This window comes from Bidens hawaiensis, unplaced genomic scaffold (genome assembly GCF_021521415.1).
Source record: "Bidens hawaiensis isolate Kalapana, Puna unplaced genomic scaffold, B.hawaiensis_p1.1 tig00048939_1, whole genome shotgun sequence".
Taxonomy (NCBI): domain Eukaryota; kingdom Viridiplantae; phylum Streptophyta; class Magnoliopsida; order Asterales; family Asteraceae; genus Bidens; species Bidens hawaiensis.
Window position 1 is genome coordinate 1,378 of NW_027498743.1, and position 72,089 is coordinate 73,466.

Sequence of the window (72,089 nt, forward strand, 5' to 3'; positions counted from 1 at the left end):
TGCACGCAGACTGTTTAACTTGAAAAAAAACTATTTAATTTTTTTTATTATTATTTTTTGCATATTAATACTTTAAAGTTCTTTATTATATTAGTTAGGTTTTTCTGAAGCAACTATGTTTAAACTGTGCCAATTTAACTTTAAAACTTTTTTAACTTTGGCATAAAAATGCTCAAATAGTTAAAGTTATTACTTAAAACACATTTAAAACAAGCAAACAAAAGTGTTAAACGGGTCAACCCCGCAAATCAGAAAGTTAGAAGTCATCCAAATCGTATTTTAATGCATACAACATCATAAATCATGTTCTTAAAAAACCTAACTTATGCAAGAGGTTAAAAATGCTTACCCAATCAAGTAGCATGACATCATCATCATTAGCAAGTCGAGCAAGGTCCAAAAGCCGTTGACCCGTATATTAATTCCAACAACATAATTCCATACCCAAAAACATCTGTTTTTTCAGATGATTTTCCAGTTGAAAGATACTCAGGAGCAATATGGCCAATTGTACCTCGTACAGCGGTCGTGACATGTGTATCTTTATAATCCATTAATTTAGCCAACCCAAAATCACCCAACAACTGCCTCAAATTCTTCAATCCAATAATATATTAGCAGCTTTAACATCACGATGAATGATTTTCTGGATCACAATGATCATGCAAATACGAAAGCCCACGGGCCGATCCTAACGCGATTCGCTTTCGAGTTGGCCCAGTCTAAAGGCGGCTCATTTGGCGGACGTTCTGCAAACATAAATAATATGTCAAAAATAATTAATATTTTTAGTAGAAAAAGAAAATATAGTTAAGATGCATCTACTATATACTAAAAGCAACATTCATAAGTTTGTAGGTTTTGCTTATGTTCTAATGAAAGGAATATCCATAAATATATGTATATGTATATGTGTGTGTGTATAACTTCCTAAATCCCTTGCAAATTGCAACACCTTCGTTTTTATAAATGTACAAAAAGTTGTTTATTAATGACAAATTTTCATGTTAAAACAACTTGAAAGTTCACCGATTATCATTTCTATAAGGAAAACAAAGTAAAATAACGTGGCATGTAGGCTTACGAACCCAGCGTTCAGTTGGCCGCTTGGAGGGAAGTTCATTTACAAAAATTTTTGTTTAGTTAGTTAAAACAAACGAACATGAACACGTGTCTCGTTAAATCATGTCTGTTAACGTTCGTTTGTTTACAGTTGTTTAACTTTGTCTGTTTACATATTCATTAAAACTTTCTAAACCCATTACAACTTAATCTAGTTTTATGAATTTAAATATCATCCATTACGATTTAGTCTAGTTTTAATAACTTGTTAGGCCATATTGATGTTCCAGTACTTTTAATTGGTGTTGCTCAATTATGTTCATCTCTATGTTCAGTTATCGTTTGCGTTCGCTTATATAATGAAAAACGAACACAAACACGCCTCATTTTCTTAACAAACAAAGATGAACATAAAAACCATGTTCGTTTCGATTTCGATCGTTTGCTTCGTTACACGTTCGTGTTCATTCAAATCAATAATACCTCTCAAACATGAAGCTACACTGCCATTAGCCATGTATGGATAAACAAGCAACCGTTCAGTTGGTGTCATACAAAATCCTCGTAACCGAAGTAAGTTACGGTGCACCGCCATACTAATCATCTCAACTTCTGTTTGAAACTGGAGCTCGCCACCCTGGCGTTCGTTCTTCTTTCAATCTTTTCACTGCAACAAGTGATCCATCCGCCAAACGCCCCTTGTATACTTTCCCAAATCCACCTCTACCCAATATGTTTTTGTTGCTAAAACTATCTGTTGCAACTTGTAATTCCCGTAAAGAAAACTTTTTAAGCTGCCCTAAATGAACTTCAGGATCTTCTTCAGCTGCATACGTGTGTTTAAACGTTAAAACTTAAAATCAGTATGCAAACCATACATAACTTGCTTCATTTTGATTATATCTGATGTGGCGGTTTTGATGTGTTTACTTATAAGTTATAAATGAGTCAATTTGGATAAACTATTAACAAATCTATTGATAATTTTAAAATACAACATGAACCCAACAGATTCGAGTCCTAGACAGGTGGACACATCTATCCGATTTTTATAATTCAAACATGTTCAGGTTGGGTTAGATGGTTTTAAAGATTAAAAAAAATTAAGATTCTGTAGAAGTACAAAATAACAGAAAGTTGGGTTTAAACGAGTTGACCGTCAATATTACCCCAGTTACACACCCCCCCCCCCCCCAACATGGTTGACCCATTTAGATAATCGGGCTGCACAGGTCATGTTTGGGTTACACATATTCAGGTTACATGGGTTACAATGTTAAATCAGGTCATGTTTGGGTTGGATTATATGAACCCCACGAACTGCACCCGTTATAGATCAATTGGGTATAAACTTAGCTAGTCAAACAAGTTGAAAGTGACTAAGTCTCTTTTAAATGCATCCACCTAATAGCTTTATTAAAAGATTCAGATTAAAAATATTGTTTCAGGGATTAAAAAAAGTTGGTAATGTTTTTAAAAAACTATACTGGACGAAAAGGTGTCTGCATCATTGCATGTCAACCCGGTCTTTAAAATAACCATCAATTTTGGACCCAGTTTTTGCCCCCGTTAACCAATCAGTATGATTTGTGAGCCAGAACACTAACCAGGTACATCAAAGAAAAATTTCTTGTGGTTTCCCTACGCCGCCCCACCCACGCAAACGCGATGGCAGGGGCAGCAAACAGTAGAGCAGCTCCGGCAGCCACCCCTCCGGCTATGGCTCCAGTCATACTGTTTCCACCTGAAAAAATCAAACATTTTAAAGAGTGTTTAGATGTGCTTTTTATTACTAATTAAGTAATATATAATCTAAATAAGATTTATGAAAAACAGAAAATAATGTATCGATGTTCTTTTGCTGCTTAAAGTTGTAATAATCACTTTTTAGGAATAATATAAGAGTATTATGCTTTCTATGAATAATATGAGGGTATATAGATAGGTGCTGAGATGTGCCTTTTTATTACTGATTATGTAGTGAATAATCAAATACTATAATCAACAATAAAAAAAATCCAGTATAGGAAATGATGTACAGATGTTCCTTACTTCTTTTGCTGCTTAATGTTGAAAAAATAATCATTTTTTATTGATAATATAAGGGTGTATAGGTAACTGTTCTCTACCGCTTGATCTCAAAATAATTAAATCATCATAATTCATAATCAAAAGCAGGATATTTGAAAACTTATCAAATAAATAACTTTCAAAAGGCATATCCAAACACCTCCTTAAACAAATTGTCAGGCAATACTGAGGTAATCACCTGGTACAGATATTGGGGGTGGCGGTACAAATGGCGGAGGTGGGGAGAATGGAGGAGATCCGGGACACGGGCGGCCGGTCACCGGGCCACATAGATCCAGGTTGTTAGCAAAACTGTAGAAAAATAAATAACAAAATTGGATGATCGAATGAACTGATGTATTCTTAAAACCCTAAATCACAAGAACAAACTGAATTCATATTTTATTAGCAAAACCTGATGGGTGTAAATAGTGAGAAGGAGCCATTATCTGGAACTGGTCCTGACAGTTGGTTGTTTGATAGATCACTGTATAGCAAATTATTATAATGTTATACAGTTAAACAATGAACACAGATGGCAATTTAAGCCTACTTACTTATAATTGGATTAATTCAGCCTATTTTTTTAACTCTTAAGTATCAAAAGCTGAAAATACCCCCCCCCCCCCAAAAAAAATAAATAAATAAAATAAAATAATAATAACGATAAAAAAATCAAACAAAATGAGTCGAAATTTAGCAAAAGGGGTGTTTAATGCATTAAAACATACTAATCTTTTTTCCTTGAAAAAATAAATGCCGTTAAGAAAATACTTAAATGAGAGACGGGAGAGAAAAACACTCACAGCACTTGTAATGATGAGATGTTTGTCAACTGCATAGGGATTGGACCGGTCAAGCTATTATTGTTAAGCCGCCTACAAACATAAAAACCAAGTAATTCATACAACGCTTCCTTTTTAACACGTATATAGTTTTAATATCATAAACGACAACAATAAAACTCTTTATAGCAATCACCGACAATAATTCAGAGTATAAGTAAGCGAACATACAAAAATCTCAACTTCGATAGCCTCCCTAACGTGACCGGAATGGGCCCAGAAAAACTGTTGAGGTAAAGATCTAAGCTCACTAAATTTGTCAAATTTCCAATATCATTAGGGATCGGGCCACTTATGTTATTGCTGTACAATTCCCTGAAAAATCACATCAAAATCAGATAATAAAACAATTCCAAACCTAACCTACCATTGATAAATACAACTTACAAGTACTGCAAATTCTTCAACAGACCAATCTGCGGAACCAATATACCCGACAGAGCTGCATTTCCCAAATCACTGAAACATATGTAGCAGAAAAGAAAAGTTACATAAATTTATAACCTTCTTACCCTTAATCAAAACGTATCGTTTAATTAGCAAAACTTACACGCGTATAACACTATTATCATTGTTGCAGGTGACATGAAACCAAGTGCAAGGGTTCACAAGTGTAGGATCCCAACTTTGAAGCACACTGTTTGGATCATATAAATTAGTCCTTAAACTATGCAAAGCATCACCTGTAAATAATAAAGTTGTTAAAATTAAAAACACTTGTCACAATCATAATCACAGTTTTGTAACAAAAATACAAAATCACCAAACCTATTTATTATAATACCAAATCTAGCAACCTAATTAATTACCCCAAAATTAAAACAGTAAAATCACTAGTTTACAAAATTCACCTTCCAAATTGGCATAAATCGGCTTCACCGGATGAAGAACAACGAGCGAAAACACGATAAACAAAACCGAATAATCTCTGGCCATCACATTCAGTTTGAACCGATTGATTTGCACATATTATTCAACTATCACCTATCAGATCCAAACAACACAACATTACCGCAAAACCCTAGAAACCCTAATTACTTCAAATCTCCACCAATGCGAGCTGCAAAAGCACCGGTAGGATCAGAATGAATGTGATAAGACGAACAGGTGTTGGTTGGTTGGTTGGTTTGGTAATTAATAACTTTTCATCATCTGATTGATTGTTTGTTTGTTTGGGGTTAGAAGTAATAATAATAATAATAATAATAATAATAATAATAATAATAATAATAATAATAATATTATAACAATAATAATTCTCTCTCTACTGAGAAGTGTGTTGGGAAGAATAGAAGCAACTTTTGGAGCGTGGCAGTGGCTTTTGATAGCTAACTGCCCGGATGACCCTGACCAAACTGCCCGGATGAGAGGGTATCCAAGCGCCCCCTTAGTACACGTGTATATATATATATATATATTAATGTAATTAATTACGCCGTTTTTTAAAGAAATTTAAATAAATCATTGATTGTCTTTATTATTTATTCGCATGTTCTATTAATCACAAAATCACAAAAAATCTAATAATTTATTTGAAAATTTGTTTATTAAGTTTGTATGTTGTTAAGAGTTGGAACTAATTATTGGTAAAAAGATGGTTGGTTTATTGTAAAATTGGATTACATCATCAATAATGATGTATTTGTACATGGATATTTTAGAATTATATATACAGTATATAACTGTAAAACTTTGATGAATAATGAATGCTTTTGATTGGCGTATGGAGGGTCGAACGTGAGTTTTAGAGGAGAGTGGTTGTCCAATAAGCGGATGTCATGTGGCTTTTACTAACTTACTTTTTTGTTTTGTTTTGTTCTGTAAAACATTTGTTAAATGTGTATATGGGGGTGAGAACAGGTTGTAAATCCAACAAGAGAATTTGGAGTGGTGGAAAGTCTGTTAGTATGCAAATGGTGAGACTTGTGTTCAATCTCAGAATGAGCTGTTCTGAGGGTTGTTTTTCCACGAGATAAGAAATGTTTCAATAATATCCCTGCACTTTAACGTAATTTCCAATGTTTTCCATAAATTTAATAAACTTTATCTGCCTTATCAACTAGTCGTGTAGCGACGAGATTTATTTTTGCTTACGTGAGACACATTTTTTTGTGACAACACGTGGAGTAAAAAAAAACTAGATATGATAAAATCATAACTTTGTATATTTATGATTTATCTAACATGTATAAGATGTTCATCGATTTGTTTTCCGATTTATTCGATTTGGTTTATTTCGTTCAGTTTTTTTAGGGTCGTTATATTCAAACACCACCCCCCTAGGCGTGTTAACAACTCTATATGATTCGTATATGGGTTATACGAGTCGTATAGCCCTCACATGACTAACTAATGTACGGATGTCAACTTTTCCAGTCTATACGGGTCGTATAGCCCCTATACGAGTCATATGGGCTTCAAACACCTGACACTCTCCAACACAGAAGGACAAAACTTTGCACATATACGGCTCGTATTGTCACACCCCGACTTAGGGCCTAGGCGTGTGACCACGAGTTGGTACATGTTTTGTAAATATATCAGAGTTTATGGGTTAATTTTAGCGGAAGACTTTAGGTTGAATATAATATTAATTTACATTGAAAATTTACTCGGGAATTAAATACCCGAGTATTGGTTTACAAAAGATATGTTTTCATATTACAAGGATTTTATATCAAAAACGGAGCCATCTTGTACGCGCTTCTATCTTGATTAAGACTCCAATCCTTGTTAATGCTACTTATGCTTAATTACCTGCAATGGGTTGGAAAAAAAATACGTCAGCTATATGCTGGTGAACACGTATGACTCAATAAAACATTTGAATGACAATATAATACAAATATAGTTTTCTCTACAAGCTCAGCAGAAGCATTTCTACTTCTGGTCTATGTACCACTGCCCTACACACACAATTGTTCCCGAGCCACGTAGCCCTTTCCGGGAGACTAGTTATGACCATTAGCCCGCGACCACATAGTCTTAGAATGATTAGGCTGAACGGTTATGTTTGGATCCAAACACATGTGTATTCGGTATGAGTTGACTTTATTTTCTATCTTGTATTATAAAGTTTTAGAGATTACTCGATCTCATGTAGACATTGATTGACTCGTTAAGACAAACACCCGTTTGTCTCATTGAGTATAAATATATTTTGACTGATCAAAAAGGTTTGAACGTATTCACCTGTACCGTCGGTGTTGTAAACCTTGACTGATTGATTGATTGACTGTGAATGATATTAACCTATACATAAATAGGTTCGTATGAATGTTTTGAATGATGTTAAGCTATGATTGTAAGCTTAACCTTGAAATCGTTTATCTTTGATTGTGAATGAAAACACTTAGTTTTATGTGACGTTTGATATAGCATGCTTTGGCCTAATAGGTTCTATCACGTTGGTAAGTTTCTCCAGGTAAGTAAACGGGTCCCTCGGTTGATTGGGATTTATACGAATTACTTTTATTTAGGCAAGAACTTACTACTAATGATATCCCCCTTCCAGTTACTACATGCCCGTCAAAATATATCTTTCGTTTAACATTACTTCATCATGAAGTAACGTTTATGAAAACATGATTGTGAATGAATGTTTGTAAAATACGATCAAGGTTAAAGGCCATAGCCTCGATTGATAGTCTAAGCTATAATTCAAATAACTTAAACATAACTCCTACCTTAATTCGGATGCTTAGATTGATAACACAATAAGGCAGGACTTGATCTACTCGCTTATGTGATTGCTAGCTTAATTCCAACTTCGTTTCTTGCACGTATTACGAGAAAATAGCACGTCGGCTCGCTACAGTAACGGGGCACGCCTTTTGATGTTAACTATGTGAAAGTGGAGGTGAAATGGGATGAGGAGAGCTCAATACCCGTCACCCCCCTTTTATAGGCGTTTTTGGACCCTATCGCGATACGCGATAGGTCCCTTGTGGCCCGTCGCGTATCGCGACGCCGCCATTTTACACCGCCTTATGCGGTGATGACACGTGGCCTGTCATATTGTGCCACGTGTCGATGCGGTTTCAACACGTGTCCGGTGACTCACCAAGCTCATCGCGCTACGCGATGGGTTGATTGTTACCCCATCGCGTATCGCGATAAGAACAGATTTTCAGAATTTGCATTTTAGTCCCCATAATTCTTAGTATTTTTAAGATTAAATTAAGAGGGTTAGGGACGTGGTGTTACACGTATAGCCCCTATACGAGCCGTATAGAAACATATTGTCACACCCCAACCGATGACAGAAACATCGGGTTGCAATGTGATAGATTGATTCCAAAGAAATTCATTGACATAACTAGATTTCAATAGATTAAATAATATTGTTTTACATTATTAATAAAAATACAACATGTCCATAATGAAACATATAACAACAAAATAATAGAGCATAGTCTTGATTTTAGAATTTTGCGTGTATCTAAATCCACCCTAAATAGTTTTTTTTGCAACAATTCTTCAAGCATTTCCTGCAACATTGTAAAAATATCCGTAAACACAAAAATGTTGGTGGGCATACAAGTTTGAATTTACGTAGCATAATATAGAATGAATCTCAAATCCACATGACTAAATTATGTTTAGTTTTAGAATTCATACTAGCATGCATGCCTACATTTCAAACCATAGATTAAGCACTAGCATAGCCTTATTATCAACATAACAAGGTCGTAATAGAATACTTGACAATGACCTCAAACAAAAAGGTGGTGTGCGAATCCTATAATGTTATACATGTCAAGGGAGGCTTGCGAAGTTAATGAAAGTAGCATGTCAACTTATTCTAGCATGTAGATTGAATAAACAAACATATAGATTTAGCATTTATTAGGGTTGAGTTTGCTTGAGTGGAAATATAGTGTGTTTGAGTTTATGTGATTTTTTAATAACAATGTTACATCCCAAACGTGTGAAAAGTTTAAAAGGGATCGAGTATAACTCACAGTTTGGCGATTTAAGTTACAAAAGGAAGGATTGAAGTCTTGGAAGTTTGAACACCGACATCACCCTAAAAGGTAAACGGAAGTGTGTAAGCACAAATGGTAAAATATGTATATTTTTATATGTATATTTATTTATATAAACATGAGTCATAATAATTTAGTCAAGAATTTGTCATATGTTTACTACTTCAATAACTCAACAAAAGATAACTTGGAGGGTCATGACATTAAGAATCAAGAGAGTTTGGGTATAAACCACAAATTTGTTAGTTATATAGAATCAAGAGAGTTTGGATATAAATCACAAACTTTGTTAGTTATGTTAGAATCAAGAGAGTTTGGGTATTAGCCGCAAGCTATGTTAGTTTATTAAGTATTGTCATGGAATACCACTTCTACAAACCAAAATATGATTTGGAGGGTCATGACAAGAGTTAAGTATTTTTAGAATTTATTAATGGAAGATTTTAGAAACTATATTAATCCATTTTCTTGTGTAAGGCTTGGTGGGTTTATGGTTGTAAAACTATTATTCGCAACTTCACCATATAATCTTTCACTCACGACCAAGATGGAATTCTTTGATAAACAAAATATAAGGTTGAAAAACATTTATAACTTTTGAACATTTTGATAACTTAAGCTAAATAACATGAATCTAGTTAATAGCTTAGTCTATTGTTACCAAAACACAAGATGGTTTGAAAGAAAATTAAGAACACAAATGAGTTTTGCTAAAATCACACCTTGAAATCTCTATATGGATTCTTCCACTAAAGTTCACATTTGTGAAACTTGGGGTAAGATCCTAGAGGATTAACAAGGTGATTTTTAAGAAATAAGATGAAACTTCAAGAGTTTTGGTTTAGAACATGAGTTCTTACCAAGAAGATGAAGGTTGAATATTGGAGAATTTGATGGTGAAGTTTGATGATTTGAGAAGTGAAATGGAGTTATGGGGAAGATATAATAAGTTAAATAGAAGGGTAATGGATATAAAAGGAATGAGGTTGGATTTTGGGGAGTGTAGGAGGTATTAAAAAGGTAATAAGAGGAGGAAAGGAGGTGGAATCCGGTTTGGAGCCAAAGCAACAACAATTTTCGTATTGAAAAATCAACAATAAACATCAAACTTGTTTTCGCGATTCCCGCTTCGTTATAACTCCGTTTCGCACACGGTTTTCGCACGTTCACTATTTCCAGAGTACTATGATATGCAAAAGAGTAATTCAACATTCATGGTGTCGAGATTTGGGTTTAAACCTTGAATTTTGATGCATGTCGAGGGTTACGTTCTCAAACTTTTGTTTATGATTCCCACCGCGCCTTAGCTCAGTTCCGTGCACTATTTGATCGGCTTGAATGCGTTAAAAATCGAGTATTTTAATGTGATAGATTAAACATAATTCTCATTTCTTTATAGTTTTGAATGATAGTATGCATTTAATTGACTAAACGTGAATCATGTATTAACAAGCAATGTTTGATTCAAAATATAATTCCATTAGTCGCGAAATTAAGATTGCAAGGATTCGAAATAAAAGATTTGACAATTACAAGAGATTAAATTAGTAATACAACGAAATGAAAAGTACAGATATTACACATATGGTGTCCAAATAACTTATATGATGTGAGAATAACTTATGCCTTTTTGGAGATGTCCTATCATGTATTACCCCATCATTCTCTCAAGGAAAATAATAATAATAATAATAATAATAATAATTGCTTGTAAGGGGAATGTTTTGAAGCTAATACGACTAAAATTTATATAGTATTGACAAACTTATTTCTTAATAATAACAATTAATACATACGAGACATGTTTTATGTAAATTATACATTTTAAATTTATATTGAAGGTAAATAGAATTATACATATTTAATTTACGAAGTATATTAGTTTGAACATATTATTTTTTGAATTTTTCAATGGACTACACACAAAATGAGAATTTAATATAATATTTAATGTTTAGAGCAATCACCATTTTGGTTGAGTGATAAGCAGGTTTTTCAATTGTTTTCTCCGGGATGATTAGGAGGTTTTTCATTGGTTTTTTCAGTCTTAAATTCGAATCTCAGCTCATGTGTGTGTTTCAAACTATGGACAATGTCACTATAAGAGAGATTCGAATTTGAGTAATAGGATATGACAAGTGTTACCCTTTGGGATATGACAAACACATTTCAAATTTTCAATAATAATAATAATAATAATGTTTTAGAAAATATTTTAAAGAAACAATAACAATATAGAAAAAACAAGATACATGAGAGTTGAGACAAGCTCACAAGCATAGGATCAAGAGTTCCATCATAGGTTGTATGCATTGTTTAAATGAAAGTGACATATGCTTAATTGCTTATATGCATGTCCATATAAAACATATTGTGTCTGCATACAGTTTATATTGAGCATTGCATTTATTTGATTTTGTCTCGTAACAGCTTTCATATTTATATAATTACAAATTTGGGAGGAGTTGGCATTAAATGTGTGTACACATTGAGCTTCTAAGTTTATACTTTATTTTATCTAATTTTCTTTTTTCTTTTTTTTTTGTTTTATACTTTTGACACAAACGCTTTTCATAGTTTACAAATATGTCACAAAATATTTTTTAGTTTTAACCCCCAACATTTTTCACTTTCAACTTTGGTCTCATATACTTTTCATCTTTTACTATCTTTTTGTTTAACATTTCGGTTTAAATTTAACGAGTTAACACGCTGCTACGTGTGTGTGTGGGGTTCATCGGTTTTATGTCCATGTTTCCCGTTTAACAGTCCCGTCACAACGCGTAGATGTTAAGTTGACTTGGTTATTTTTTCTATATATTACGCGTTAGTCTAATTTTTGGGTGTTAGCACGACGCAACGAGCGTTTGTGCTTCAACATTTTTTACGTCTAATTTTTATTCGGTTTTCTAATGGTTAATGAAAGTTACTTGCGCTGGTGAGGGGAAGGTGACCGAAGGTGGTAACTTTCATGCTTTCGAGTTGAGTGGATATATAAATACACTGTTTTACACCCGCCATAACGCGAGGATGTTAATACTAGTTCAATAATAATAAAAGCATTACCATCTTTCAAGTAACCGTTTATGTTTATTTGATTTTGTGTTGTTTTATTTGCAGCATCCAATCAGAGGCTCATGCGTGATTTTCTTTCTTCTTTTTTTTATATTAATCATCATACCATCATCATCATTCACTACGAGCCTACAACCATATCGACTACAATACCTCTAACCACAATCACCGTCATGCCACATAATTAATTGACGAATACCTCCCAACAACACCTCTCACCATAGCATACGCATCACCATCATTGATGGTGGTGGTAGGTTTTTAAGACGGGTTTGATGTTGGTTTGACGACCAAATTATGCGCTAAATAACCGATGGTCGAAGACTTTTTTTCTTATGTATTGTGGTGGAGACAAGTGACGAAGTCTTAACGGATAACAATAACTATGTTGTAGTAAAATTAGTAATACGCTATTAATGATATGTTAACTTTGTTTTATTATCAACCTTCATCGTTTTAGTATTTTCTTTTTGCGTGAGACGTTTTATAGTTTTAATATATATAGCTTTAATTCATGACACTAACACAATTAAATCTTTCGGTTACTTGTTGGAAGTGTATAAGTTCTCTCGCCTTCCTACTCGTAAGGCTAAGGCGTTTCATGTGGTGTGCCTTACTGCCTTACTGCAATTTGGTGTCTTTGGAATGTGAGAAATTCTTTGGTGTTGATGGTAAAGATTCCGATATAAATAATATCAAAAGTGAAATAAAAGCATTGAGCTTTTTATGGGTGAAGAATATGTCAAAGAATACGGACTTATGGTGGGAGAGTTGGTGTTCTTCTAATTTTGTAGTGTAATTGTTTTTTATGTTGTTTTGTTTGATTGTTTTCCATGTTGCTAGCTTCTTGCTAGACGGTGGTCTTATAATAAAGTTTTGTTGACCGTTCAAAAAAACAAAAACTTTCGGTTACCTTTCTATTCCTTTCTTTTTTTGGTATTGTAGTCCACGATATACAGAAAAGGAATAACCTTTTATTCCTTCTTTTAACACGTCATCGTTTGCCGGGTTCCTAGATCAAATATTGCTAAATTTATAAAAGCAAATTATGATAAATAGTTTTAATAAATGTTTTTTTTAGTGTTTTAATAGTTGGTTAATACTTGATAGCACTATGAGTTTATATATACAATGTATTGCAATTTTATATAAAATACCTTTTTTTTTTTTTTGCATATTTTTAACCTATGTCCTAATATCAATTGTATAAGAAATTACGTAAGATGTCGATTTTATAGATAACACTTTGTTTTAATAGTTGGTTAATACTTGATAGCACTATGAGTTTATATATACAATGTATTGCCATTTTATATAAAATACTTTTTTTTTTGCATATTTTTAACCTATGTCATAATATCAATTGTATAAGAAATTACGTAAGATGTCGATTTTATAGATAACACTTTGCTTTTAATTGTCATTTATAACAAACTGGTCGGGTGCGTGATCGAACATTGCCAAAAGTAGTGGATGAAATGGCAAATTTGAGTGTTGACATTATCAAGTTTATTTAAAATGAGGCTGGCAAATTTCATGTGGAAGCTTGTTTAAGATTGGATACTATTAGCTATAAATTTGAGGTACAAGGTTGTTCTGATAAAATCATTAATCAGCAATCCATGCTTAAAGGAAGAAGAATCGGTTGAACACATGTTTTTGCTCGTATTTGATTGCAATTGTCGTCTGGGAAGGTGTGGAAAGTTGGGGCAGTATGTCGGGGATCAGTGACAACTCGATACTAAAACATATACAGGAAAGATTGGAGTTAGGGTTTGCGGGCAAAGTATTAAAAATGCATGGTTGGTGGTTGTTTATACTGCGTGTTGGGTATTATAGAAAAACACGAATGACGTTCCAGAGGTTTAAAACACCGGGTGAAAAAATGCTTAGATTTTATTTGGTGAAAAATCATTTAAAATGAAAGTCAACTATATATATCAATAAGCTGCTTTTAGATGTTTTACTATTATGTTGTTTGAGTTGGACTTTGTCCAGTTATGGTTGTAACGTTCAACGGCTGTAGTGTTTTAAATAAATGGTATTATTTATTGGCATTAACATATAGTTCATACTTGGAATTATGTAATAGGTGGTCCAAAGTTGTTTCTTTTTGCTTTATTCTTTTCGAAATCTCAAATGTGAGTCAAAAAAATATTCCTTGTAAGAATGATTAGGGGGGTGGAGTGACCAAGTGTTGATTACAAATCTATCACTATACAAATTGACAATATTCCAAACACATGGGTCAAAGTCAAAACATTGGGGCATCGGACATTATTGTCTACTTCTTTTTGTTTTGTTCTCACTCTATATTTTTTTGAATTTTTGATAAGGTAACTTGGATTAAATATATATGATGGTAACTTGGATTAAAATAGTAACATGCATGCATGCATTTTAGGCTAATAAAATGTTTTTTAGTTTATCAACAAGGGAACTAAGAAGTTCATTTCGACAACCTTAAAGAGGAGTTAGAAAACATATTGATCGATGCATTCTTCCAAGTGGAAACTCGCCTACTCGATGGAACAACTGAGTCTATAGTAAAGTTAATATAATGGCATGGATGTTGTTATCAGGGCCATCCCTACAATGTAATCGAGTAAAGCTAGGGCTATAGGCCCCTAAATTGTTGAGGTCTTGTTTAAAAAGAAAAAAGAAAACAAAATTATATAGATAAAGTATATTATTTGAAGTTTAATTCATCTAATATATCTCGTTGTTTCGTAGTGGTAAGAATGCTCAGTTGTGATCATGAATCCCTAAGCTCGAAACTCGGGAGCATCTCTTTTTTATTTTTTTTTCTCTTTTTGCATTTAATTGGCAGTGCAGAGGCCCCCTTTAAACTAAAAAAAAATTGTTTAATTTAATTACTTTTCAATTTTCAACTCTTTAAACTTAAAAAAATATCTAATTTAATTACTTTTCAATTTTCAATTTTCAAGTTTCAATACTCATTTGAGATTAATTGTTTTGTTTCGTGTGGCCGTTATCTTTTTTTTCCCATGTCACATGCATTATTTTTTCTTTTGTTGTTTGTGTTATGTGTAATTTTTTTTATAGTATTTAGGGGCGTGCACGATTTAGTTCGGTTCAGTTAATAACCAATATCAAACTTAAGCTAAATTTTTGCTTAAAAATACATGAAATGAATACTTAAATACATTAAATGAAGGTATAACTATATGAAATGAAGGTATAAATATATGAAATGGAGATATAAATACAAGAAAATGATATTATTAAACAATTAAGACATATAATACATGAAATAGAGGGAAAAAGACTTGAAAATATGAAAACAATGAAAACAATGAAGAGTTCGGTACGGTTCGGTTAATTTCGGTTTTCGGTTCGGTTATTGATCACCCCTAATAGTATTTGCATTTGCATTGTAATGGGATATTTTTTTGTTACTTACATAATTGTGTATTAATTAAGATATTTTATATAAAAGTTATGGAACAAAACAAGCTGGAACTTTTACGAACAAATTACTTATATTTTGTAGGTTGACGTGAAAAAATAAAATTTTGATCGTGTTGTGTAGCTAAGGATCAAATTTTGTTAATGGATCTGAATAATTTTAAAGCTACTAATCAAATAAAGACAATGCAAAAGGCATCTGATTTTCACTTCGCTTTAGGGCACCTAAATGGTTGGGCCGCCACTGATTGTTATCGAATCGTAACCGACTAAAGTAAATATTTGCAACAAAGGTAGCGGTTTACATAGCATTTTGTGTGTTTTGTTCTAACCATGTGAAATCAGCTAACCACCTTTTTGGGAATGCTTCATCGTGTCTTTGATTTGGAATAGTTTCTCAAGAGGGCTTAATATTAAATTGCTCGACCATACGGTTTCGAGTAATTTGTTGTATTGGTTGGATGATTAGAATCTGTCGAACACAACAAATGATTTTTCTGGAAATAGTGATGTTGACCACTTGGTGGGGATATTTGGAAGTGTAAAAATGATGTTATATATCAACTAGATGACCTAAAGAAGAAATTGTTTTTTTCGTTTTGTCAATTCCCGTACCATTGGATTGTTACTAGAAATAGTAAGTTGAAACTCGGGTAAGATGAGTGGATTAGAAATCCTTTACTTTTCATGCAATTGTTACTTGTGATATTGGCTAGTTCTATTAATCAATACTCCGTATATGTTACTTATAAATCTTCTAAATGTTCAATAATAATAATATAGAGTTAAGTATCATTTCAGTACATGTGGTTTGATCAACTACGCAACTTTAATACTTTTTTTGAATTTTTCGTAACTCGCTACCTAACTTTTCTAAAACTTGCAATTTTAGTACATTTTTTTAACTTCGTTTATTTTATTCGTTAACTTAGGGGTACTTTTGTAATTTCATTATATTCTCTCTTTTTTTTCTCCCCGTCTTCATCTGCCTCATCCATCTCTCTCACACATCTTTCTCTCTATCTACAAGTTCCTCAGCACCACCACCCTCTCTCTCTATCTCTATCTCCTCTCTTCTGCTCCAACCACCAAATCCGACGAGATACCATCACATCTCCTTTTAAATCCACAACCACCCTCTTAGAATATCTACTACTGGAACACCCACCACAAAAATTCTGGTCAAATCCACAACCGCCCACCACCGGAACCCACATCCCTTTCTCTTTTATTTCGGCCACCACCACCGTCTTCCACCGTCCAACCTTTGACGACCTACACAATCACCACAAAACAACCACCATAACGTAACGACCACCGAAACGCAACTACCATAGCCACCCTTGGACAGCCGCTACTGACCCTAACATCGCCCACCAGACTTTCCGCCACCAGTAACATCTTATGGGAATGCAAAAAGACTTAAGTTGTACTCTCAATCTGTAGCCTCTAGTGTCGTGTATCGGATATTTGAGGTTTGGATTTGGTGATCAGGGTTTGCTTGGATTTTGGGAAATGAGTTTTAAAAGAGAAAAAGGGGGAGATAGGTAGAAGATAGGGAATGAAATAACTAAACTTACCATTATGCCCTTGACTTAACGGACAAATTAAACGGAGTTACGAAAAAGTACTAAAATGGCCAGTTTTTGAAACATGGAGTAGCCAGTTGCGAAAAATTCAAAAAAAGTACTAAAATTGCGTAGTTGATCAAACCACAGGTACTAAAATGACACTTAACTCTAACAATATAACAACAATAATAAGTACTTATCGTTTTCAAAAGTAATTCGACACGCGGCTGCATCCGGGCGAGTAGAATTCGGAGCTCGGTGGACAACCGGCCTTCCTGGTAACTAACCATGGCCTCCCCCAATGCACCACTTGGAGCGGCATGGCGCGCCCAGTCGACGCAGTCTGCAGCCGTCCTGAGAGTTGTCCCTCGGCGGATATTCCACCTTGGGGCATAGACCTCATTGGAATCCGAAATTGCGAAAACAGAAAACAGTTAGGAAAAAATGACAAGGATGGATAACAGGCCAAAGTAACCCCACGCACCTGTAGGGTCGATAACAGGCCGATAGCCGCTAAACCCATCACCTGAACCTAAAGGATATCCATCCAAGAGGTCAAGGAGATGGGAAGGAGGCAAAGATTGGACTCCCTCATCAACAGAGGTAAGTCTATAGGTCCCAACTCTAAACATACCTGAAGAACCGGCCAAGGACGAGGTAGTCGCTGACGCCGAATGTGACACTGTAGAAGCCACTGAGGTAGAGACTATCGGAGATGAACTCATTTGAGATGAACTCATAACCGTGGTAGACGCTGCAGATGAGATCACAGAAAAAGTCACCGCCGGTCCGGTGAATGATGTAGTAAAGATGGCACTGACGGCCGGCGGAGAAGTTGAACTGCTCAACGCAGCAACGAAAGTGGACGCCATCGTCGGCACAGCAGCCATGACATATGACGTCATAACCGGAACAGTCGCTTCAACAGTATAAGCAACTGAACCAGTACCAGAAACAGGCGCAGCCGCCTGGGTCATCGCCTCGGATAGGTTGACCAAACCTATCGTCGTGGGTCCTGAACCACTCCCTCCCGCACCGCTCTCAAAAGCAGATAAGTCCACTCCTGCATAAAGAAAAACCAAAGATATAAAAAATAAATGCGGAAGGAAATGCAGAAAAGGTACACAAAAAGTATACTTACTGGTTTTCTTGATCTTGAAAGCCCTGACAGGCGGAGATGGACCCGATGAAACTGGCATCTTCACGCCAGTTATCTTCGCAATGGTCTCGTCACCACCACCAAGGTTCCCCGCCGCCTCCTCACTTTCAGTCTCGGAATCAGACTGATTCCCCAGGTCAACGAAGGTAGCAGCCTTCGTTTTGCCCTTCACGCCAGCCGCCTTCTTTTTCCTCACAATAAAAGGCCCATCTGCGGATCCCTCATCAGAAGATGACAAGATCAGAGGAATTCCAGCAGAAGTTTGAGCATGAAGAGGACGAGGATTAAAGAACTCCTTACCTGGCCGAGCGGCGCTTAAAATCTCGTGGCCTGGCGGGTAGACCTCTACGAATCTATCCGCAGTCTGCTCCAAAATGGGCAACTCGTTCTCATCAAGCTCATGAGTACCCAACCGCGCGGGACCACCAGTCTCCCGCGGGTGCAAGAGCGACTGTAAGTTGTTCCATTCTGAAATAAAAACGATAAAAATGTTAGAAGGAAATCCTAAACCAACACAAAAGACGGAGCATACCATAAGGAATATAGTTCAAACCGTATTCAAGAACGATGGGTATCTGCGGCGTCCCAGACCCGACATCCTTCCACACGCAGCTCATCCCAAGCATGACCATCCCAGACTCCGCGAAGCGATAAACAGGAGTCCGAATCTGGGAAATCTTGGTGAACCATTCCGTCTCCTGGTAATTGGAGGCCGGAAGGTTGGGAAGTGCCCTCCCATTCTTGAACGTCATCGCGATGGGAACGACACGAGCGGAAATGTAGAAAAACTCCCGCTTCCAAGAACGAAGACTACGCTCAGTAGCGCAGATCTTCAAACCCTTGATCCGAGTGACAAGGGTATACCAACCCTGGATGCATCTCCAAGTATAGAAGGTCATCAGGCGGTCGACTCGAGGCTCGATACCCAAAATACGGCACACCCATTCGAAATGGCGAACTTTGGCAATTGCCATTGGGTGCACCTCTGTCAGATGAACACAGTGTTTCTCCAAAACACGGTATACGAACTTCGTTAATGGGAATCTTAGATTCCCATATAGGAAGAACGAAACGTAAACCCCTATCTTGCCCTTAGGGGCATCGTACACCTTCTGGTGGGCCTCCGGGAACTCTGGCTCATAGGGCTCCAGCATGAACTTCTTGACGATGTAATGGTATACATCGACAGAAAGAGTACACTGACACTCGCCAGCAGTACTCTTATCGTCCTTATCGGACGTGGACGTCGGGTTCTCGAGGTAAACGTCGGACTCCTCGACGTTAACCTCCGGGTCATGAGTAGAAGAAGACATTTTTTAAATGTTAAAGATGAAAGAAGGCGGTTTCATGAGAATGCTCGTCGAAAAAGATGAGTATTTGCTGGAATTCGCTTAAAAGGAGAAGGAGAGTGAAGTGAAGATAATGGACAACATGCACCCTCTCCCCCTTATATACTCATCGCAATGAATGCGATGAATTTAATGCGGATGAGAGAGAAAGCGCAGGCGCAATGACACGGCGACACGTGTGGATAAAGCAAGCTGGCAACAGGTGTCGGAATGGCGCGTGCCATGAAACTCGCGCCCACGCGCCTGAAAAAGCGTCCTGATTGACCACATGTTGTCACGTCGTCATAACTTCCTGCACATCCTGAAACCGTTAGAAGACGCCAACGTCCCTTCAACCGTTTGGATTGTCCTTATCCTTTCACCAATCCTCCGAATTTCAAAAAAGATTCAAAAAGATTCAAAAATAAGAGGGAATATACCCCCTTACCTTGGAAACAAGAAACCATAAGACAAGTGCGGGTACAGTGTCAAGGCGAAACCCTTCACATACTTAGCACTTGCAGGGAATTGCAACCAAGAAGATCGATCTTATGAGTCATGCTTGCGGAAAGGGAAATAACACCCCCGCATGGCGGGAACGTTGGGAACTAGATTGTTTGAAGCTTCAAGATGGAATTGGTTGTTTAACATAACTGATCACTATGTCTAAAACTACCAAAACCTCGTGGAGAATCTACACAAGTGAAACTCAACGCTCCCGACTTGTGAGGAGGTTACACACCTACCCGCATCATACCCAAAGATCAGGCAGAAAAAGTCGGGAATTTTCTGCAAGTGACATTAGGAAAACTGCGGGAAGAATCCCCACGGAGAACCTTAAAACCGAAAACCCCTTTTTAAAACCCCTTGTTTAAAGTCCAAAAGTTCCCCTCACTTATTAACAATTCATGAGAGGAACAATGGACTGGGGGGACTTGAAGAGGTAGGTCCCCGCAAAGCCCAGTCGGACCCGCAAGACTCACCTTGAAGAGGTACGTCTGCGCAAAGACCAACTGGATCCGCAGGACCCACCATGCTCAGAGAGATGAAGACCTTACACGCAGTAAGCCAGCTAATCCCGCAGGAAAACCTCCCTTGGTACAGTACCCTGCCTGTCCCCGCAGCTGTGGGTACAAGCCAAGAAGGAAGGCTACCCGCACTAACAGTAAGGCTACACGCATAAGGCACTAACTCTTAATACTTCAGTAATGTCACCTGAAGAAGGAATGAGCAGGGCGGGAATATTCCCGCCCAAAAGAGCCAGTCCGTACGCTTCTAGAAGATCTTTTGTACTATACCTACCAAGGTATGGACAAATAGACAAGATCTGACAAAAGCAACCCATGAACCAATCACAGGGTGACAGCTCACCGACAATAGTACGAGGAGGAGCACGCTCCAGTACAAAATGTCACTATCAGCCGCTGCCTACCCACCAACTCCCATCGTGGCACGAACGTAGCCCATAGTTGGTGGAAAAAGAATATTATATACAGCTGGCCGTACCTGCTTAGAAACCTACCTTCGGCTATAAATACTCCAACACCTTGGAACGGTATCATCATCTTCTCTCTGGCTATTTCTCTCTATATACACTTATATTCAGAGCAACCTAGTCTGATTCTCACGCCGGAGGGTGGTCACAAGGAGGAACCCCCCCTTCTCAGTGACGAGCTTACGGTGTCTGTTTTGCAGGTTGAGAAGAATAACCATCTTTGCCGGACCTAACCCTCGTGGGAAACATCTACTTAACCCTAAAATTATCCTTAATCTGCCGGGGTCATTTAGTGTTTCTTCAGTAGTAGTAAAACAACTACTCTAATAGTCTAATGAGTAGTGTTCGCATATACTTTTATAGTTTTATTATCTCGCTTAATTTGTTACATGTTAACACGTTTTACTTTTGTTATGCACTTATTTTGTTTGCAATATAAACCCCCCAAGTGATTATGCATTTATGTAATATAAATGTGAAGTACAAGTGATACCCATGTGATTTTGTTAGATAACATGCAACAATAATGCAAACAAACAAAAGAAAGAAGAGGAAATTAAGAGAGGCTTGCTGATAATTTCGTTGACGATTGCAAAAGAGGCTCAACGTCGTACCACATGTAATTATGCAATGTCGTCTGAGTAAGTTGATCGACTTCAGTGAACCCAGATACCTTCTGACTATGGCATCCTTGTCATTTCGCCACACTTGCATTAAGTTGCATAGTAGTGTTGTTTTCACCATGTCCAACATTTATCAACTTGTTAAAAGTCTTTTGAATATGAGGTAGAGGTCATGTATAATAAGGGTTTATTGACCTCATATGTATTCAACATGGTTAAATATGAAAGACCGACTTAATACCATTATAGAGCTAACCTTAAATAGAGAAAGCAGAAAAGAACTTTTTATTTAATTAACGAAATAACACCTATTTGTTTGTACATGTAACAATTAAATTTATATATCATATTAAAACAACAATATAAAATTCATTTTTGTCTATCATACCAAATACAAACTAGTGAACAAATTTTCCATTAGTCTTAAAAATTAATAGTTCATCACATCAAAGAAACATAAATCTTATTGAACATATTTTAAGTCACGTCAATAATTTAAATAATACATATATGACAAATGTACCTTTTGGCACATGCTACTAAGTTTTATAATTTCTTTTTAGTTATTTATTGTTATTTTAGTATGACATCTCACTATATCTTTTTGTTTACATATCTAGTATATTATTTTTCTAATGTTATCACTTATCACCATCATGCTTGATGGAATATGATAGTCACATATAGTGAGACAAGTGCTTATTGTTTTCTTGTGGGGTACAGTTTATTATTGGCCACCTTTCATTGGCTAATTCAAAGAGAACAATGGGTATCAAATTATTGTTACTTATTATTATTATTATTATTATAGTAACTAAAAAGGTGATGGATTCGTATTCAACTTAAAACCAACACGTATTCAAAAGGTATTCAAACCTATAATTTCTTTTGACTTAAGACCAATACGTATTCAACTTTAAAGGTAATGAAGTAACAAGCACCCTTCTACGTTTGGGTTGGGTATAGATGGATTCGTATAATAAGCAGGCTAACCCAACTAACCCGTTAAAAAAACAAGTCGAGCTGACATTAGGTTTTAAATAAAACGGTTAACTTGTCAACCAGTGTTTCATGAGAATACAAAAAAAATCACCAATCCATGAGATCATTTACAACACCTTTAGCATGTGCATAACTTAATCAAAATGCATTTATGAGCTGACAACTGGTTAACCTGTCAACATGACACTATTTATGCCCTTGTAATGTAAAATTTTAAATCCAAATTTACTTTCTCGCATCCATATATTTTATGGTCTAGACGCTCTTTAATATTGTATATATAAATTTTAATAACTATGTGAATTGTGAAGCCCTTGTAACTTTTACTTCCTCTTGATGGGCCAAATTGAAAATAGTTGAAAGTTGTTTAAGCCCGGTTTTAGAGCCCAATATATGACAAATAGCTGGGCTAAACCCGTTAAAGGGCCCAAATCCCCACTATCCTGAACGTAAGATGATTTTCTTATAACGACGGGTAAACTTTACATAAATTTAATAATAATCATGACCGATCATAACATTTTTTCTTCAAAGTGAAAAAACACAATCTGGACATTTATTCGAATACCAAAGACGTGTATACAAGAATCCATCTTTAAACACAAACTTATATATTCATATTCTCTTGCTCGACCATTGAACATCCTTAGTAACTATGTTATATAGAAATAGAATTATGAAGTGATTGTTTCAAGCATGCGTGTGATATCGACTTGAGCGTATGAAAGTAACAGACAAGATAAATATAATACTATGGAATAATAAACATTAAAAAATGATAGTGAAACACTCACATTCATACACATCGCTCTTACTATTTCATCTCAAGTTAATAGTAAGAGTTGAATGGTTTAGCAATCCAACCCAATAAATATGAAATGCGATTTACATAAAAAAAATATGTTAAATCATCATTCTTTAAACTTAGACAAACTTAATTGAAATGTATAACTACTAACATGTTTACATACATGTTATACATGTTATGTGATATTACTTTTAGATGATCAGTTTCAAGCACATCTCCGATTCTAATGAAACCGGTTTTTGGTTTCAGAACATCAGGGCCGTATAAGCTTTGACGTATTATTTGATTTAGGTTCTCTCGATCGGTCTCAAAGTTTAGTGAACAAACCAGTTTGATCAGTAAGTCTATGTTTTAAAATTTTGACGTATTGTATAATTTAAGGCAATATTTGCTGTTGAAAAAAGATACATAAATAAATAATAAATAAAACTAACAATTTTTTTTTATGAAACAAATATGGATACTTCATTAATAGAACATTGTTTACAACGAAATGGGAAGACAAACGAGCAACAAACTACACCGTCAATCATTTTTGAATAACAAAACTAAGTCTTTTAAGAATTACATTCATAGATCATAACATTACCATTCATAATCCGTTAAACAAGACCATGAACGAAGCTTGTTGAGGGCTAGGAGTGGCTCCGACCCCCCTGTTTTGTTCGTAAAGAAGTGTAAATTAACTCGTTTTTCACCTGAAAATTTGTATACGTCGTTTAAATATACCCGTTTTGAGCCGAAAATTTAAGTCCTGCCCCCTCGGCGTTTTTATCCAAGCTTCGCTACTAAACAAGACTAACATTGTGTTCTCGAGTCTCATTTAGCAAAGGGAGGGGAAGGAAAAGAGAGGGAAAAAAATGAAAAAACCATTTTCCACAGATTTTTTTTAATAAGGAGAGGGGAGGGGAAATGAAGGAAAATAGGAGCATATATTCATCATCCCAAATTAGAGAGATTAAAGAGAAAATACATTTGTATAAATTTAACTTCTATCAATTACTAAATTACTCTCGTATCTAACTTCCTAATTATAGTTCACATAAAGAGTATAATTTGAAAATTGTATTTTCTTTTTCTCTTAACTCGGAAACACCCAAAATGTTTAATTTATTTTCTTTTTATTAAACTTCGGGAACACAGAATAATATAACACATTTTCTTTCTTCTAACTTTCTTTCCTATTGTAATTCCCATCCCTTCTCCTCCCCTCCGGTGTGTTCCAGAGTCTCATTTAATGAGGGGATGAGAAGGAAAGGAAGAGAAAATGTTAAAATATTATGTTTCAGAGATTTTTTAAGGAGCGAATGAGAAGGGAAAGAAGAGAAAATACTAGAAAATTTAAACATATATATTCATCCTCCCAAATTGGAAAGAAAGATTAGGAGAGAAAATCTTATCAATTACTAAATTAATCTCAAAACTAATTTTATTTTAGTTTACTTAATGGGTATAATAGTAAAACTATAACATTCTTTTCTTTTCCTCTCAACTCGAGAACACATGAAACATGTAAATTCCTAGATTTTCCTTTCATTCTCATTAAACTTTGAACATAAAAAAAGCTTTTCGTTTCATTTCTTTTCTCTCCTAATTTCCTTCCTCTTATTAAAGGGGTGTTTGAGATTCCTTATTTTGACTTCCTTATAACTTATAAGGATAAGTTAAAAGTTACAAATGTGTAACTTATCCATATTTTCTCTCACATAATAAGAAAATCCAAACACTTTGTTTTAAACAATCATAAGTTATAAGTTAAAAGGAGGTAAAAATAAGGAATCCCAAACACCCCCTAAATGAGAATATGGAACACAATGAGACTTGGAACCGTTCGTAAGGAGCTCCACAATCTCACGCATACTGAAACCAAAGCTAACAATACACCGAAGATAACGTATATTAGAGCATTCTCATCCCATTCCCCATCCTTATCTCTATAATTACACTAAAAAACACTAAATTTCTCTCTTCTGTTCAATTAAATAATATTTTTTATACCTTTATCATTACAGTTTTCTCTCTCCTCTACTCACAATCAATCCAACAAATATTAAAAAATAAATAGGGGCAAACAAAGTTCCCCAAATGTTTCTCCAAATTTACAGAAAATCACTATATTTTTCTCTACACCCTGTAATTTATACTCACAACCACTCAAAACCTCACTCTATAAATTTACATACTATCGTCACATAAATTTAGAGGATGGGAAGCAAAGTTATATAAATAAATACCACAAATTGAAAATGAAAAGAAAAGAAAAGGAAAACCGAGTTTAACGAGATCGAAGTCGACTCAGTCAAAACCCAACAAACAAAGACTACACCTATCTATCTATCACGTATTCTTCCATCAGTCTCCGGCACCGGTGGCCACCACCGTAAACTTTAATTAATTCCTCTTCATTCTTCAATTCAACAAAGTAAGTTCATTTTTTAATTCATTATTATTATTATTATTAAATTAACCTCCAATCATTCCAATTTAGCTCAAATCTAGGTCTTATTAACTTCTAACATCTATAATACATTTACAATTCATTACACAGGAGAGGAGAGAGATCTGATTAACTATATATCTGTTACAATTTCTTTGTGATCTAGCTACTGTCATCCACTTTACCGGTACGCTTGAGATCTCTAGTGTTTTCTTTATATTAAACCCTAGCAGTTATTATACACTGACAGGTTGAGTTTGTTCAAGTGCGTGTAGTTTCAGGTAATAAGATGATGGTTGAAGATCTAGGAATTGAAGCTAAGGAGGCTGCGGTTCGCGAGGTTGCCAAGCTCTTGCCTCTTCCTGACCTTTTGCTGTCCATTTCTTCTATCAAGGCCGATTACATTGCGCGACAACAGGTTAGTTGTTGTCTTCTGATCTTAACTCTTGTTAGCTAGCAAAAGTTGGTATCCAAGTTCCAACTGTTAGTTTTAGTCTATGCTGTTAATGCGGAAAAATAACGGATATCGGTCAAGGGCCGATACCTGAAATATCGGTTCTCTTTAAATATCAATAGCAAAATCAAATGTCAAATATAACCCCAAGTCACTAACAAAACAAATCTGTTACAAATTGCTGATTTTTTTTCTTTTATTGTTAAATGTGTAATTGCCTAATTGGTGGTTTAATTTGTTAGTGGCCGCTTAAATCCTCTAGTGAGTTTAGGGCTAGGGATAAATTTAAATCTCATCACTCATCAGATGCTATAGAGTTTAGGGCTATATTTAATGGATATGGGCTCTGGGCCAAAAAACTTAACGGGTATGGACTCGGGGTAGTAAAACTGGTCATATTTGGGCCAAAAACTTTTCAACCGATAAGCTTGGCGATAAGACCGATATACGGCCATACGGGTAGTAAAATATATCGGTAAATATCGCTGTTATTATCGGAATCGATATTTTTCTGGGTGTCCGATAACCGCTATAGCACCAAAATTGATAGCAGTTAGTGTTGTAGAACTCGCTAGGCGCTGGACGGTTGGTGGGGTGGGGACTAGCAATTGATTGGATTGGAATCGTTACATGTATATTTCAGTTATAAATACACACATTTTTATATGTAATTTTCAGTTATATACACACACACACACATACACAAAGACATATTTTTTATATATAGTTTTCTGTTACACACACACACACGTTTTTATATGTAATATACAAAGGTTGGCTGGAATTTATGGAGTCCAGAAATTGGCCTGCGCATTTGGTTTGATTAGGGGCGATTTGGTCCAACTAGACCTGACTAGGGGCTGGCCGATTATCGACTAATTTGGCTGATTAGCAGCTAAAAATTAGTCAGTCACCGGCTGTCTAGCGATTAATCACCCACTAGTCAACGACTAGTCCTGATTTTTCCAACACTGGTTTTAATTTAAAGTTTCACTAGGAATATGAAATTGAGTGCTGTTTTGTGTAGATTTCTAATTCATTGCTTAAAATTGGCGCTATGAATATGATGTTTGATTTCAGGCTAATGATGCACAGCTTAGCACCATGGTTGCTGAACAGGTAGATCTTGTTTCTGAATGTTATGATCTAAATGAAATGATGGTGATGACATGCTTTTAGTGAACTTGATTCATCAAGTTTGTGCATTTTGTTTACAGGTTGAACAGGCACAGGCTGGTTTAAAAGCACTTGCTTCGTCTGAGAAGACTGTAAATCATCTTCGTGAGAATTTTGTTAGTATTGAGAGGTACATTTGGTGACACATGAAGTCACTTTTGTATGTCTTTTTGACTCAAATAGGATATATGTAGTTGATGTACAGACTAAGCATAGTGCTTTACTTATTCAGGTTATGTCTAGAATGCCAAACGTTAATTGAAAATCATGATCAGATTAAGCTTCTTAGCAATGCACGAAATAACTTAAACACCACATTGAAGGTATGCATCTAAAATGGCTAATCATGATTATTTATTTTGTTATTGTAACAATGAAAATAAAGTTAATGCCACTATTAGGATGTAGAGGGGATGATGTCAATTTCTGTGGAAGCTGCAGCAGCACATGATTCTTTAAGTGATGATAGAGAGCTCATCAACACGTATGAGGTACGGGTGCAATGGTAAACTATTAGACTCGAATATGTAGAGGCTCGAAAGCATTAAAAAGTTGATAATATGTTTGAAACATAATATCTTGACCGTTCATCTGTTTCTCCAAAATTTTCAGAGGTTAACAGCTCTTGATGGAAAGAGGAGGTTTGCATTAGCTGCTGCAGGATCTCATAAAGAGGAGGTTGTCAGACTAAGGTCAGGATCAAATTCCCCGATTTACAATTTCTACATTTTGACGGTTTGCTAGCAAAACTTTATGTGAATGCGGATCACACTATATAAGTTTTGAGGTTGAAATTTTTACCATGGAAAATATTACAGAGAATATTTTGAAGAAGTAGATCGGACTTGGGAGACATTTGAGCAGACCATATGGTCACATATTTCCAACTTCTTTGAACTTGCTAAAGAAAGGTGTGCTAATCTACATCCGTGTTCTTCTTTCTCTTTATACTGAAAGTTTTAAATGAATATGTTCTAGTATGTCATGATTCTTAATAATTAATAACTTTTGGCTTATGAGCGTCATCATGTGTCTTAATTGCAGCCCGCAAACACTTGTACGTGCTTTAAGGTATGTTATAATTCGACAGGTCTTAATGTTATTTTGATATGGCTTATTAATTTCTTCTATAAACCTTTTTTTTTTTTAACTAAAACACTTGAGCCCTGTATGATATATATGCATTTAATTACACTTGCAGGGTTGTTGAAATGCAAGAAATTCTTGATGAACAAATTGCTGAAGAAGCAGCTGAGGCTGAAGGTGGTGGTGCAATGGCATCAATAGCAAATCCTCAGAGATCTGGCAAGTATGTAACTGCTATTAAATTAAATTTAATACATTAATTAACATAATTACGTTTTTTCTTAAATGTTATTTCATTTGATCCTTACGTGCAGAAAATCTACTGCTGCACATGCATCTTCGAAAAACCTAGCAGTCCAAAAGGCAAAACAAGGAAAAGGCTACAAAGATAAATGTTACGAGCATATTACAAAAGCTGTTGAAAAAAGATTTAGCAAACTTTTATCAGAAGTACTTCTTCAACCCAATTTTTGCAATTTTGTATCGTATATTTTTACCATATAGTTATAACATTATCTCGTGACAGCTTGTCTTTGATAACCTTAAAGGCGCAATAGAGGAGGCAAAAAAGGTATGCTCATTGAGTCATCGATTTACTTCCAGCTAAAAATGAGGATTAAACTTACCATCTCAGCATTCATTTGTATATTATTTTCAGATTGGGGAAGAGCTAGGAGATATATACGATTATGTGGCTCCTTGTTTTCCTCCAAGGTTTGTTTTGTAATTTTTCGTTTCCTCCAAGCTGTTTATTAATATGAATTATTGTTGTTGCAGATATGAAATATTCCAGCTCATGGTGAATCTGTACACAGAGAGGTTTATTCAGTGGCTAAGACTGCTGAGTGATCGTGCTAATGATATTACAAATATTGAAATATTAAAGGTATTTCTGAATGTAATTTATTATCATCATTTCACTCTTCAAATGACTTTATTATTATCGCTATTGTTATTAGTATTAATATAATTATTATTAATGAGATTAGGTAACCGGGTGGGTGGTTGAGTACCAAGAAAACCTAATTGCACTTGGAGTTGATGAGTCATTAGCTCAAGTTTGTTCAGAAAGTGGTGCAATGGATCCCCTTATGGATTCATATGTTGAGCGAATGCAAGCGACAACAAGGGTAAACTTGTAAATATTTTATCAGTTTTTGTATATTGCTACTTTATTTTGACCTTTTTATAATTGTTTTCAGAAATGGTATATGAATATTCTCGAGGCTGATAAAGTACAACAGCCAAAGTCAACAGATGACGGGAAGCTTTATACCCCAGCTGCTGTTGACTTATTTAGAATCCTCGGAGAACAAGTGCAAATTGTTAGAGAAAACAGCACAGAAGTCATGTTATACAGAATTGCTTTGTCTATCATTCAGGTATATACAAAGAACAACCTTTTTTAATAAAAAAAATATGTTGCTGTACTATTTAATGCAATATGTTTCGTAATTTATTTTAGGTAATGATTGATTTTCAAGAGGCTGAAAGAAAGAGACTTGAAGGACCTGCTTCTGAAATTGGTTTGGAACCGATATGTGCCATGGTTTGTAGTCTTCCGTCAGTTCCGTGTTTAGTTATACTTTATGATTTATATAAAGTTAAACACATGTCTCAATATACTCTAATCTTTCATTATGACAGATTAATAATAATCTGCGTTGTTATGATCTTGCTATGGAACTAGCTTCTAGCACTATTGAAGCCCTTACAGAAAATTACGCTGAGCAGGTTATTTTTTATGTAAAAATCAAGTTATTCTATTTTCTGATTATGGTCAAACTTACAAACTTGATTTTTGCGACAGGTTAATTTTGAAGACACATGTAAAGGCTTTCTGGAGGTTGCAAAGGTAAACTATTACTACTATGTTAGCCATGTACAGAACTTCTAATATATTTTCTGTATTAACATTTTTTAAATGATTTAGGAAGCCGTGCTTCAAACTGTCAATGTCATATTTGATGATCCCGGAGTGCAAGAATTACTGGTCAAACTTTATCAAAAAGGTAAACTTTTTTAATTATCGTTATCAATTTACTTTTCTTTTCTTTTCTTTTTAATGGAATTATGATATTTTATTGCGTATGCAGAATGGAGTGAAGGACAGGTTACCGAATACCTAGTGGCAACATTTGGTGACTATTTTACTGATGTAAAGATGTAAGATTTTAACTTTTAACATCACTAAAATATAAAATATTAATCATATATTTCTCTCGTTTTGTTGGTCATGCGCTTTTAGTTGGGGAATAAAGTTGTCTTTCTTAATTCTGTTTTTAAATCATGATTTAATTATTGTCAGGTATATTGAAGAAAGATCATTTAGGCGATTTGTTGAATCTTGCCTCGAACAAACGGTCATTGTTTATGTTGACCATCTTCTGTCTCAGGTTTCTATATGTCAAAACTCACTTGCAACTACTTTTAAGTATATTCTCTCTAGGATGCAAATAAATGTCAAAAATATTTTTTATTGTAGAAAAATTACATCAAGGAGGAAACGATTGAACGGATGAGACTTGATGAAGAAGTTCTTATGGATTTCTTCAGGGAATACATAAGTGTTAATGTAAGTTACTTATCCTAATTCACAATGACGGGGTGGAAATTTCGATCCATTTACATATAAATGAGAGTATGAGGACCATTTACCATAAATGGGTAAGATAAAATGATTAACTAAAAGGGGAATGGGCCAAATGGGCCCAAAGATTATCTTTCGGGCCAGGTTGAAAGTCACCCAAAGATAAGCTGACGTGTACAACCTTCTAAATCTTATTATTTGAAGATTCAAATTATTATTTTTTTAATCATAGTCAGCACATTTTTTATTAATTAAAAATTGACATAAAAGTGTTTATGGGTTGTCTTTATCTGGCCCTTTTGGACCTGTTACCTAGGGGCGTAAATGACCCAAGCCGCTCGTGAACTACTTGAGATCGGCTTGCTGAAAGATCAAAATGAGGTGAGTTTAAACGGGCTCGAAATAAATTTGTTGAATAAACGAGCCTGAGCCCAAGCTTCACTTATTGAGATCGAGTGCGAGCCTAAACGACCCGAGCTTAAATGCGCTTGAAATAAGTTTGTTTAATTAACGAGCCCGAGCCAAGCTTCACTTTTCGAGCTTGAGCTGGCTTGCGAGCCTAAGCGAGCTTGTTATTTATATAATTTTTGTCTAATACGTTAAATATATAATTCTGTACTAGTTATTATTGTATAAAAATTATGATAACTATAGTTAAAGAATACATATTCTTTTTTATATAAAAGTTATAATTAAAAAATATGTAAAGATAATCATAAATTTATATAAATTAACTAATATGTAATAAACGAGCGGCGCCTGAACTGAGCTCCTGCATCTCTTTGTTACTTCTATATCTGAAACTTATGATTTGGTACATGTAGAAAGTTGAAAACAGACTGAGGATATTAGTTGACTTGAGAGAGCTTGCATCGGCAGAGAGCCCTGATACTTTCACTCTTGTTTACACACACATCCTTGAACATCAACCCGATTGCCCAGTAAGTATAGTTATATTTGCTAATTTATCTGTGTGATTTAAGCCAGCTAATTTTAGCCATTTTCGTGATGATTGCAGCCTGTTGTTGTTGAGAAACTTGTTGGACTGCGTGAAGGAATACCCCGTAAAGATGCAAAGGAGGTATGTATTATGTATATCGCCGAATTTTGATTGCATATAACAGTAAAAGTTTCAACTTCTGTGCGTTTAATGTTAAACTTAAAACTATTGACTTAACAAACGCATTTATTGTCGTCCCAAATTCAGGTTGTACAAGAATGCAAGGAAATATATGAGAGTTCACTCATCGATGGGAACCCTCCGAGGGCGGGTTTTGTCTTCTCCAAATTGAAGTCGCTCAACACCTCAAAAATCACTAATATTTTGCGAAAGCTGCATTAATTAAACATTAAATTGTGTGCAATTTCCGGTATGTATTCTTGCTTTAATTTTCTTTGTAAAAATATTGCTGTCTGTATGTTGTTTTCGTAATTAGTTGAGATTGTATTTTAAAGCGATATAGAATATATGTTTACTAGAATTTTGCAGCAGCTTAAGTATATAATTTGGATAATCATGATTTGACTCTTTATTCGTGATTTAATTACAGTGATTTCATCTTTTTTTTTTTGAGTAATCATATTCAACTTTTGTATGGCGCGTCAGGCCTGGACGTGCTGGGTTAATGGTTAAGAACGGGTTTTTACAAAATAGGTCAAAACAAGTCATTTTAAAAGATATCGATCTTATTGGCATTTTCATCTGGATCAAGAAAGAACCAAAATGGTTGAGATTACAGCAATGGAACTTTGTTTAGTTTGTCTAAAGCCAACTGAAACTTCACATGAAGTCCACTGGAACTAGAATCTTGTCCTAAAACTTCAAATTACTCTAAAAATCTAAATATTTTATTATTGCTTCTATTAATTGTTCGTATTTTTAAAAATTTGAATTTGTTCAATAAAAATGTGTATGTTATGTACTTGAAAAAAATTGAACTAATGTTTTCATATGTATTTTTAAACTTTTAACTATTGTAGGTTCTATGTTACTATATATAAAGATGCTATAAGTGACATGACCAATTGTTTATACAATAGTCACCAAACATGCCACCATTGCCATTAGATTTGGTACCACGAGAACCATATGACCATTTGTGAGCGTTCTAAAACCACAATAAAAATGGTTGTCTTTTCAAGTCATCTTTTTGTTTTGAATAATTCTTTTCTTTCTCTCCTTATAGATGATTTATATATCTGATGTTGAAATAATAACTAGTTTGTATACTATATTCAAAATGATTTTAACTTTTAATGAAATGGACAATTGGACATACAGTGAAATAGAAGAATTAATACTTTCTTCTTTTCAATGGATTAAATAGATAGATTGATATATGAGTTGGGTTCAGGTTCAGGTTCAGGTTCAGGTTCATCAAATTTAACAAGTCAAACCAAACCCATTGATCCGTTTCAGCTTCGTCAGTGTAATAATATGTAAAAATAGAAAACTATTTAGCTTCGATGCATATGCCAAGCCGACCCAGGTCCTAAAACGCATTTGGTTCACAAAATTTGTTGAAAATGGAGTATGAATTTCAAGACTAACATGTTTGGTTGATAATTGAACTGGAATAGAAATAAAATGAATTAACATCGAATTCCTTCCATGTTTCTTTTACATTATAAACAAATTCAACCAAAAATTGAAATCTCTAATACCCTCCTCGTGTCAACCCCACAGTCACTGCCGCTACCACAAATGTTACTTCCAAAGAACCACCACCACTAGTGGTGAGGCAATGAGGTATTCCAATCTCTTGATTAGAGGTGCATAAAAAACCCGAACCCGTAACTGGACCCCAAAAACTACCTGGAACCGGTTCTTGTACCCGAACCCGACCCTACCCGTAAGGTACAGATAGAGTATGCATTTAAGTACCAAAACCCGTACCCGATTAATACCCGGTAATACCTGAAAACCGGTTCCATACCCGGAACAAGGTTTTTTCAATACCCAAAAACCGGGTTTTTCAAATACTCGATCTATACCCGAAATTATCTGAAAAATACCCCCTAAAAGGTGCAAACCCTTAAAAAAATCCAATACATACCCAGAAAAAATCCCCCAAAAAACCCGAAAATAGGGTTTTTATAATACCCGAAAATAAGGTATTTAAATTCCCGGTTTTAGAACACCTCGTTCTATGCATCAGGGTATGATTTTTAAATACAATACTCGACCCAAACCTGATTCGGGTATTGCATACCAGGTCATACTCGAATCCGGTTCCATAACCGGAACCGGGTATTTGAAAAACCTGATTTGTGCACCTTACCCTTGATAATTGTTTTTGTCATTAAAAATGCATCACAAATCTTAATTACTTTGATGAATATACTATTAAAACTCGTTAAAGCATCCACAACAAGCTCATTTTCCCTATATTTGAATCTATATGACAATGGGTGAACCAGGAGGACACAAACCTCGTTATTGTGGAGTAAAGTTCTTAGGTGTGAAGACCTTGTCTACAAACCCGCATAGGACAGGTGATGTGGCACTCCCTCTCATATAGACACATACATAATTTTTTTCATATATACACACATTTAATAATTTTTTTAATGTGGTTTGTTGTTGTGAAAAAATTCCTGTTTTTAAGAAAAGTTTAAAATATAATATGACAATGACATGACGGTTTGTGCAGATATGTTGTTGTAGATGTTTTTATTAACATTCATTACGGTTATGATTATAATTCTCGATTTATGCGTGTCATGCTAATCTTGTTAGTATCCTTCCAATATTTTGATTGAATATCGGAAAAAAATACGAAAAATACATAAGACATTAGAAGATTAAAATATATTTGTGTTTAAAAAAACACACTCACTCACTCCGAAAATAAAATATGCTGAAAATAGAAGTGAAGACGAAAGAAAAGAAAAGGAGTGGAAAAGCAAGTTTTGCGTGATCAATAAACACGTCGTCGTCGTCATGCATTCCGTCTGTAACCTCTGCAATTTTATTATTATGATCCTTCAATTTCTGCTCTTATTATTTGATTCATATTCATTAACGAGATGATATGATATGATGACCTATAAAACCTATTCATAATTCATGACAAATAAATTTCTTCACACGCTTTTGTTCCATTAACTAACAGAACGAACGAAGATATTTGTTGAACTGAGTTTTGTTTGTTGAGGCGTCCGTTTATAATTAATAATTTCAGGCAAGATGATGGTCGAAGACCTAGGAATCGAAGCTAAGGAGTCCGCAGTTCGCGAGGTTGCAAAACTCTTACCGCTTCGTGAGCTTTTTCTGTCCATTTCTTCGATGAAGGCGGATTACATTGCACGGCAACAGGTTTATCTTCAATTCTCTCTTGTATAACCTTTCAATATTAATACCTGTTAATTTCTGTTTTCATTAGGAATATATCAACTTCTTTTGTTCTGTTACATAATGATATTATATTATTATATAATACGTTGCGCCTTTCATTGTTTCAGGCTAACGATGCACAACTTAGCACCATGGTTGCTGAACAGGTAAATCTTTTGAACGTTTATGCTTTTAGTGAACTTGATTTATCATGTTTATGCATATTATTTACAGGTTGAGCAAGCACAAGCTGGTCTAAAAGCACTTGCTGCCTCTGAGAAAGCTGTACATCATCTCCGTGGGAACTTTATTAGTACCGAGAGGTAAATTTTATGACACACAGCTTTTTTGTGTCCATTTGTCGACTTTAAGATTAATTATAGTGTTTTACTTATTCAGGCTATGTAAAGAATGTCAAACGTTAATAGAGAATCATGATCAGGTTAAGCTTCTTAGCAATGCACGAAATAACTTAAACACCACATTGAGAGTATGCATCTAAAGTTTTTGCATCTTTTAATCCCTGTAACAATAGCAATAATATTAATGTCACTGTTAGGATGTTGAGGGCATGATGTCAATTTCTGTGGAGGCTGCTGCAGCAAAAGATTCTTTAAGTGATGAAAAAGAGCTCATCAACACGTATGAGGTATGGGTGCAATGTTACATTAAAAGTTAATCTTATGCTTGAACCATGATATCTTGACCGTTCATCTGTTTTTACATAATTTTCAGAGGTTAACAGCTCTTGATGGAAAGAGGAGGTTCGCATTAGCTACTGCAGGATCTCATAAAGAGGAGGCTGGTAGATTAAAGTCAGGATCAAATTCTCTGATTTGAAATTTTAATTTTTACATTCTGTTGGCTTGTAAAAACTTCTTTATAAGTTTTTGGGTTGACATTTTTACTTTGGGAAATAATACAGTGAATATTTTGAAGAAGTAGATCGGACATGGGATACATTTGAGCAGAAGTTATGGTCACATATTTCCAACTTTTTTGAACTTGCTAAAGAAAGGTATGTTAATTTACATTTGTACCCTTCAATATCTAGGTGTTTTAATATCTACCATGCTATCTGATTTCATAATATCTAGATTTGAAGTTATAAATGGATATGTTCTTCGTAGGCCTGTAAACGAACCGAACGGACAGGAATAATGCATGCTCATGTTTGTTTGTTTAACTTTAACCGCACAAACGATCAAACATGAACAGTTCAACGAACGAGGTTTTCCTGTTCGTGTTCATTTATGTTCGTGTATCAACAGCATAAATGAATGGTTCACGAACGTAAACAAACACAAAAGAATATAAAAAAACATAACTGAATATAGATGAAAACAAACATAATTGAACGAAATGCAATTAAAAGTAAACGTGAACATCAACCTGTCAGGCCTTAAACATTAAATAAACTAGACTAAACTGTAATGGGTGGAATTTTAATTTCATAAAACTAGACTAATTTGTAATGGAGCTGTAATATTTTAACGAATATGTAAATAAACATAAACTCACGAACATAAAAGAACAAACATGCATGAATAAACGAACGCAAACTAACTTAAATAAGCGAATGTTCACAAACGTAAATGAATGAACGATACATGTGTTCATGTTCCTTCACTCCACTAAATGAGCAAGAATATAGTTCGTGTTCGTTCGTTTATTAAATAAACGGACATCTGATCGAATGGTTCATGAATTGTTCGCTAAATATTTGGTTTGCTTACAGACTTAGTTCTTAGTATGCATGCTTCTTAATTTGGAACTATTTTCTTAATTGCAGCCCACAAACACTTGTACGTGCTTTAAGGTATGTTTTTATTCAACAATCTTAATGTTATCTTCATACAGTTTATTGATTCTTCTAGAAACCTTTTTCTCTGACACTAGAACACTTAATATACTACACTTGCAGGGTTGTTGAAATGCAAGAAATTCTTGATGAGCAAGTTGCTGAAGAAGCCGCTGAGGCTGAAGGTGATGCTGCAATGGCATCAGTAGGAAATCCTCAGAGAGGTGCCAAGTAAGTATTATTTTTATTAAATTAAATTTACGCGTTAATTTAACCTAGTTATACTTTTTTATAAATGCAGGACTATTGCAATTGCATCTTCTAAAAGCTTTGCATTGCAAAAGGCAAAACAGGGAAAAGGCTACAAAGATAAATGTTATGAGCAGTTAACAAAAGCTGTTGAAAATAATTTTAGCAAACTTTTATCGGAGGTACTTCTTCAACCTATATATACAAATTTGTATCGTATTTTTTTAACATATAATTTCAACAATATCCTTGTGACAGGATGCCTTTGAAAACCTTAAAGGCGCAATAGATGAAGCAAAAAAGGTATGCTCATCAATTATATTACAGTTAAAAATAAGGATCAAGTTATCAGCTGAGTAGGACTGTAAACGAATGGAACGAACATGGACAGGGCTTCTTCATTTAACTCTAAACGAACAAACAACCGAACACAAACAATTAAACAAACGGGGTTTTCTTGTTCATGTTCGTTCGCTAAGAAAAAGAGCATGTTCGCATTCGTTTTTGTTTATGTTTGTTTGTTAACTTAATAATATAAACGAACGGTTCACGAATGCTAACGAACGGACTAACTGTACATAGATGAACAAATATAACCGAGGAACATCAATTAAAAGTAAACGTTAACATCAATTTGTGGGCCTTAAAAGATAATAAAACTAGACTGAATTGTAATATGTAATATCTAATCTCATAAAACAAGCCTAAATTGTAATAGGCCCAAAAAAATTAAATGAATATATAAACAAAAGAACTTAAAAACGTAAATTGACTAACGTAAACGAACAGAAGTTCATGAACATAAATATACGAAAGAGACACGTGTTCATGTTTGTTCGTTTAACCAAATGTACAAAAATATTGTTCATGTGCGTTCTTTTTGTTAAATAATTGAACATAAATGAACTTTCCGTCAAACGGTATACTGAATGTTCAGTTCGTTTACAGGCCTACATCTTAGCATTTATTTGTAAATTATTTTCAGATTGGGGAAGAGTTGGGAGCTATATACGATCATGTTGCTCCTTGTTTTCCTCCAAGGTTTGTTTTTTAATTTCTTTTTTTTTCTTTGTTATCTGATTTTAGTCTTTATGTTTTTAGCTATTTTGTAATTTGAATTATTGTTCTTGCAGATATGAAATATTCCAGCTTATGGTGAATTTATACACAGAGAGGTTTATTCAGTGGCTAAGGCTGCTGAGTGATCGTGCTAATGATATTACAAATATTGAAATCTTAAAGGTATTTTTGCATTTAATTTCTTATCATTGTTCTTATTATTAAACTATTATTATATTAAATTTAGGTAACCGGGTGGGTGAATGAGTACCAAGATAGCTTAATTCAACTTGGAGTTGATGAGTCATTAGCTCAAGTTTGTTCAGAAAGTGGTGCAATGGATCCGGTAATGGATTCATACGTTGAAAGAATGCAGTCAACAACAAGGGTAAACTTGTAAATATGTTATCATCAATTCTTTCTTCATATTGTGTTACTGATAGTCTTTTGACTTTTTTATTTTAACTGTTTCAGAAATGGTATCTGAATATTCTCGAGGCCGATAAAGTCCAACCGCCAAAGTTAACCGATGAAGGGAAACTTTATACTCCAGCTGCTGTTGACTTATTTAGAATCCTTGGAGAACAAGTACAAATTGTTACAGAAAATAGCACAGAAATCATGTTATACAGAATTGCTTTATGCATCAATCAGGTATATATATACAAAATAAAACAATGTGTGTATATAAGATATTAATGCTATATGCTAAATAATTTATTTCAGGTAATGATTGATTTCCAAGAAGCTGTAAAAAAGAGTCTGGAAGAACCTGCTTCTGATATTGGTTTAGAACCATTATGTGCAATGGTTTGCTGCTTTCTGTGTTTATATATAATTATTTATATAAAATATAGATTAGATTAAACACGTGTTAGAGTCCACTCTAATTTTTGTTACAATGACAGATTAATAATAATTTGCGCTGTTATGATCTTGCAATGGAGCTTGGTTCTAGCACGATTGAAGCCCTTTCAGAATATTACGCAGATCAGGTTATTTTTTACATGAAAAGCCAAAACTATTCTATTCTGTGATCATGGTCAAACTAGTTTGACTTTTTGCAACAGGTTGATTTTGATGACACTTGTAAAGGCTTTCTGGAGGTTGCAAAGGTAAGTTATATTATTATTACGATTATAGTATTAAGTTAGCCTTGTGTAGAATTTTTAATATATATATTCATTAATTTTTTCTTATTGATATAGGAAGCTGTACATCTAACTGTCCTTTTCATATTTGATGACCCCGGGACACAGGAATTGGTGGTCAAACTTTATCATAAAGGTAATTTTTTTCTTTTTATCTTCGTCAATTTACCTTTTTATCGAATTATGGATTTTTACTGTGCATGCAGAGTGGAGTGAAGGACAGATTACTGAATCACTAGTGGAAACATTTGATGATTATTTCAAGGATATTAAGATGTAAGTTTCAAGCTATAACAATAGTATGTATTTTTGTAGGCCATGTGTTTTTAATCACGACATCATAATTTTCAGGTTTATTGAAGATAGATCATATAAGCGATTTGTTGATTCTTGTCTGGAACAAACAGTCATTTCTTATGTTGACCATCTTTTATCTCAGGTTTTTATATAATCTATCTTAAATTTTTTTTTGTCTACTTTTAGAGTTATTTTCTCTAGGATGTAAATAAAAGTAAATATTACCTTTTATTGTAGAAAAATTACATCAAAGAGGAAACGATCGAACGGATGAAACTTGATGAAAAGGTTCTTGTGGATTTCTTCACGAAACACACAAGCACTAAAGTAAGTTACCCTAAAACATAATAATCTGAATTACTGAGGTGGCAATTTGACATGTTTACTTATGACTGAGACATTTTTGTTGAACTTTTTTATTTTTCAACTCACTAGGCATGTAAACAAACTGAACAGTAAGTGAACCGTTGGACAGGATGTTTGTTTATTTAATAACGGACTTGAACAAAAATTTTTGTTCATTTAGATAAGCGAACGAACATGGACACATGTCACGTTAGTTTATTTATGTTCATGTACGTTCGTTTGCGTTCATTCCTCTAAATTCGTTTGTTTACGTTTATTTAAGTTTGTTCGTTTCCATTGAATTTTTAAGGCTCATTACAGTTGAATCTAGTTTTAACAGCTTTTTTAGGCCCAACACATTGTTGTTCACATTTACTTTTAAGTGTGTGTGGAATGACTAGAATACTCTTTATGGTTTGGTGTGTGCAGAATGTTGAAAACAGACTGAGGATATTAATTGATTTGAGAGAGCTTGCCTCAGCCGAGAGCCCAGATACTTTCACTCTTGTTTATACAAATATTCTTGAACATCAACCCGACTGTCCAGTAAGTATAGTTCGATTATGTTTAATTTGGTAACTTATTCGTGAATTTAAATAGCTAATTTAAATCACTTTTAATGATGAATACAGCCTGAAGTTGTCGAGAAGATTGTTGGACTGCGTGAAGGAATTCCACGTAAAGATGCAAAGGAGGTATGCAATATGTTATGTTTGTTAACCTTAAATTCTGTCTTAACGAACACGTTTATTGTTGTCACAAAACCAGGTTGTACGCGAATGCAAGGAAATATATGAGAGTTCTCTCATAGATGGATATCCCGCGAGGAATGGTTTTGTGTTTTCCAAATTGAAGTCGCTCAACACATCAAAAATCACTAATATTTTCCGAAAGCTTCATTAGTTTCGTTAAGTTGGTGCTATATTCTGTGATTTATGATTTCACGTATGTATTTATGCTTAAATTAGGTGATACCATATTTTGAAACGATACAGAATATATGTTTTATTGTGTTTTTTCTTACAAACCCATAATTCATTTGAACAAAAGGATCGGTAAGAGAGTATCCGAGCAGATCCGGGTCATCTCCTACAACTTGGGCTGCAAGCTATATAGGGACCACCTACACATAAATCTTTTTAAAAAAGGTGTATTTTAGAAATAAAATTAGGTTAATGGGGTGGTAAAAAAAAGGAAAAAGGTTAATCCGCTATCCTCAATGGCGGTTTAGGAGAAAATGGAATATGTGATCCGCCATTCTGAAAAGCGGCTTACCTGACAACTCCTAATCCGCCATTCCCAATAGCGGATTAAGAGTACACCCAACCCATTTAACTCGTTAACCGGCGTTAGTTTTAACAAACCAAGTTAACCCAGTTAGTTTTTTAACAAACCAAACTAACCCCTTATCCTAATTATTATAACTTACATTAAATTTTGAATAGTTTTATAAAAGTAATGTTTTATAGTATCAGCCCATAAGAATCAAAACTTTGTTTTTAGTCGGATTGGGTTTGCTATCCAAAAGGGGGTTGCGGCGCAGCTTGTTGCCCGCTTACCTGCCACGTCATTGTAAATCGTTTGGATGTTTCTATGAAATATAAAAGTAAATTGAAATGTAAAGTACATGTTTTATAAAAGTAGTAATAACATTAAAAATATAAAATAAAATAAAATTAAAACAATAATAGTATTAAAAGCGTGAAACATGGAATAAATACACTGAAAAGCACTACTAATATTAAAAACATAAAACAAATAGAAACTCAAATACATGATAAAAAATACAATAATTAATTTTGTCGGTTTGGGCAATTGTTGATCCTGTGACTCGTTGTTTTACAACCAGAACACCTATGACCCGTGCTTTCCTCAGCGTAGCTGGCGTCCATCTCGTTATGCATCCTCCTCGCACGCCGTCTTCCCCTTAAGTTAGTTATCTTCGATGGTTCCCATGAATTCGCCAACCGGCGTACATCCAATCTTGTTTATGAGGCACCGGAAAATACTGGTTGCTGTATTGTGCACGATATGTTTCTGTATAAAACCTTGGATCAGCAGTTTTTCTTGGACTTTCACGTATGTGGTGGCAAACTGCAATTGCATGGCTACACGGGAACCGATAAATTTGCCACTTACCACACGAGCAGGTTCTTTCTTGGAATTCTACTGTATAAGGACTGTAGCCAGATTCGTCCGATGTTTATAGGGATGTCTCCACCATGGAAGATTGTCCACATATGGTGAGGAAAGTCCATTGAACAATTATACGCGGTTGTGTAGTGTATGTCGTATTGTTCAACTTCTCTTTAAATGTATATTCAACTAGTGCCTTTATTGGGAGCATCCTGGCACCACGTAACACATTGTTCATGCTTTCCGATATGTTCGTGGTGAGGTTACCCCATCGTCGATTCCCACGGTCATACAGGACTGTCCATTTTGTTTTATCTATTCCACGGAGGTACCACCACACTTCTTTATTTGTTGCCTTAAGCTCATCCATCAGGCGATCATACTTTCTTTCTTGTGTTGTACTTCCGATCCCCCAACACATCCTTTTCAAGCTCACACTCTTGAACTTCGTCATGAAATTGCTTCTTACATGCCTTAGACAAAATCAATGGTAGGCGTGGGGTTGCTTCCAGGATTCCTAATTATACATGGCATGTTTTATACCCGCGTGCCTGTAAGAAATTACACACAACGTTCGCCTTGTGAGGTCTTCAACGTTCTCAGCAAATTGTTGAAGAAACCACTCCCATCTCTCGTTTGTTTATTCAACATTCTCAGCAAATTCTGAATAACGGATTACATCAAAATACAACCTAAACCTCCATTCCAAATAACGGATTACACAAATAAAAAAAACACCTAAGCCACTATTCTGAATAGCGGAGTACACTTATACAAAAAAAATTATAATCTAAGCCGTCATTGTTAATGGCGGCAGCCGTTATTATTAATGACGGCTTAGGAAATTTTTTTAATTAATTGTCACCGTCTTCTTCATCGTGTGATGTTGAACCAGTTGATTGAATCAAACAAACCACAAAATACCAACCATTAACCCCCTCAAATTCATTGATTCAAACAAATACGCAGGAAGAAAATGATTGATGTGATTTACCATGCAGAAATAAAAGCCTATCATGTGATAGTAATCAAAGCCTGTACACATGCAGAAAATAAAAGCCTACCATGTGATAATAATCAAAGCCTGTACACATGCAGAAAATAAAAGCCTACCATGTGATAATAATCAAAGCATGTACACATGCTAAAGAAATCAAAGCCAGGTTTAGCATCATGTATAAATCCAAAGTTCAATGTAAGTTAAAAACATGTACTCCTAATCTGCATGTCAAATTTGCATTTGAAAGAACTCCATTATTATGTGAAACAGTCTTCATGTGAATGCCAGAATAATAACTTTGCAACCTTGGTTTGGAAGCATGTATAAATCCAAAATTAAAGGGGAATCCAAAGTTCAATGTAAGTTAAAAACATGTACTTCCATATTTTTAATATTATTACTACTTTTATAAAGCATGTACTCTACATTTCAATTTATAAAACATCTACTTTTATAAAACTATTCAAAAATTCAATGTAAGTTAAAATAATTAGGATAAGGGGTTAGTTTGGTTTGTTAAAATACTAATTGGGTTAGCTTGGTTTGTTAAAACTAACACCGGTTAATGGGTTAAATGGGTTTACTCCTAATCCACTATTGGGAATGGCGGATTAGGAGTTGTCAGGTAAGTCGCTTTTCAGGATGACGGATTACATATTCCATTTCCTCCTAAACCGCCATTGGGGATAGCGGATTAACCTTTTTCCTTTTTTTTGACCACCCCATTAACCTAATTTTATTTCTAAAATACACCTTTTAAATTTTTTTTCCCACCTTCACATGTGGCATACCGCCAGGGGATCGCCGCTGTTGCATACGTCGTACCATGGGACCACAAAACCAAAGTAGGAACGTTGTGCATGGATAGGCACCCTAGGGAAAGGCGGACCTCACATCTCAGACCCACTATTGCCACCACTAACGGCTCCCACACGGGGGACCAAAGGAATATCCTACATAGCAATATCCCACTAATAACCTTTGTCACCACCCGAGACATAGATAGGAGCATTCTATACTGATTATTACGCTGGAGGGTGGTTACAGAAAGCCCTTTTTATGTAATGAGGCTAACGATACTTCGATTTTGCAAAACCTCCACGTAGAATTCAAGGTCGTCGAAGGACTTCTACATGTTGACCCCAGACTAGATCCATGTTTAGACCGATGTTTCTTAATCGATTATCAAGATCAACTACAATATTAATTATAGAAATAAATAGTAAAAAGAAGTGGTCATGTATTAGCTTCTCAATGATATACAATCATATAATTTAAAATATGTGTTCTATTGACAAAGTAATAGTTTCTCAACTGTATGTTCTTTTATTCCCTCTGTCTATAACAAAACCTACGTGATGTGCAGATTTAAAGACTTCAAGTAATAAACACCATCGAACACATTAACAAAAAAAAAATTGAAATTCTATTTATGGATCCGCAAACCACTTGTTTACATAGATTCCGGTTCTAGAATACAACTTCTCAAAACAATTACAACCTAGTGGTTGTTGGTTAAGTTTCCTAATTGTAAAATGATTAATATGGTAATGTCTTGGTCACAAAGTTATGGTTGAATTATAATATAAAACTTGGTTATAGGCTTTAGACGAGTCATCAATATAGAATTATTGTAATGAGTTTTTGAGTCAGTTTTTTCTTGCAATAATAAAGTGTTTGATCGATTCTGTGCCTTGAGTGGTTTAGGAATGGAACTGTTCCCACTGCTGAACCTATGAACGAAGAACCTGATAAGCAGTTGGTGACTGATTTTGATGCAAAACTACACAGGATGAACTGGTCAAGAAAGCCAATGAAATGGGCGTTTGAAAGCTTATTTAATGAGATGAAAAAGGATGAGAAAAGGTGGCTAGCTGATCTGTTAAGATACTTAAGGCAAAGAAAGAGATTTGGTGTAGACAATATCCCAGAAGAGGCTTTACCAAGAATAAAGAAAGAAGTCATAAATGCTGTACCTCTTCAATCAGTAAAACCTGAAGATTATATGCATGAGCCATAACTTGATGCTTTAAATGATTTATCTGACTTAGAAGATGAGAAGGAGGGTGATGAATTGAAGGATAAAGAGGAAGAACATGTTTCTCCTCAAATACATTTAACTGAGGTTCACATGCAAAATATTCAAGCCGGACTTGATGATCTGAAGAAGGAAGATCCAAGGATTATAAATCTTATGGGACACGGTTTTAGATTTGAAGAGTTGGCTGAGCTGAATTAAGAAAAACTGGATTTATTGTTTGAGAAAAGGAGAGAGGAAATAAGGAAAATGAGAGAGAAAAGAAACAGGCTCACACAACAATATCTTACTTATCTCAGACTTCATAAGTATTCTGAAAAACAACTGAGCATTATGAGGTTTGAAGATTTGGAAAGAGTATACAAAGCCATACAAACAGAAGTAGAAGAGAAAGAGAAAAAGAGAATTGAAAGAAGAAATATTGAACAAATTAGAATAGTACCCGTGTTACACACGGTAGAACATATTTAAAATCATAATATATATGTAACATAATATAAATTTAATGAAATGCAAATGTTGTACTTATAAACAAATGATAATTTTACATGAATTATAAGATATTATATATTTGAATAATATATAAAAACATACAAAGAATAACAAAGATAAATGAAAAGTTAAATTATTTTATAACTTATACCATTAGTACAATATTAAGCAAACAAAGGAAATTAGTCTTCAAATCAATAAAACAATTTTACATTATCGATTCAACAAAACTACTATCTCAATATTGATTCAAAAGATGAACTCTCTATAAGACATGTATTACACATCAATAACCGTAATGTTTATTACTCTAAAATAGTACCCATGTTTATTTACACATCATTTTAAAACATTTATTACACATCAATGTTAAAATGTGTTAAAAGATGAACAATATTTAAGACATTTCTTTTTATAAGTATATTATAAAATTATGTTACAAAACAAATTGTTATGACAATCAAAAACCTAAATTTAGTTTTTCATAATACAATAATTAATTGATTTCTAAAATAAAGTCATAATCAATATTCAATAGCATATTAATTTTCATTCAAGTGTAGTTGACATATAGTTGATTCATAATATATATCATTCAGGAAATATGAAAAAGTTTTCTTATTCAATTTTTATAACTCTTTTGTAGATAAATTGTGTTAAATAATCATTGAATACATATAATAATAATATAATCTAATATTGTTTTAACCCGTTTCCTGTAAGTCCCGAATCTGGATCACTACAATTATGATATCAATATAACAAGTATAGGTGCGGAATACCGATACTTGGTGATTCAAGAACACGAGTTAACAATAAGAATAACACGGGATTGCTTCAAAACACACGTATATTAAGAATACGTCGGGTGCTTAAGCACTTACAATACTTGATCAAAAAATACTAGGAATGAACAACCTTAACCCTATACATGATAACATCTATATATAGGGACACCACCAACCTAGCTGACCCAAACTAACAAAGGCCCACCGAGAACACATAGGTGTTCTCGGCTCACATACAAACCCAAAACCCAAGCCCAAACAAAACAAAACTAAATACAAACTAAGCTCAAACCACATAAACTAGGCCCAACAATCTCCCCCTTGGTTTGTAGCTTTGTCTTTTAATCATGCTCCATGTAGTCTACATCAGCATCTTTCAGAGCACCGCCCAAAACCTGCATCTGATAATTGAAGCTACCATACCGGTGAATTATTTGGCGGCCATTTCAAAAATAGGATCAACAATTATCTGGATTGTACTTAGATTCTTGATATCTCGTTCTTTGAACTTCAGTAGGTCTCTCGGATCAACAAATCTTAACTGACCCTTTCCTTTTGCCAGCTTAATGACAACTGTAGCAGTTACACTATCATACATCCAGAATCTCATGTTATCCAACGTGCCATCTGGAATTTCATCTAGAACAGGAATATGAGTGGCCTTGGCAGTGGGAGGCCACATGACATTCACCATAGTCTTCCCGGTCTTTGGATCTTGAACTCCCTTTGCCTTCTTCAGAAAAGATTCAGCAGTCTTCATGTTTGGGAAACCTCTGTCAACTTGTCTTCTCAGAAAATCCCAGAAATCAGTCCCGCATTTATCATTTGTTGGATTTGTGAATGGAGAGTTAATCAAGTCACTAAGATCCACTTTGGTCTAGGAACCGAAATCTTTCATCTTCTTGTAGTACTCAGTTGATCCTGACTTCCTTTTTACCCACCACATATTCTTATCCGCATCAAAACCCCATGATAAAACTCCAGATCGATCACCGTATTTGTCGGAGAAACCCTTTTGAAATGTAACAACGAACCTGTCTGGATGATCCGATGATTCCACATTCTGATTCGAGTTCTTCATCACCAGCAATTTCTTCTTTATTCTGTCTGATTTTTCCTTGGAAATGGGGGGGGGGGCATCCATGTATTGTTGTAGCGATTCTGACTCATCAATGTTGTCCACAGGATGAACAGAAGAGCTGCCACCTTGACTCACGTTGGGTACCTTGGAGGCTACGTCATCACAACCCTTAAACTCATCTCCAAACTTTTGAAACAGCTTTTGTTGGAGATCAAGATACAAGGCAGTTAGTTCTCCCATGTTGGACTGTAGTTCTTTTATCTTGGAATCTTTATCAGAATTTCCTGCTCCCAACTCTTGAATACGAACATCTTTGACTACCGAATCTTGTTCAAGTTCAAAAACCCGACGTTGTAATGCATGAACATCAACAGGAGCATCTTCAAGAACCACACCTTTACCTTTATTCCGAAGATAAGCTTCCTGCATAGCTAGAATCTGTGCAACCTTGTCTGACTTACCGGAGCTCGACTGACCCTGAGTATCTGGGCCAGATGAACCGGAGGTAATATCTGTAGTGTCGGGGTGTGGAATGTCTGTCTCATAATCAAATTCACTGACAAAATTACTAGTCAACAAATCATGAAATAATGGCTCAACAGTAAGGTGCTGTTTGTTTTTCAGAGGTAAAATGTCAGAAGACTGCGAAACCACATCTGCCAACATCTGTAGCAGAAGAGGTGGACCAAAACTCTGCAGTCTGCAACAAGAAGACTGTTTGTTTTTTAACATCTGCAGACTGCTAAAATAAGCTGAAATTTAAATAAACTGAAATATAAATAAAAAAGGTCTTCAACATCCAACTGAAATAATATTCATAATACCACAAACATTTTTTAAATCATTTATTCCGTACTTTGCATTAACTACTCAACAATTTCATCTCTTAACTGAGTCATATATTCCCGATCTGATGCAGTGCCAAGTGCTTCAAACTCGTCTTCATCAGCATCAATTTGCCCACGACTATTTACAATCGACACATTCGGTTGATCGTACTGTGTAAACAACTCATAACAATCTAACAAAACTAACAAAAACTTTATTCAAAAACTAACAAAACCTAAACTTTATACAAAAACTAACAAACCTAAACTTCATACAAACTAATAACAATCTAACAAAACTAACAAAAACCTTTTACAATTAACAAAACACTACAAACTTTATTCAACAAACCTAAACTTTATACAAACTAATAACAATCTAACAAAACTAACAAAAACTTTTAACAATTAACAAAACACTACAAACTTTATTCAACTACAAAGTATTAAAAATATTCAACAAACCTAAACTTTCTACAAACTAATCAAAATCTAACAAAATTAACAAAAATCTTTAACAATTAACAAAATTAACAAAAAACTAACAAAATCTAACAATCTAACAATATCCAACAAAACTAACAACAAATTAACAAAATCTAACAATATGAACTTTAACAATATAAGGTGAGAAGTAACAAAAGGTAATTAGATTAGAAGAGGTGAGAAGTAACAAAAGGTATGAAATTAAACCTGATATGGGGGAAGAGAGGCCGGCGGGGTTGCGGCGGCGGGGCGGCGGCGCTGGAGCAGTGGAGAGATGGGGTTGCAGCGGTGGGGGAGTTGGGCGGCAGTGGAGCGACGGGTTGATGGTGGGTGAGTTGGGTGGCAGTGGAGAGGATGAGGGGATTAGGGTTTGGGAGTGTCTGATGGAATAAGAACGATGGAAAGAAATTGGTTAGAAGAGGTGAGAAGTAACAATACCAACACTTCTGGGAGAAGAGGGCGCACAGACGTTTTTTAATGAAACGTCTTCGGAAAAACAAACACACTGCAGAGCCCAACGTCTGCACGCCCTCTTCTCAGTGCAGACAAAAGAGGTGGAGAAGTGCTTTTGAGGAAAAACAAACAGCACCTAAATGTATCTTGTTCAGCTTGTACTTCTGGAGCAGATGTCTCAGGTTGAGTAGTTTGTTGTTTAGGGCTGGTTATTGCATCAGTAGATGGTATGGTGGTTGTTTCAGATTCACTAATTAGCACGCCAGGCCTCGGGTCTCTCTTTCTTCGTTTACGTGGACCGAGGTCTGCGGCTGGATCCTCAGCTATGTCTTCTTCATTGATTTCAGCAACAGTCTGAGGAGGCTTCAGAGCAGTTGACTGTAACAGAGCTTTCACAGCTTCCAAAGCATTTAAAGTCTCTTTACTTGGAGAGGCATATGACTGATGGTGTTCAGTCTCATCTTCTTCATCATAAGAAATCTCGTAAGTTGCAACACGTGGTCTAACTGGTGCCACGTGTTCATTAGCAACCTGAGCTATAACCGGCTCAGTTTCTGTTTCAGCAAATCGTCCAAATTTTACCAGAGCATGAAGGCCTTGATAAACGAGCTTGGCACCTTTCCTGTTTTGTTTCATCAACTCAAACGTATTGGGTCCCAACGACTTCATATCCATAGTGTCGACAGATTTTACAAGGTCTGGAAAGTGAGAGTCGAAAATCATCTGCAGGAACCTTGGATACATAAGGAACATCTCCTTCTTCTTCCCTTTCAGATTGCTCATCATTTCATTGAAAACGAACTTGGAAAAATTGTAATTCCAATCCATGATCAGAGCAGTGATAGCAGACATCTGAGTATGACTAATCTCATCAGAGCCCGCTTTCCTACCGGACACGCAAGTGAAAAACGTGTGAATCAAGAATCTCCAATATGGGTGAAACAGTTTCTTGATTGCCGGAGGATAGGTGCCCTCGTAACACATTCTGGTGAGAACCTCGGTGACAGCAGCAGTAGAATACTCAGTCGGGTAATCGGGTTGATCACCAAACAATAACACCTCTCTCACAACCGCCTTAGTGATACTAACTGGCTTCTTTTGTATTTTGGAATCTATGGATATGACTCAGTCTTGTCCATGTGGGTTGATTGAGGCGTTGTTCCAGAAATCCGTGATCATCTTCTTGCAAATGACAGGATATTCTCGCAGTGGGTGAGATATACTGCACGTGTTGAGGCCGAAAATCATAGAGTTGAATTCCTTGTGAGTTAGGGGTGGATCATATAAGTATCAAGCCACGTTGTGCGATTCAGCAATCTTTAACGTATTCTGATCAGCCATTTCTGCACCAAACGGATCAAGTTAGATAGCCAATAGATTAATTTGATAATATTTTAAAATTGGTCCATGGTTTAAAAGGAATTTGGTCCAAGGGACAGTAACAGGCCCACAGAGAAACCTTAGGAGAGCCCAAAAGATATTATATAGCCCAAGTGAATCAACACAGTATAAGTGTGAGCCCAAACGGTGAAAGTAAAGCCCACTTGGAGAGATCTCGGTCAACATAGTGGGTTCTCGGTCAACGAAAGTCAAGAAATCAACCGAGAACAGGAGTTCTCTGTCATTGCAAGGAGTTCTCGGTCACTTAGCCGAGAACATGAGTTTTCTGTCAATGCAAGGTGTTCTCGGTCAACGAAGTCAATCGAGAACCCTTTGACAGCTGGAGACAGAGAACCCTTTGGGTTTCTTCTTGGAAGTTGTGCACTTCATCTTCTACCCACCGAAAACTCAGCCAAAACCTCCATTAAACCTGCAAATTGATTAACACTAGACAACCGAAAACACATGGACCCACATTAAACCCTAAGATATCCATTCAAAAACCGACCCTGATTGCTTATAGATTTCATGAATCGGTTTCGCAACTTAAGTTAAGCCCCTGTCAGAATCGAAATTCCATAACACCTTTGACTATACCTGTTAATCAAAGAAAAAGTCTCTGAGGATGATTAGTAGTGATGGCTTAGATTTCGGCTTAGAGGCTTGAGAGTGAGAAGGGTTTGGATTTTGTGAAAATAATAATAGAGATTAAAAAACAAACTTTAATACCCCACATGGTTATACCGGAGTCGGGCCGAGAATACCAAATGGGCTCAAACCAGTGATCAACCCAATTGGCATAATTCCAGCAAACAAAAGGCCCAAAATTTTGAAGCCCGATTTTCAAAACAAACTCAAATTATACGATCATTTCGAGGAGAGTAATTTCGAGGAAAACTTAAAAATTTTGTAAAACTAGGCAAAATAAACAAAATAAACTTAGCTAAGAATAAAGACAAAATAAATACACATTTTAATATACACAGTAACTTCCTTTGAATTTAAAAAATCGGGATCAAATTTCAGTTTTAGTAAAACGCTACCCTTTTATGAAAAGATCCGAACATGGAATCATATTGTTTAAGAGGCTATCACAAGGACTCATGTTCAGCGTTATTATGGCTTAAAGAGTCAGGTTGATAGCAGGTATAACATACTTAACATGATTTTCATTGCATCAGTGATATGATTAAGGTTCAGTTCGGCATAAAGCTTAGATGGACATCACTCATGGACCTGTGGTGCCTCCTATATCTTCTCAAAGCGTATTTGGCTTTCCCCAGATCACCCCAATTTGACTCCAACCCCTTAGTGCTTGAACAAAAGATTTTTATAAGGGAAAAAAATTTAGGCTTTAAGGTTAAACATTGGACTTAGTGCCAGTAAACTGACAAGCCTTTCATTCAAGACATGACAGGACTTACTTGTGTGCCCCCATCTCTGTAGTTCTAGTTTATCCCTTTAAACCTCTCAAAATAATTTTATTGATTAAAATAATACTCAAATAACTCTTTTGCTATTTTTTTTAATAATAAACATAATAGCACAATATTTTTGGTGATCAAGACACTAACGGGCTCGTGTATGACTGGGTAATTGCTTTTCTGCCTATCATTCAGAGAGATGTATCTGGAGACATGCACCTGTCTTCAAAATGACTCTCCACATTAAGTTTAGCAAATTTAGTTTATATCACTTCAACTTTTATGCACCATGGAAAGCTACCATACAATATCAATGACTGTTCTAGAGTCTTTTAAGCTTAATAACTTCACCTGTTAGGCACACAAAAACAATTTATCTATCACTTTCCAAAGGTTGGATCAATTTTCATTTGAAATATTTTGAGGCTTCTAAAAAGCTGTTAACTGAATAGTAATATCATTTCCCTTGAAGTTACATAAAACACTCGTGTTAAGGATTCAGTCACCCCGGTCACTATTAAGCTTTTAGGTAAATGGCTATCTTGTATTATCACACGTGGTTAGCCGGACCAAACATGTATGAAATATGTGTCCTTCCAGCTCAGAGTTACTGACATAATTTTAAGTGAACGAATACAAAACATAAAACACATCATAATCGCCCCGGGTGCTTTCAGTCGTTGGGTAAATGGCTATCCTGTGAAACTACAAGTAGAACACCGGACCAACCATATACGAATATATGTCCTTCAAACTTGAGCAACCGACATAATTTTAAGCAAGAATGAATCTTGAAAAAATTTACTTTTTCACACACACTATTTTTGATTTTTTTTTTGATTTTTCTTAAAGAAAAACAACGCACACACACTATTTTTGATCTTTTTGATATTTCTCCCCGTAAATTTGTGCAAGAATAACAGAAATGAACAAATTTATACCCAAAAAGACTCAATCCTCGAAACGAAGCATTTTAAGAAAACCCACAAGCACATTAAATTTGGCTGTTCCGACCGGTTTTGTAAATAGGTCCGCCACATTGTTGTCAGTGTGGACTTGTTCAAGTTGAATTAATTTTCGATCGAAACAGTCACAAATAAAATGAATTTTAATATCGATGTGCTTGGTTTTGGAGTGTTGAACAGGATTTTTCACAATGGCAATGGCCGCATCATTATCACAAAAGATAGGAGTGTCAAGAAATTCCAAACCGTAATCCAGCAGTTGGTTTTACATCTAGATAACCTGAGAGCAGCAAGCAGATGCAGCAACACTCCGCTTCGGCAGTCGAAGTAGACACCGTCTGTTGTTTCTTGCACTGCCATGAAATGAGACGGTCTCATAGGAACTGGCAACCAGCTGACGTGGATTTCCTGTCAATTTCATCTCCACCATAATTTCTATCAGAAAGGCATAAAGATCAAATTCTGATTGTTTGGGATACCAAAGGCCTAACTTTGGTTGTCCCTTCAGATATCTAAAAATATGTTTAACAGAAATTAAATAAGAGAGTTTAGGATTAGCCTGGAACTGAGCACACTGGCAGACTGCAAACAAAATGTCAGGACGACTTGCTGTCAGATACATCAGAGACCCGATCATCGATCTGTAGTATGTTTGATCTACGGGACTCCCATCAGGATCAGATGACAATAGTGGTCTTTCCGCCATGGGAGTATTGGCACTCTTTGAATCTTGAAACTCGAACTTTACTATGATATCCTCAACGTACTTCCCTTGATGGAGTAAAATTCCTTCTGAGCTTTGACGAACCTGTAGCCCCAGAAATGTTGTCATTTTTCCCAACGAACTCATTTCAAACCTCTTCTTCATTACCCCTTCAAATTCAGTGCACAACTCAGCGCTGGTGGACCCAAAAATGATGTCATCAACATAAATCTGGATGAGAATTAAATCTTTTCTGACAGTTTTCCGGAACAAGGTTTGATCGATGGCTCCACACTTGTACCCATGATCAAGAAGATGCTTGGTCAACGTAGCATACCACGCTCGAGGAGCTTGGTGTAACCCGTACAAAGCTTTGTCTAGCCTGTAAACGTGATCTGGTTTCTTGGAATTAACAAAACCTGGTGGCTGATCAACATAAATCTCCTCCTTTACCTCGCTGTACAAAAACGCGGTCTTAACATCCATCTGATATACTGTAAACCCCATGAATGAAGCATATTCCAGAAAAATTCTAATTGCCTCAAGTCTAGCCACTGGGGCATAGACTTTAGTGTAATCTAACCCCTCAACCTGATGAAAGCCACGAACTACCAATTGTGCCTTATTACAAACAATAACCCCGGTGTCATCTTGCTTGTTTCTGAAAACCCATCTAGAATCAAGAGCTTTCTTTCCTTCTGGCAGTTTGACCAATCTCCAGACATTCAACTTATCAAACTGATTCAATTCTTCATGCATAGCATCAACCCAACTTGGTTCTTGAAGAGCCATTTCTACATTTTTAGGTTCAATTTGAGAGATAAACACGAAAACATGCAACTGTTTATGTGTCCTATTTGGCTTCTAGTGGACACTCCTACTTCAAATGGACCTATGACATTTTCAATTGGATGATCTTTCTGAATTCTTGATGGAATTAACTGACCAGAGACATCACCGGTAGATTGCAGATTTGACAAGTTCTCAATATCATCAACAAGAGGGTTTTTCCATCCAGATGTCGCCGTGCTGTGAGAGTACGAAGTGCTGGCGACATATTCATTTGGAATGTCATCGGGAAACAGAGTGCTCCCGAAGATCTGACGAATAGAACTCTCCCCCTCAACATCAGCTGCATTTCAGTTATGTTTGGTGAGCATTCTGGTTCTGGAGTTTTGTTGGACTGATTGTCAGTGGCAGGTGAAGCATTATTCAATTCTGTAACATCATCATCAATCAGTAGAGAAATATGAGATACAGTCTGTGGATTTTCCTTTGCAACTTCCACTGTGGGACCACATGGAGGTTCGGTGCTGATGACTGGAAACACATTGAATGGTTTAAAAAATTCATTGTAGTCAAATAACCAATCGGGACCAACACGAACATTAGTCTCATTTTCTTCTAGCCAACGAACCTCATAAGACTCTAAAATCTGTTTGGTGTTGTAGACCCTGTAAGCTGTATTTCCCGCATAACCAACAAAGTAGAACTCATCGGCTGCAGCCCCAAACTTTGGAGTGGTTTCGAGTTTCACTAAAGTGCACGGACAACCAAAAGCTCTGAAGTGTGCAACAATGGGTTGATGACCGTAAACAATCTCATATGGTGTCTTCATCTTGGATTTGTTGATTATCACCCGATTCTGAACATAACAAGCCGTCTTAACAGCTTCTGCCCAAAAGAACAGTGGCAGTTTGGAGTCACATAACATTGTTCTTGCAGCTTTGATAAGAGTTCTGTTTCTTCTTTCATCTAAGCCATTTTGTTGAGGCTTCCGTGGGGAACTATATTGACGGAGCACCCCCTTTTCTGAACAAAAATGATTCAAAGTCGCATTCTTGAACTCCGTTCCATTGTCACAACGGATTCCCTTCAGCTTTAGATTCAGTTGATTTTCCATGAGCACAACGAACTTCTTAATTAGATCTGCAGTTTCACTCTTATTTGACAAGAAAAATACCCATGTAAAACGTGAGTAATCATCAGTAATAACGAGACAATAAGAGCTACGAGACAGACTTAGAACATGAACTGGTCCGAAAAGATCCATATGAAGTAATTGAAAAACAGACGATATGGTATTAATCAATTTCGGCTTGTGAGATTTTCGATGATATTTACAAGCCACACATTTTTCAACAGTCACAAAATCCTTGATTGGCAACCCACGCACTAAATTATTTTTTGCAAGAAGATTTAGATTTTTTGTATTAGCATGACCAAGCCGACGATGCCAAAGCATCGCATTTTGTTCTGACACTTTTGAAAACAAACATGTTATTTCGTCAGGAACATTTTTGTTCATGTCGATCACATAAGCATTATCTTTTCATTGTGATTGAACAAGAATCCAATCTTCTGGTATAATTATACCAGGTTTCAGAATTAATCACTCCTTTTTAGTAAAATGAGTTGAAAAATCTTTGTCACAAATTTGTGATACGCTCAAAAGACTATGCTTCAATTCTGGAACAAAATTAACATTTTCAAACTTTAAAACACCGTTACTTACAGTACCCTTCTGAGTGATCTTTCCTTTCTCTCCTCCCGCAAAAGACACATACCCGCCATTAAATGTTTGAATGTTGTGCAGCTGGGTAATGTCCCCTGTCATATGTCTGGAATAGCCACTATCAACATACCAATGTCTGATGATATTCCTCCATAGCTGTCCCTGCATAAAGTGCGGGATTAGTTAGTTTTTGGTACCCAGTCCATACTTACACTGGGTGATCCTGACTCATCTACAGTTGTCACAGATTGCCATGACATATCCTTTTGATCATCAAAAATGGATTGATTAGACACTTTCACCGGAGATTCGGGCAACCATTTATGTCTGTATGATTTGGAATTATAGGTACGAATGATTGTCATGATCTCCGGTGTTTTAATTGTAGATGTAGACGAGTCGGTCTTATTTTCTTGTTTTGGTCTAGCCTTAGTGTTCATGTTAGAATTAGAACTTGGAACACCGTTTCTGACTTTTCTGTTTGACATGTTAGATTTGGTTTGATGAGGACCAAACCTGCCAGATTTGTTTCGATTCCAATCATCGTCAAAGGAACTAGCTTGATAATGCCTGAATTCTTGCTTGTACGCGTTATGGGGCATGTATGGCATATTCCTTTGATAAAATCCGTAGTAAGGAACATACGGACGATGTGGACAATTTCTGGCAATATGACCAGGAGTGCCACAGTTAAAGCAAGTTTGACGTTTTATGAAAAAATCATTTTTGGCAACTCCTCGTCTGGACTGATTGTGTGGACTAGTCTGCTTAAGTTTGCGAGAACTCCGGTTCTCTTTTTTGAACTTATCACCTTGTTTGTCATTAGAGCATCCCTCTTTGACAAATTTAGCTGCAACATATTTTTTGTTTGATATTTTTGTTGTTTTTGAATTTTTAGTTTTATTAGAAACCACATTAATAGAGTTCAAAGTTTCAACCGAATCAACCACACAATGATCCTTGCTCTTTAAAACAGAGCCCACACAAACATTTGGAATAACAGAATTCAAAACAGGAAATTTTAAAGAAACATCAGAAATATCATTATTATCAAAATCAAAACAAGGGTCATCATCCTCATCAGTCCACTCCTTCAAAATTACTTTTTCTGCACATGTAGTAGATATATTAATATCGTTCATATTTGAAGTAGATGGACCAGCACTCGCAGAGCTGGTCCCATTACCTTTGTCTTGTTTACCATACTTCATGTCCTTTATCTTTTCCTCCTGTTCCTTGGTGACAGGAGTAGGAACATAATTATTATTGTAAAGTGGGGGAACTTGACTGTATCCTATTCCCTCACCTTCATTTTCTTTCCACCACAGTTGGTTCTCAATCATTGAGTTGACTACATTACTGGAGATATCGAATTTCTTAAAATCAAGTTCAGCCCTTTCAAACTTACTAGTTAAATTTAAAATTTCTAACTTGGAGGCTTCTAGTTTAGCAGTTAACTCAGCGATTTCTTGTTTAGCATCAAGATGGTGACAGCTCTTTATGCTAAAATCAGACGTAAGTTTTTTAATATCCTTGTTAAGAGATTCTATTTTGTCTAGAAAACCCTTTTCATTTTTCTTAAGTTTAAAATTCTCTGATTTTATTCTTTCCATATCTCTACTTAGACTGTCATTATGAAGTTTATACATTTCAATTTTCTCACCATAATTTAAAGAACTTGGTTGAAAACGTACCTCAGATGAATCCGGAGAGGTGAACGCCATGTATGCAAACTGGAGTTCCTTGACCTTCTCCTCAGCAGTGTTCTCTTCTTCAGAGTCTTCAACAGTTGCAAAATTTGCAGTTTGATTTCCAATGTTATGTGCAGCCATCTGACCTTCCCAAGAGAACGTTTGAGCAACCATACCTCTTTCACCATTATTCGAACTACCTCCAGCCTCACCCCGAGTATTCCCAACTGGAACTAATGCCCTTTTCGTATTTCTATCCTTAGATGGATTAGTACATTTATGAGCAAAGTGACCCGGCTTGTGACAATTGTAGCACCTGAGAGTCTCCTTGTTAAAACCCACATTTTGGTTATTAGGCATGTTCCAATTATTTCTACCCATCCTTTTAGTAAACTTCTTTGCACGGAAGACTGCCATGGCAATCTGCCATGAGATGTCCATTTCTTCAACATCATCGGGATGAATCTGATCTAGTTCATCAGTGACCACAGGTTGAACCAGGTCTCCGGCCAGAAAAGCATGATAACAGTTCATAAATCCCGCCATTAGAGCTATATTATCTTGAGTCTCTTTTTATATGGTGGGAATCTGACTGAAGTTATGACTTGGAGTGGTTTTACCAGAATCATTTGTAGACTGACCATATTTGGTGAAAAATGCTGGAGCTGGATTGGGCGAATTAGATGATGATGATTGACCTAGAGTGGATGAAAACATCTGGAAGTTTCCCTGTGGTGGTTGTTGAGTAGGCTTGAACAGTGAGAAGCTATCTTGAGACATAAGAGCGCTGTTAGAAGCAACGTTATATCCCGCAACACTATAAGAACTAGCGTGATTTATTGCCCGCTGTTTATCATCCATATCACAGGCTTTAATAGTGGCTATCATTTCAGTCATGCTCATTCTGTTAAGATCCTTGGTCTTTTTGATAACCGCAACATTCATGTCCCAATTTTTCGGCAGAGAGTTCACCAACTTGTTGTTAATTTCTGAGGTTTGCAGAAAGATTCCTGCAGTTCTCATTTCAGTTACGAGAGATATAAACCTTTGAAGTTGGGATTCCAATGTCTCTCCCAAAACATGATTAAACATATTGAACTTTGTCGCAACAGATCTTTGCGACTTCTCTTCATGTCTTCATTTCCCTTATAAACTTCTATCAGTGCAGCCCACAATTCCTTAGCTTATTGGAGTTCTCTAAACTGAAGGGCAATCTCGGGTGAGAGTTCCATGGTTATAGTGGAAAGAGCATTCTCATCTTCCTCAACTTTGGCAAAGTCATCATCATCATATTGAGCAACCGGTTTCACAAGAACATCGTCTGAACCCTCCCTTTGATAGGTGATCCTTTGAGGTCCCTTCACAATGCTTTTCCAAATTTTTGAATCTTTCATCTTGGCATAGTGTTCGAAACGGAATTTCCATTCACCGAACCCCTCATGGGACAGTAAACGGGGTATACGATTAGCAGTGCCCATGATGGAATCAAGTTCTTGGTGAAGTGACGAGTTGATGGAACTGCTGCCATTAGTTAACTGGGCCATTTTAATTTAAGTCCAAATAAAATTAAGTCCAATTAAAAGTCTAAACTTAAGTCCAAGTTTAAGTATAACAGCCCAGAACACTAACTGGGCTGAGAATAAAATCAGACTAGTTGACCGAAAACTGAGTTGTTGACCAATTCTTTGACCGAGAACACTAAGTGTTTGACCGAAAACTCAGTTGTTGACCAATTCTTTGACCGAGAACACTAAGTGTTGACCGAAAGCTCAGTTGTTGACCAATTCTTTGACTGAAAACTCAAGTCTCTGACCGAGAACTCAAGTTTGACCCAAAGAAACACCGAAAACCACAAGGATGACTAAACTTGACCGAAAACTGTTGTGAGCCGAGAACCAATGGTTACCGAGAACTACAGTGGCCGAAAACTATTGATTTCCGAGAACTGATGGTTACCGAAAACCAGCAGTGGCTGAAAACCAGAGAATTCTTCAACTAACTTGTAACAAACTCCCGAGAAAATGGGATTCTGATTGTTCCAAACTGAAGTCAATCTGTTCACAAAAATACTTTCTTCCTCTTCTCCGATCACTGTTTCACCGAAAAAAGTTATAACCACCGTAGATGCTATTCTCGAATCTTTGATATCACAATAACGAGTCTGAAAAGGTCTAAGGCTTTGATACCAATTGTAAGTCCCGAATCTGGATCACTACAATTATGATATCAATATAACAAGTATAGGTGCGGAATACCGATACTTGGTGATTCAAGAACACGAATTAACAATAAGAATAACACGAGATTGCTTCAAAACACTCGTATATTAAGAATACGTCAGGTGCTTAAGCACTTACAATACTTGATCACAAAATACTAGGAATGAACAACCTTAACCCTATACATGATAACATCTATATATAGGGACACCACCAACCTAGCCGGCCCAAACTAACAAAGGCTCACCGAGAACACATAGGTGTTCTCGGCTCACATACAAAGCCAAAACCCAAGCCCAAACAAAACAAAACTAAATACAAACTAAGCTCAAACCACATAAAATAGGCCCAACATTTCCTTTGTAGCTATATTTTTTTACCCATTTAGAGAATTGCATCTACTCAAGAGATTAATTTTTTCTTCATATTTCGTACATGCTAATTTAGCAGTGACAAAAGAAAAAATTTAATTTTGTTTAAACTTTAAAATTATAAATAATTAATAAACTTTTTTTCCTTATGGGAATAACATGAACAAATTAAGAAAACATTCCATGTTCACTAATAGTTATTTTACGGAGAAAAATGTATAAATTGAGAAGAAAACGTGTTTTATTTTTTAGCAACCACTATTTGTTGAAAATTATGTTAAAATCATTTTATGCCTTACTTTTATGTGTTTAAAAATATACTATTTAATGTAAATTAATGTTTGTCAACTTAAGAATTGATTGAAGTCAAAACTTATATTAGGTCAAGAAAAGTATTATCCTTTTGTACAATAAACATGGTGATTAAAATACAATCTAAAACATAAATTATTATATAATGTATTTGAATATGGTTGATGACTATCTATGAAATTTGAAATGAATGATCAACTGTGTATTGTAAGTCTCTTGGACTTGCTTGGTTGCTGCAAATTCGAATGATTTCTAACAAATGTCAGAATGGAAAATATATATATATAGTTAGTAAATTTCCATATTAAAAAAATCCACTTTTGAATTAAATAACCTAGTGAGTGACCCGTGTAATACATGAGCGGGAATTATAGAAAATGTAAAATATACATATATGTTTTAAATTTAAATGAATTGTTAATGTTATATTTATAAGAACGGATTATTTTAAATGAATTATAAGGTATTAAATCATAATATTAATTAAACGGTAAATGCATCATTTGAAATTAAATTATTATTATTAATTATTATTATTAAAATTATAATAACGTACACATTTACCAAAATTAGAGTCAAATCATATTAATAAAAATATTCAAATTGTTAACCTATTAAAATTAGATTTTTGAAAATATGGTCAAATTCCAACTGTATAACCTATTTTTGTAAATTTAATATAAGTGGTAAAATTCGAATTTCAAAATGGTTTAAATAAATAATTTTTATTATTCTCATTTAGGGATAAATATATATTAAGGGATTTATTTGAAATTGACATTAAATTCATAATAACTTAAAATATATAGAAATGGTTATTATAACTAAATTATTTTATTTAAGGCATGAATAGTGAAAAATTATAAAATGGGTTTATCATAATGGATAATATTAAAAAAAAATTAAAAGGGTTGAAAAAAATTAGTTAAAATAGGAATGAGAATTATGGTTGTCTATGTGTAAATGTTATTTATAACTATTTAATATAAAAAGTAAAATTCAGTCAAATCGTTAATTTATTCAAATTTGGTTTTTTAACAAATGCTGAAAGTCAATTTTATAACATATTTTTGAAAATTTCATATAAATGGTAAGAATCGGATTTTTATATTCATTTATATATATATATATATTATTTTTGACATTCAAGAATAAATATATTAATAGATTTAGTTGAAAGTGATATTAAAATCACAATAACTTTAAATATTTAGAAATGCTTATTAAAAAAAAAATCTTTTTTAATTAAGGAATGAATTTTGATAAATTATTAAATGGGTTTATAATTATGGATAGTATTACAAATTTTTAATGTTTATCAGCCTCAATTATGAAATGGTCAAATTCATTAATGTTCGGTTTCTTTATAACTGGTGAATATCAAACTATATTATCTTATTCAATATTTTACTTATTTATGTAAAATATAATATAAATAGAAATGATAACAAACTTTGTAAATTATAATATAAATAGAAATGATAAAAACCTTATTTTACTTCACATCATTTGTCAGCTATTAAATCAAATAATGTCTAAGTTAAACAGAAATTGAATGAGATCGTTTTGTAATTTATCAAAATACTGTTGTTAATAATAGAGTCAAAGTTTAAATGTATATAACTTATGTATATAACTTATTTTTGTAAAGTTCACATAAAGGTTGAAAATTTTAGTCAACTTATTATTATGGATCATTAATTATAAAATTAAGCTGTTATCATATATCAAAAATGTATACAATTACCGTAAACTTACTTTGAATTTGATATTTTGGAAAATTTGATATTTAATTTATAACCGGAAAATTTGAATGTCTTACCGGAAAAAACAATATAACGATAATAACCATGGTATCTCAGATTTAGATTTAGAAGGTAAAATGAAATAATTTATAAAATTTTTGTTATATCCGAAAAATAACCTGAAATAACTAGACAATAACCTGACAATAACTTGAAATAATAAAGTTTTGTTATAAATTATAAAATTGATATTATGGAAGATTAGAATTATAATTTATAACCGGTAAATTTAAATTGGCATTACTGGAAAAACGAAATAATGATAATGTCCATGTTATCTCCGATTTTAATTTAGAACCTAGAAGAACAACATGTAAAACAAAAAAACAGGAAAAATATAAAACTTTAAATAAATATAAAACAATCATTGTTATAGATATAACACATAACCGGAAAAACTTACCGGGAAAATGAAATAACGTCCACATATCAGCTTCATCTCCGTTTTTGATTTACAACCTAAATGATTTTAATAAAACCAGTTAACAATGAAAATAAAGAAAAAGAGGCTAGAGGAAACAATAACCGGAAAAAAATATAATGTTGCCGGAAAAACATATATCAACAGTCGAAAGTTTATTATAAAATATAAACTTACCGGTAAAATATTAATACAAATCTCGATCTAGATGAAAGGAATATATGAGAGGGTGAAAGGAGATCTGGCTAATACAGAAAAAGAGAAAATATGTTTAGGGTAAAAAATTGTTAATTGTTAAGGTTTAAGTATATGGTAGTAGATGATTTGGCATGAGTATGAAAGGAAATTGGTGACTTGTCATGAGGTGGCAATGATGTGGAGGGCATAGAATTTTGACAAGTGGAAATTGCTCCTTGTATTAATAGCATGCATGGATGAAGAGAAGAGATCAAATTTTTAGTAGATTTTGAGGGAAGTGTGGATTCCTAATTGAACATGGATATGAGTATGAAATTTTTGATTCCATCAGTAGGAAGGAAGTGGAAGAAAAGTTCAAAAAGGTCTCTCAAAAACTAAAAGCTGAAGCCGATGCTGCTACATATCCAATGAACATCAAAGGCGGAATCAATGATATTCAAAGTGTTGCTAGACTAACAATAATGAAACAAACACACAAAGTCACTCAAAAGATTTTTATTAATGTTATCAAGAATGCAATGAATATCTATTAGAATTCTAAGTGGAATGTTTCTTTGAGGCAACTGTCCGTACAAAAATATTTCTTTTACGAGAAAGTGTCAGCCGTCAAATCACAATATTCGCTCTCTGTGTTCGTTTTCATAAGTGTGCCCTAAATTTTTTTTAAATAGGCACACCTGACACCTTTTAGAAACCCTAATGATTGATACGTAAAATATTCAAACTTATTAAAAAATATTACAAGTGTAAACAGGTCTTCAAGTAAGCTTGTAAGCTTTTATCCATGTCGAGCAACCTTTGTAACCATAAGTCTCCTAGTAAGCTTTACTAAGAATATTTTCCTAAGAAAATATTCTTCAAGCATATTTCAATCTTCATGATAATATCAAACTTTTCTTGACAAAATCCTATGAGCAAACTTGTTCTTCATTGAGCCCTTCAACCTTTTGTCTTTAACTTATTAGAACAAGATAAGTGTGCTGGTGACACTTTGATGGAGGCCCAAGTATTGAAGAGTGTGCCATGTTATATATGGAGGCCCATGATTATGCTTCAAAAGGTGGCCCACGACAACGGGCATAACTTGGCTTACAAAGCCCCGTTTCAAGCCCACGACCAATCAAATCGAAGCTTAAGACGAGGAGCACGTTGTGGTAAATGCCGAAGGCGGTTTGTCGCTTGTCCGAATCCCAAAAACACCTCCTAAATAAAGTTATGGGCCTTTTTATGTTTTTACAACAGTTTTTACATTTTTATTTTTGGGTTTGTGTTTGGCCCATGGCCTTTTTTGGGCCCATTTAGAATTCGAAAGTCTATTTATATGTTGCTTATGTAATATGAAAAGCCAGACTTGAATTTTATCAATAAATATTTTTCTCTTCATTTTCCTTGACCTTTGGGTGAGATTTGGGAGTTTGAGAAGTTCATCACGGGCATTCACAGAATCAATGTGATCCGATCTTCGTTATCGTTTTACCGCTGCATCACACTCTAGCTTGCTTGAGGTTGAACCCTGCTCGTTGGAAGTCCTTAAGAGTAATTTCTTCAATAACTTCCTTCATGTGTGCTTGGATCACTGTTTATTATCAAACCTTGCTCGATCCACCAAAATACTTGGTTTCAGCTTGGTTAAGTCAAGGGTTTGCTCTGAAACAAACCTTGCTCGACTTGAAGAACAACCTTGCTTGATGAAGTGTAGTTTGCTCAAACTAACACTTAGAAGAATTCTAGAAGATGACTTTGCTCGAAAGTAAAATACATTGCTTGAATAAGTTCTAGGCTTGCTCGAAGGGCCAAGTTTGCTCGTATTCTATACTTAGCCGTTTCTTTGAGGAGATTGAGAAGATTCCAATCTTTCCTTGTTGAATCTTGATCCCGACAATCTCCCTCTAGATTGGAACAAATTCAGATGCACCAAAACACATGTAATTTACTTACACTTTTTCAAAAATACACATCAAATTCTAAAAGTAGTAAATTACATTACTCAAAGAAAATTTACATAATCAAAAGGCTATCACTAGGACATTACACACCAAATTGAAAAATAAAAACAAAATGCCTTTATCTTCTTGAGCTTCCAACTTCCTGTCTTCTGTCAAATTTGACTGCTGCCTTCTGTTGAAATAAAGAGATCTCCCTGTGGTGTGGATGTTGAGATGGAAGATTCCATCTTATAATGTCATTGAGGTCATCCACATGGAGATACTCTAGAACGGTATCGTGTGCAATGATTCCTAAGGTCAGTTCTTCTGAATTTCTCAAGATAAATGATTGAGTCATCTGTTCATAGACTATCTTAGAAATTCTACCATTCTTCTGGACTTCACAGTTTGGCCTTGTCATTTGCTGGTTCATGCTGATACACTTCTTTATAGAGGTCAGAGGATTAGAGGATTTTCTTGATTGCTTGTAGGATAATTCAGTCATCCTGATGTCACTCATCCTCCTCTGCCTTTTTGTTCTTTCAGCTTGTGTGTACTCCAGCTTCATTTTCTTGTTAAGTAAAGGAAATTCATTCCTAGATTGTTCTTTCAAGAACTTAGAAAGTTCATTCCTTTGTTGTCCTGCCAGCATGTTTCTTTGTTGGTAATCATAAAGATGTAATCTGTCCAATTCCTCTAATTGTTCTCTATTAAAGTCTTGAAAGTCATCTTTGAACACAATAGTCTTCAACTCTCTACTGGACATAATAAATTTAAGAGTTTTTGTTCTAGAGTCAAAGTAAAGGTTCTTAGGTAGGTCCACATTTGAATGTGGCCTTTTTTCTCTCTGCATCCTTCATCTGGTAGTTGGAATAGGGATACTTACAGTGGAAGCCCTTGATGTATATTGTCTTTTTGGTTGGGGTCTTCTCACATGCCCTTTGGCTTCATATATCTTTACAATCTCTTCTTTTCTCATCATAATTAACTTTAATTAATCACCCCTTCTTTAGACAATATCTTTATCATCTCCACTGTCTCTTTGTCAATCTATTCAGTTGCTTGAGATCTAGGTCTTTGTACTTGTTGTCTTTTAGGACCACTCTGTAATGACATAAGTCTTCTGTGTTCCTCTTCAACCTGTTCCCAATAAACCTTCCCAGTGTAGAATAGATCTTTCAATTGGGCTTGACCAAGATTATCAAATACACTTGAAGGCATCCCCTTTTTCAATATGACTTGCCTCAAGGTATTGACTCTTTCCTTATCTTCCCATGGCATTAAGTTGGTCTTTGTATCAGCTTCAAATGGTTCTTCTTTCACTTTAGTCAACATGGAAGGAGCTTAAGTTGGTTTATCAATTTTGGACTGATCCTTCAGCTCTTCCCTGTATTTTGCCAGTTCAGATCCATATAAGTCCTTTTTCTCATCACTAGCCATATTTTTCACTATGTCCCCTTCCCCTCTAGCATCCATTAATCTTTCCAACAAATTTTCTTTATCATCAGATAGTTTCTTTCTTTCTTCTTTAGCCAACCATCTTCTAGCTCTATTAGCATCCGCTTCAACTTTTAATTTTTGAGAGACCTTTTTGAACTTTTCTTCCACTTTATTCCTACTCATGGAATCAACAATTTCATAGTCACATCCATGTTCAATTAGGAATCCACACCTCCCTCCAAATCTACTAAAAATTTGATATTTTCTCTTCATTTGTTCAATATTTCTTCTTTCAATTCTCTTTTTTCTCTTTCTCTTCTACTTCTGCTTGTATGGATTTGTATACTCTTTCCAAATCTTTAAACTTCATAATGCTCAGCTGTTTTTCTGAATACTTATGAAGTCTGAGGTAAGTAAAATATTTTTATGTGAGACTGTTTCTTTTCTCTTTCATTTTACTTATTTCCTCTCTCTTATTCTCAAACAATAAATCCAATTTTTCTTCATTCAGCTCAGCAAACTCTTCAAATCTAAAATGTGTTCCATAAGATTTATAATCCTTGGATCTTCTCTATTCAGATCATCAAGTCTGGCTTGAATAATTTGCATGTGAACCTCAGTTAAATGTATTTGAGGAGAAACATGTTCTTCCTCTTTAACATTCAATTCATCAACCTCATTCTCATCTTCTAAGTCACATAAATCATTTAAAGCATCAATCTTTGGCTCATGCATATAATCTTCAGGTTTTACTGATTGTAGAGGTACAACATTTATGACTCCTTTCTTTATTCTTGGTAAAGCCTCTTCTAGGATATTGTCTACACCAAATCTCTTTCTTTTCCTTAAGTATCTTAACAGATCGGGTGGCCACCTTTTCTCATTCCTTTTCATCTCATTAAATAAGCTTTCAAACGCCATTTCATTGTCTTTCTTGACCATTTCATCCTGTATAGTTTTTGCATCAAAATCAGTCACCAACTGCTTATCAGGTTCTTCATTCATAGGGTCAGTAGTGGAAACAGTTTGTTCAGGAATTTGTTCTGGGATTTTGGGTTGTTGGAATTTCTAAATTACCAAGTTCAGAGAATTTTCTGCCTCCTCAACCTGTTGCAACTTTAACAAACCCTCTATAACCTCTTGTTCCACCTCTCCTTTCTCCTTATTCAGTTTCGTCTTCAACTAAAATTCTTCTAACAGAATCCTCTATTCCTCTATCTCCTTATCAGTTAGGAATCTATTTAGCATATCTATATGAATCCATTCACCAATAATCTTATCATGCCTTTTTATTCCCTCCTCCGCAGATTCATCAATAAACAGAAGTTCATCACTATATTGTACTCTCTTTTGTTTTAAATGTTGTAACTGGCTTTCATGTCCAGCCACATCATTTCCTTTGATCCTCCTCCTTTCATCCTCAACATCCTCCAGTCTAGATGGTCCAATGTTCCTCACCACAGTGGGTGGGAACTCATATATTTACCCCATTAAATCCTCTATATCTTCATCTGTTTCCTTCTCCTATTCTACCACAATCAAAGATTCAATGTTGTCAAAATCTCCGTACAGTATTTCAAGATCAGAATCATCTTGACTTTTATCATTATCATCTCCAGCATTCATAACATCATCAACTATCTCTTCAGCCACATTCTCAACTACATTTTCAATAATCATGTCATCATTCACCTCATCCTCATCATTCATTTCAACCTCATCCTCATGCTCATTCACATCAACCTCAACATTCATATTAACAACATTATCTGTCTCAACCTCATCCTCATGCACATCACATCATCATCCCTCTCACATACATTGTAATCATGAACAACCTCATCAGATATATCAGTCTCTTAGCCTGCATTATCTGTCTCATCCTTCCTCTCCTCTTCCTCCTCCTCACTACCATATAAATCTCCAAGATTTTTCAAAGCATCATCCTCATCAACAATCACACCAGAAACATGTAAATTCTCCCCCTGTTTTGGTGCATCTGAGGTCTTATCAACCTCAGCCACCAGGGTTTGAATTTTTAGAAGAACCTGTTCTAGTTGAGACTCCAAATCTTTGTTCCCCTCTTTCAAGGATTCATTCTCTTTCTTTATATCACAATTTTCAATTAAGACATTCATATGTTGATCAAGTAGTCTCAATCTTGCATCAGGGGATGGGGAGCTTATTGCTGATAATGGAAAGGGATCATGCAGTTGGGTTGGCTGAGATATTTGAGGTGGGATTTCAATAATGGTTTGACTTGTGCTTGGTAAATGATTAAGTGTTTAAATGATGGGTTTTGGGCCATGGGTTAGTGAAGATGAAGATGTGTGTTGTTGTTCAAAAGTGGATGGAGTGTGTTGGTGATTTATATGGTGTACTGGGATGGTTTATTAGATCGTATGGGATCATTTCTGGAATGTAAGGTTCTGGGTCAGGGTAAGGTAGAGTTTGCGTTTGGGTATGGGTTTGGATTTCAAGTTCAGATTGGGTTTCTAGTTGGGTTTGGGTTTGTGGGGAAGTAAGTGGTGTGATGGAATGTATGGTTCATAGATTTGGTCTTTGTGTGGTGGTGAAGGGATATATGGCTCATGGGTTTGGTCTTGGGGTGGTGATTGAGTTGGTGGTGAAGTAGGTGGTGTAGAAACAATGTTATCCATGTTCACATTAGCATCATTCCAAAATAAATAACTTAGAAATATTTTTAAATGTCAACCTTACTCGAATACCTTATCATTACACAGTTTACTCAATTCTACTCAGAAAAGCAAAGAGTTAAAATTATTCAGAGTTATACTATCAAGTATACTCAAAAACAAAGTTTACTCGACAGTGCTTTAAAAGTGCAAAGCGTGCTTGAGAAGACTTGATATATTAATTTTTAATATACAAGTGTGCTCAAAGCATAAAGTGTACTCGGAAAATAAAGCTTGATGAAGTCTTCTGAAATATGCAAGTATGCTTGGAGAACACTTGAACTATTATTTTAATATACAAGTGTGCTCTTAGCATGAAGTTTGCTCGATAAACAAAGTTTACTAAAAAACACTTGCAATTTTAGAAAAAATATTCAGTCATATTCAATATTTAAATAAAATTAATATTTTAACAAGTATACTTGACAAATATACCATTTTTACTCGATAGAGCTAAACAACAAGTAAATAGTCAAGGTTACTCGAAAAATATTCATTTTGATCAAATTCAAACCAAAGTCATAAATAATGCTTGAAATAAACAAGTTTCAACTATGAAACACGTATTCAAAGCATATTTAGACACATTTATATCACACATTCATCAAGTATGCTTGAATGAGATGAGCTTCTAATAAAACAACCAAGTTTACTCAAAAGTGCATAATCATCAAAGTTTACTCGAAGATACATGATCAGACATATTCATAGCAAATAAGTATCAAGTATGTGAGTTTAAATTTCAAATAAAACACCCAAGTTTACTCGAAAGTTTAAAAACATCAAGTTTTCTCGAAATTACATATGCAGACATATTCAAAGTGAAAATGTAACACTTTTTGACTTAAACCTTATTGTAAACAGTTTTTCTCATTTAGGTTCAAAGTTTAAGAGCAAATGATGCATATTGAGATCAAATTTTAGTTTAGTCCTTTCAAATCCTTTTCTCATTTATTAAAAGATCTCAACATGGGATCATATTTTGTTAAGTCACCTTTCAATACTTCATTCTCAGCATTATTAAGACACATTAGGCAAGTTAATAGCAGGTATTTACTTAGCATGAATTTCATTACTTTGGTGATATATTTAAGGTTCATTTAGTTGCATAATACATAAATGGATAACACTTATTGCACTATGATGGTCCATATCCCTTCTCAAAGCTTATTTGGCTTTCTCCAGATCACCCTAATGACTTCAACCCCCTGATATTTAGTCAAAATACTTTTATGACAGAACATTTAAAATTTTATTTGATTTATCTTTTCAAAACTTTTCAAACTTTGAGGTTGAATGTTGGACTTACACGCCACACAATACAGACTTACAGGCCTTCCATTCAAGGTGTTTAGGAATTATAATGATGCCCCACCTCTGTAGTTCTAGTTTAAACCCTTGTATTTGTTTTCTTTATATATTTTGGACTTTTATCAACTTTTGGTTGACGTGTAATCATTTTGCTCAATTTTGTTCTTTGTCATATTTATAAGATGTTTCATTTTGAGTGACAAATACCAACAGGCTTGTGTATGACTGAATAATTACTTTTCTGACTATCATTCGGAGAGATGTATCTTGAAACATGTATATTTCAACAATGTATCTCCACATTAAGTTTAGCATTGTAATTATGTTTATGTCACCTCAGTTTTACACATCATGAAAAGCTACCATACATATCAATGACTGCACTAATAGCATTTAAAGCCTATTAAATACATATGATTGGTACAAGTAATCAATCTACTATCATTTTCCAAAGGTTGGATCAATTTTTATTGAAAACCTTTATGCTTATTTAAAGCTTGAACTGAATGATCTTATTATATCTCCTAGTTTGTCAAAAAATATTTACTTTGAAAAACTTTCATTTTAGCACTGATGTGGTCTAAAATATACATATTATAATATAATTATTTCCTACACTTTTGAGTTGCTTTGGGGTTATTTTATTTTATTTTTGTTTAATTACATGCATTCGTGATTCATATTTAAAGTTTGGGTTTCAAGAGACAATGAGCTAAAATGAATTACTTGAGACGGATGAATTTTCGAATATATCATATATTATTTTTTATTAAACACTCACTTGTTTTTAATACTTATTATGCTTATTATTATAATATTAATGTGAAATTACAAATGTGAGTTTGTTTCGTATGCAGGCAACACATACATGATTTTGGTGGGCCACCCATTATTTGGAAATTAGAGGTCATAAGATTTCTTTCGCTCGATGGTGAAATAAAGAAATAAAAGAAACTAGAGTTTCTTTTCACAATAT

General features: G+C 34.8%; 2 protein-coding genes and 1 pseudogene across 2 annotated transcripts; 2 read left to right on the forward strand and 1 right to left on the reverse strand.

The window, feature by feature from the left end:
- The window catches only part of LOC143597719 (somatic embryogenesis receptor kinase 1-like), a 5,614-nt pseudogene extending 476 nt beyond the window's left edge, over positions 1-5,138 (reverse strand).
- A 20,884-nt stretch (positions 5,139-26,022) lies between these two features.
- On the forward strand, positions 26,023-32,773 carry LOC143597717 (exocyst complex component SEC6-like). The gene is made up of 26 exons (XM_077076138.1): positions 26,023-26,079; positions 26,159-26,310; positions 27,427-27,465; positions 27,564-27,652; positions 27,755-27,845; positions 27,924-28,013; positions 28,135-28,214; positions 28,341-28,433; positions 28,567-28,593; positions 28,724-28,831; positions 28,923-29,058; positions 29,135-29,179; positions 29,267-29,322; positions 29,386-29,494; positions 29,598-29,738; positions 29,811-29,990; positions 30,074-30,157; positions 30,256-30,342; positions 30,419-30,463; positions 30,542-30,620; positions 30,705-30,774; positions 30,917-31,004; positions 31,094-31,183; positions 32,023-32,139; positions 32,217-32,279; positions 32,406-32,773. The coding sequence occupies exons 2-26, from the start codon at positions 26,182-26,184 to the stop codon at positions 32,538-32,540; spliced, it is 2,271 nt and encodes a 756-aa protein (XP_076932253.1). The 5' UTR covers positions 26,023-26,079; positions 26,159-26,181; the 3' UTR covers positions 32,541-32,773.
- Positions 32,774-35,375: 2,602 nt separating this feature from the next.
- LOC143597718 (exocyst complex component SEC6-like) lies at positions 35,376-41,361 on the forward strand. The gene is made up of 25 exons (XM_077076139.1): positions 35,376-35,516; positions 35,663-35,701; positions 35,769-35,857; positions 35,934-36,024; positions 36,094-36,183; positions 36,270-36,349; positions 36,460-36,552; positions 37,327-37,353; positions 37,459-37,566; positions 37,637-37,766; positions 37,843-37,887; positions 38,570-38,625; positions 38,718-38,826; positions 38,891-39,031; positions 39,118-39,297; positions 39,370-39,453; positions 39,552-39,638; positions 39,714-39,758; positions 39,852-39,930; positions 40,001-40,070; positions 40,146-40,233; positions 40,329-40,418; positions 40,866-40,982; positions 41,069-41,131; positions 41,205-41,361. Exons 1-25 carry the CDS (start codon positions 35,388-35,390, stop codon positions 41,337-41,339), a joined length of 2,265 nt encoding a protein of 754 aa, XP_076932254.1. The 5' UTR covers positions 35,376-35,387; the 3' UTR covers positions 41,340-41,361.
- Positions 41,362-72,089: the final 30,728 nt, after the last annotated feature.

Bases quoted from the DNA above. Each gene is read 5' to 3' on its own strand.
- LOC143597717 (XM_077076138.1), top strand. From the start codon at position 26,182: ATGATGGTTGAAGATCTAGGAATTGAAGCTAAGGAGGCTGCGGTTCGC. The intron at 27,466-27,563 runs GTAGATCTTGTT...TTTTGTTTACAG, and splicing joins GCACCATGGTTGCTGAACAG to GTTGAACAGGCACAGGCTGG. The intron at 30,775-30,916 runs GTAAGATTTTAA...AATTATTGTCAG, and splicing joins TATTTTACTGATGTAAAGAT to GTATATTGAAGAAAGATCAT.
- LOC143597718 (XM_077076139.1), top strand. From the start codon at position 35,388: ATGATGGTCGAAGACCTAGGAATCGAAGCTAAGGAGTCCGCAGTTCGC. The intron at 37,888-38,569 runs GTATGCTCATCA...AATTATTTTCAG, and splicing joins CAATAGATGAAGCAAAAAAG to ATTGGGGAAGAGTTGGGAGC. The intron at 40,983-41,068 runs GTAAGTATAGTT...TGATGAATACAG, and splicing joins AACATCAACCCGACTGTCCA to CCTGAAGTTGTCGAGAAGAT.